Here is a 72,089-nt window from a genome sequence, read left to right as displayed (position 1 = left end):
AAAATATCCCTAGTGTGTGTGGGATAGTGTTAATGTGCTTGGATCGCTGGTGTGGACTCGGTGGGCCAAAGGGGCTGTTTCCACGCTGTAGCTCTAAATCTAAAGCAGCAAAATACGACAAACATTACTCTTGCCCATAGGCTTAACCAAAGAGGTAAATTTTAAAGCAAGAATTGCTGGGAGGTTGATGAGAGAATGTTCAAACTTGGAACTGAGACGGCTGAAGGTGCAGGTACTGTGAGTTAGGAAAGAGTTAAAGTTGGTGGAGTGTTGTGCATTTAAACAGCTTTGAGGACCAGAGCAGATTACCATGTGATGGAGGAGGAATGTTATGGGGGTATTTAAACATGTGGATGAAACTTTGAAAAGGGAGACATTGTGCTGAGAATCAATGAGTAATGGGATGATTTGATGGGATTTGGTGTGAATTGGATTGAATTGAATTGAATCCTTGACTGTCATAGTGACAAGTCATAGTGCCATTGTTTGCTTGTATACGCAAGGTATGCAAATAACCGCCACATAAATCTCCCACACAAGGTCCACCCGTGTTCTATCCCCCCCTCATGGCGGTACCCTCTTTACCCACCCACCCCCTCACAGATTATAGTTATAAAGATTTGTGTAATCCTTAATTTAATGGATGCTTGCCAGCAGAGCTGTGGAGTATTTACCTCAGGTTGAGGTTTTGCCATGAGTTAGGTTGTGTTGACGGAATGGAAGAATATTCTGAGTTTATTTGAATGAAAACCTTGCTCTGAGTTAAATAGCAAGTTAAAATTGCAAATATCATCAAAGAAAGATGAATGTAAGATGGAAGTGAATTTTGATTGTTTTTTCTGGAACACTGAAGAGTGAGGGGGTACTTGATAGAAGCATATAAAATTAGGAGAGGCATAGATATGGTAGACAGTCAGAATGTTGAACCAAGTTGAAAATGTCAAACAGTAGAGGGCTTAGCTTAAAACTTACCACAGAGTGAAGAAAAATATTTACGCTGTTACCATGGTGGTTTTAGTTCATATCAACAATGCAAGTTGGAAAAACTCCAAGCTGAACTATTTGAGTGGAGGCACATATTGATGTCATTCATGGAGAAATGCCTCATCTCCTATGACCCCACTGTTATTTTTATGGTAAATTCTGGGTTATTATTTCATCCAGCCCAGTAACCTGATCCACGTGGCTTGCCATTTCATACATAACCCAAAGTTTATTTCTGTTAAAAGTAAAATTGGATGTCCTGTAAAACTGGCAGCTAACTTGCTCACATTCGTTTTCATTTTTGATTTACTACCTGGAGGGTTTGATGAAAGTGATCTTACATTCAGTCTACAAACTCCATAACAAACATTATTGAAGAGTTAACATCAAAATTTATCTTAGTTAACTCAAGCGCTGTTAAGTAAAGATTTTGGAGTGTAATGAATTGGAGAACTTTGCAAAATTCTGTTCGGCTACACTTGGAGTATTGTATGTAGTTCTAATTGCCACACTAGAGGAAGAACGTGAAGGTGTCGCTGACGACACCACCGTTGTTGGCCGAATTACAGATGGCGATGAGTCAGAGTACAGAAGTGAGATCGATTGACTGACCAAATGGTGCCAGCACAACAACCTAGCTCTCAATGTCAGAAAGACCAAGGAACTGATTGTGGACTTAGGATGAGGAAGGATGATGACCCATGAACCTGTCTATATCGACGGTTAAAAACTTCAAATTCCTGGCTGAGCATCTTTCTGAAGATCTTTCCTGGACCCAGCACACTGGTGCAATTATAAAGAAAGCACATCAACACACTTCTTCCTGCGGAGATTCAGTATGTCAGAAAGGATTCTCTTGAACTTCTGCAGGTGTACAGTAGAGAGCATACTGACAGGTTGCATCACAGCCTGGTTCGACAACTTGAATGCCCAGGAGTGAAGAAGACTGCAAAAACGTGTGAACACTGCCCAGCTCATCACCGCTCTGACCTCCCCACCATCAAAAGGCAGCCAGCATCAGAGACCCACACCACCCTGACAACACGCTCATCTCACCACTGCCATTGGGAAGAAGATACAGGAGCCTGAGAACTGTAACGTCCAGGTTTAGGAACAGCTTCTTCCCTACAGCCATCAGACTATTAAACACTACAAACTCAAAAAAGCTCTGAACTACATAGTCTATTATTGATATAATTGCACTATTATTGTTTGTTTGTTTTTTATGTGTACATATTCGTGTGTGTGCGTGTGTGTATATATACACACCCATAACTTTTTTTTCTCGTTTATTATATTGTTTACAATGTACTATGTTTACATATTCTGTTGTGCTGCTGCAAGGAAGAATTTCATTTTGTATTTGGGACATATGACAATAAAATACTCTTGAATCTTGTGCTCGAGAGTGCATAAAGGAGATTCATGAGGATATTGCCTGGATTTGATGATTTTTAATTTAGGGGACAGATTAGATAGATTGTGCTTGCTTTTGCTAGAGTGATACTGTGGGGTGACTTCATAAAAGTAAATAAGATGATGAGAGAGGGAGAGCTGCGGCTGCAGACTGCTGGAGGCCTTTATCAAGACACCGCGACCTTGATCTCGATGCCACCCGGAAAGCCCCAAAGGCGCGGCAGACAGCCAAACCTACCCGGAGCTCATACGGCTCCATCGGAAGGCTGGACGGGAAAGAAGGAGACCGGATGCACATGGGATGCGGTGGAGCCACACGGCAGAGGCCTGCGTCAAACGGAGATCGTGGCCAGGACCTGGGACGACGGAGCCCACGGCCAGAGTCCGCATCAAACGGAACCGCGGGACGCACCGCCAGGAACAAAGGATGACCCGGCATGGGGGGACCGCAGTGAGTGGTGACGAAGAATAATGGAGTACCTGGCGTGCAATACTTTATAACTTTGTAAGTGCCCTTTACATGGTGAATATTTGCATACATTGAGTATGCCAGCAAATAATTTTACTGTGACTTGTCACATGTGACAGAGTATTCTATTCAATTCAATTCAACTTCTCTATAATGCTGATGGCTTTAATTATCAGGCTCAGTAGAGGAGGCTGAGTGGTGATCTTATGTCGGCGAATAAAATCATGAGGGATCTAGGCAGGGTGGATTCCTCCCACACTCCAAAGCCGTACAGGTTTATAGGCTAATAGGCTTGGTGTAAATGTAGCATTGTCCCTTGTGTGTGCAAGGTAGTGTTAATGTGCGGGGATCGCTGGCCGGTGCAGACTTGGTGGGCCGAAGGGCCTGTATCTCTAAACTAAACTAAACTAAACGATGAAGAGATCCCAGTTATTCACACATGACATTCAAGAAAGTCATAATGCATAGAACTTTATATTTAAGGGACATTTTATATTTAATTAGATTTAATGTTTATTTGTGTACTTCCAAAGAACATATTATGCCTGTGCTACATGTTTTAAATTAATATTCCATTTCAAATTAGGTAATTATCAACTACCTCCTTTATGAATTTCTATACTTTGCCAACTAACTAGTTGTTAATAATTCTTACGACTTCACCGAGTGGCGCCAACAATGGCTGCCTCGCCAACAGTCTGTCTGTCCTTTCCTTCTTTGTGTTATAATAGTATGTGTTAAATGTATGTTTTTAGTGTTCTTTAGCTTGTTTTATGTGGGGGGCGGGGTGGGGGTTGGGAAATCTGTTTCTAATCTCTTACCTCAACGGAGATGCGATTTTTTACCGCAGCGTATCTCTGTCCGCACTGTGGCCTAACATCGAGGAGTTGGCGGCCTTTGCTCGGGACCGATTTCGGGAGCTCCACCGCGGGTGCCTGTGGGTCTTTAATATCGCGGAGCCCATGATCCCTTTGCCAGGGGTCGACCTCGGAGCTCCAACCGTGAGTGCTTGCGGACTTAACATCACGGAGCCCGTGGTCTCTGGTCAAAGACCGACATCGGGAACTCCAAGCCGTGAGAATTTTGACTGTCCCGACACGGGAGTTTCGATCGCCCTGACGCGGGGGCTTCGATCGACGGCTGCGAGAACTTTGATCATCCTGAAGGATGGTTTGACTGCCTCGACTATGGGAGAAATAAAGAGGAAGAGGATAGGACTAGTTTGCCTTCCATCACAGTGAGGAACATGGGGAATCCACTGTGGTGGATGTTTATGTTAACTTTTATGTATTTATGTGTCTTGTTGCTTTTTTTTCATATGGCTGTATGATAATTCGCATATCACTGTACCTTAATTGGTACATGTGACAATAAAAGACCTTTGAAATCTTTGAAACCTTTGAATGTTATGCATGAATAACCAGCATCTCTTCACGTTAGCTTACTTTAGTTTAGTTTAGTTTAGTTTAGTAATACAGTGCGGAAACAGGTCCTTCGGCCTATCGAAGCCGCACTGACCAGCGATTTCTGCAAGTTAACACTATCCTACACACACTAGGGACAATTTTTACATTTACACCAAGCCAATTAACCTACATACCTGTACGTCTTTGGAGTGTGGGAGGAAATGGAAGATCTCAGAGAAAACCCACGCAGGTCACGGGGAGAATGTACAGACTCCATACAGACAGCACCCATAGTCAGGATCGAACACGGGTCTCTGGCGCTGTAAGACAGTAGCTCTACCGCTGTGCCACCATGCTGCTCTTTTAAGATACCAATGTTTTCCTTCAACGGTGTGAAATGCTCACAATATGATTCAAGGAAGTATTAAAACATCAATAAAATCATTAACATCCTTGCAAGCATAGTAATCTATGTGTTTTTCCAGTTTGCCTACAGATTCCAGTCAGTGTTTTCTGTAATTGTTTTCAAATAAAACAATAATATAACAATTTTCACAGTTTGTAATTTATTTTACCTCAGGCAATATTCGACAATGTAATTCTAATGTTTCAATAACAACATAGTCTTTAAGTATAAAGGTGCTCCCCTTTTCACAATCTCTGTACAAAAAGATATGGGTAAAACAACAGATTTGTAAGGCAGGATATTAAAGGGCTTTCAGATATAAAAACAACTCACTCCTGGGAAACCATCTGAGTTTGCTAACTAAACCTGCCTTGTGAACCTTTATTTGCTTTAGAAAGTTCAAGTGATTCAGTCAGAAGGAATCCCAGCGAAACATTATTATCAAGTATCCAGAGTGATGAATGAAACAATGGGGGTTGTAGATGAAGAGCATTTCCAATCCATTATGTACTGTAACAGTACTTGAAGACTGTGGCTATATTCAGATATTGACTTTTCTCAAGTAAAGATTTCACCCTTTCTACCACAGCATTGACTGAACATGAACGAAAGATTAGCTTTGACTGACATCCCCATTTCTAATTCTACCAGGCGCTTCAAACTGTATTATAATTAATGGTACTCTACTGATTTACATCTGGCTTGTAATTATATTGCCACTGTCTCACAAAATAGACATTTGCATGAGACACATTTTATTTAAGTCTTCAGTCAACAGCTTGTTTCATAAAGACTGTTTTTTCAGATGTTTGCCTTTTTGATGGTTTGTTTCATAAGATGAGCTGGCACTGGTTGCCTGACCCACAGCATCATTTGCAATGAACTGGCTACGTTTCTTAAACAAATTTGCGGCTACATTTCTGAAATCCAATGTGGCTGCTTGAAAGATAATTTTCAACTGGAACATTTGGGATGTTCTGGCTGCCAGATAAGTAAATATTCTTGTCAAACATTCATTGTGAGGAACTACAGTGCAGGGGAATTGGAATCCGTTTCCCATATTGACAAAACTGGGCTGATAGATCACCAGAAGAAACATTTCACACGCTGAAATAAAAGACTTTAGCACCTGACTTATTTTTGGCACTTTGCTTTTTCCCCGCTCTGGGTTTCCATTGCAATGCTCCAACCTTTGACTGTAATCAGTCTCTTGTGGACATGAGGGTGGACATGAGAGCGAAGGTTTGAGTTGAGTTTTGCTATTCAATGTGGCGATTAATGTTTTTTCAAAATATCTTCAATCCTGTTCAAAATCATTCAATAAGAAACAAAATCCAGTTGGAGATAGAAGTGCCTAAACTACGTGGGGAAGTAGTTTAGTTCAGTTTAGTTTAGAAATACAGCACGGAAACAGGCCCTTCGGCCCACCGGGTGTGTGCCGACCAGCGATCCCCGCACATTAACACCAACCAACACACACTAGGGACAATTTTTACATTTACCAAGCCAATTAACCTACAAACCTGTACGTCTTTTGAATGTGGGAGGAAACTGAAGATCTCGGAGAAAACCCACGCAGATCACAGGGAGAACGTACAGACTCCGTAGAAACAGCACAGATCGATCCCGGGTCTCCGACGCTGCTTTCGTTGTAAGGCAGCAACTCTACCGCTGCGCCACCGTGACTGCACGGTGAAGTAAGGCAGGCTAGATCTTGATTTCTTGGAGAGTAGAAGGCCGAGTGGTGATCTTACATGGGTGAATAAAATCATGAGGGGACTAGGTAGGGTGGATGCACAGAGTCTTCATCATAGGGTAGGGGAATGAAGGCACAGGAGTCAGGTTTGAGGTGAAACATTTAACAGGAACTTAAAGGTTTAATGGGTTTATAAAATGAGCTACTGGAGGAAATAGTTGAGGCAGATCCAATAGCAACATTTAAAAGATGCTTAGACAGATAAGTGGATAGAAAAGAATTAGAGGAATATGGGCCAAGTGTGGACAAATGGGACTAACTTAGAAGGGGTGTCTTTCTCACCATGTACTAGTTAGATGGAAGGGCCTGATTGTGTACTGTATGACTCCATAGTAATGTCATTTAGCTCAACCTGTCCCCAATGTGCCATATTGAAACGTAAACATAAAATGCCAGCACAAAATTTAAAAAAAATAAAGATCATACGATTAATTATCACACGGTTTGAGCCTTGTGGAGCCAAACTCGCAGTGACAAACTTACTGTATATACCAATGGAAGAATAACATTCCAAATGACTGCAGCACTCGAATATCATTCACTGCATGAACTTTGATAGTTAACAGAGTGCTTTCTCTTTCAATTTAACAGGATTAAACATAGCTATCAGGATCAGATCAACAGGCCAAGGGTTAAGTTCCAAACAGATGTCCCCTTGCTTCTGCAAAACTTGCAATAATGTCATTGGATTACATTAGAATCCTTTTCCCATATTGATGAAACTAGATTGAACGATAAGCAGAATTAAAAAAATTCACTTGCTGAAATAAAAGACTTTAGCACTCGACTTATTTTTTGGCATTTTCCTTTTTCCTGTTTCTGGGTTTCCATTGTCGTGGTCCAGTCCTTGACTGCGAAATCAGTCTCTAGTTTGATGTTGGACATGAGAACGAAGATTTGATCCCGTGTTCAAAATGTTTCACGAGAAACAAAATCTAGTTGGGGATAGAAGTGTCTGAGATAAATGGGGATGTTATGCAGGATAGAACTTGATCAAATTCTCTCGCATGTTCAATACCCTAAAAATATCGGCTTTTCAATTGCTCTGCATTTAAAAAAAAACATTTTTGCTTCTACTTATTGAGGCATGAAACTTGACATTTAAATGAAAGACAGATTAAATTCTGGCCTGAGTAAACATGCGCTGACAAAGACTGATTTAAAACCTTTTATGTAAACAGATTTCAGATTGTTACAATAAACTGAAAGAGTTTAGTGGTTAACTCACAGATAGAATTATGACCACAATTTAGGCAACCTTAATGACATGTAACCTTCTTAACAAAACAATTCACAAGCTCAGAGAGCCATTGAAATTGTCTACTTTGAAATCAGAATATCACATGTTGCAGAGAAAGTCATGTTTATTTTTTTTAATCAACTTTGAGATACATTGGTTCCATTTTTTAAATATCATTGCGTGATGATTTCCTGTGGATTCTGTTCATGAAAAATGATTATAATCTTAGATTATGATGAGGGTGCAAGAACACAGTATTTGTAAATGGCAAACACTTCCATATGTGGAGAGAAGCACCAGTCATAATTGTAGAGTGTATGTTGTTAATGTTTATTTACCTTGATAAATTTCATTGCTAAGTTCGGGCGACCCCTGCTTTACAGAGGGATCATATTTCTAACACTGAACATCGTGTAGGAAGGAACTGCAGATGCTGGCTTACACCGAAGATAGACACAATATGCTGGAGTAACTTAACAGGTCAGGCAGCAACTCCGGAGAGAAGGAATGGGTGACGTTTTGGGTCGAGACCCTTCTTCAGACTGAAGTAGGGTCTCGACCTGAAACATCAGCCATTCCTTCTTTCCAGAGATGCTGCCTGTCCCGCTGAGTTACTGCAGCATTTTGTGTCTATCTTCAGTGTAAAGCAGCATCTGCAGGCCCTTCCAAGACAAGTGTTTGCTCGGTTTTATTTACTGATTTTCTGCACATTTTGTTTGGAAGAATCTTACACTGGGCACAGAGGAAGGCGGTAATGTTGCTCTTCTACACAAGGTGATTCCATTTGTTTTGCACATTAGTAGTAAATGAGCGACAAATTCAATCAGGTCGCACGTGTGCTCTGTGATTGATTCAAAGTACAAATTCAATCCTGAAGCACGGTCAGTATTTCCGTGTGGTGGTGGAGCCCAGTGGTTGGATTCCATGTGTGCACCTTTACATGGAATCAGGAGCGCTGGCATTTGCTATCATCGTAGCAATCGACTCACTGAAACCTTACGTGTCTCAAGCACGTGCAGTTCTTTATTTGAGGATGAAGGTTGCTTCTAAAGGCTCTAATCTCATCTTCGGGTTCAATGGTTCATTTCACTGTATTGTCACATGGAGAGCGGTACAGTGAAATGTATAGCAGTAGTACACTGAGACAGTGTACAGAGTCACCAGTTTGGGGCCATTTTCATGTCCCAGTTGTTGTAAGTGCAGGGATCTAGATCTGCCCGTGAAGGCCGTTCTCCTGGCGATGTTGCAGGGCTGGCCTGGCCAAGCGTAGCCTTGGTGTCCTCCACTCTTGCTCCACCGCTGTAGGTCACGTGCGGTCCACATGCTCAGCCTCCTGGAGCTGCGCCCGGTCCAGCCAAGCCCCAGGCTGCTGGGTCGGTTTTCGGTCCACAATGTGGGTCCTAGTTCAGTGGCAGGTGAGCTCGGCCTTCCTGTGCATCCATAACAAGGGTGGTTGGATTTTTCATTCTTGTTTTCTTCTGAAGTGTCTGATTATTACAGTTGTCTAATTTAACCAACTGATTTGAGAGAAATTATCAAACCAACCATGTCTGAAGAAGGGTCTCGATCTGAAACGTCATCCATTCCTTTTCTCTAATGATGCTGCTAATCCTGTTGAGTTACTCTAGAATGTTGTGTCTATCTTGAGTGTTAACTAGCATCTGCAGCTCCTTCCTACACTTTTGTCTGTTCCAGATGAAGGATCTCAACCCAAAATGTCACCCATTCCTTGTCTCCAGAGATGCTGCCTGACCTACAGAGTTACTCCAGCATTTTGTGTCTATCTTCGGTGTAAACCAGCATCTGAGGTTCCTTCCTAAAGGGCCTGTCCCACTGCGGGGACCTAACTTGCGAGTTTAGAAGAGTTTGCCATATAACCATATAACCATATAACAATTACAGCATGGAAACAGGCCATCTCGACCCTTCTAGTCCGTGCCGAACACATAATCTCCCCTAGTCCCATATACCTGCGCTCAGACCATAACCCTCCATTCCTTTCCCATCCATATAACTATCCAATTTATTTTTAAATGATAAAAACGAACCTGCCTCCACCACCTTCACTGGAAGCTCATTCCACACAGCTACCACTCTCTGAGTAAAGAAGTTCCCCCTCATGTTACCCCTAAACTTCAGTCCCTTAATTCTCAAGTCATGTCCCCTTGTTTGAATCTTCCCTACTCTCAGTGGGAAAAGCTTTTCCACGTCAACTCTGTCTATCCCTCTCATCATTTAAAAAACCTCTATCAAGTCCCCCCTTAACCTTCTGCGCTCCAAAGAATAAAGCCCTAACTTGTTCAACCTTTCTCTGTAACTTAGTTGCTGAAACCCAGGCAACATTCTAGTAAATCTCCTCTGTACTCTCTCTATTTTGTTGACATCCTTCCTATAATTAGGCGACCAAAATTGTACACCATACTCCAGAATTGGCCTCACCAATGCCTTGTACAATTTTAACATTACATCCCAACTTCTATACTCAATGCTCTGATTTATAAAGGCCAGCACACCAAAAACTTTCTTTACCACCCTATCTACATGAGATTCCACTTTCAGGGAACTGTGCACAGTTATTCCCAGATCCCTCTGTTCACCTACATTCTTCAATTCCCTACCAATTACCATGTACGTCCTATTTTGATTTGTCCTGCCAAGATGTAGCACCTCACACTTATCAGCATTAAACTCCATCTGCCATCTTTCAGCCCACTCTTCCAACTGGCATAAATCTCTCTGTAGACTTTGAAACTCTACTTCATTACCCGCAACCCCACCTATCTTAGTATCATCTGCATACTTACTAATCCAATTTACCACACCATCATCCAGATCATTGATGTACATGACAAACAACAGTGGACCCAACACAGATCCCTGTGGCACCCCACTCGTCACTGGCCTCCAACCTGACACCAAACAACCATCCACCATTACTCTCTGGCATCTCCCATTCAGCCACTGTTGAATCCATCTTGCTACTCCACCATTAATACCCAACCATTGAACCTTCTTAACCAACCTTCCATGAGGAACCTTGTCAAAGGCCTTACTGAAGTCCATATACACAACATCCACTGCTTTACCCTCATCAATTTCCCGAGTAACATCTTCAAAAAATTCAAGAAGATTAGTTAAACATGACCTTCCAGGCACAAATCCATGTTGACTGTTCCTAATCAGACCCTGTTTATCCAGATGCTTATATATATTATCTCTAAGTATTCTTTCCATTAATTTGCCCACCACTGACGTCAAACTAACAGGTCTATAATTGCTAGGTTTACTCTTAGACCCCTTTTTAAACAATGGAACAACATGCGCAGTACGCCAATCCTCCGGCACTATTCCCGTTTCTACTCGCAGCATGGTCGACACGTGGTCCTAGGAGGTCTTCGTAACTCTCCTTCATGCTCGAGACTGTTCCCCGCGTACTCGAGGCCTCAGCTAGGTCATGGCATTTTTTTCAACATGTTAAAAAATGCCCGCAAGTAAAAAAAGATCGCCATGGAAAAAATCGATACTTTTTTCACTCGTAGGTTTAGTTGTAGTAAGTCGTAGTAGGTCGTAGTAGGTCGCCATGTTAGTCATAGGTAATCGATGGTAGTTGAAGGTAGTCAAAGGTAGTCGTAGATAGTCTTCATCATAGTCGAAGGGAGGTTGAAGGGAGGCCGAAGGAGATCGAAGGAGGTCGTCTTCACTCTCCACTATTCGATGTCCAATTGTCCCGAAGCTAGTCATAGCTAGTCGTAGCTAGTCGAAGCTGGTCTTCAACATAGTCGAAGGAGATCGAAGGAGATCTTCTACATAGTCGAAGGAAGTCTTCAACATGTCATTTTTTCAAACTCTTCTAAACTCGCCAATTAGGTCGCCCAAGTGGGACAGTCCCTTTAACATGATCTGTCTTCACTCCACAAATTGTTTTACTTAATGTTATCTCCCAACATTGCCACATTGTTAACGCAGCCTTTTGAAGCTGTTGAATGTTGCAGAATATTTTATTCATATTCTATTTTGAAGTTCCATTTGTCTCCTTAGCCAGTAGTAAAGTCCGTTGTAAAATAGAAATGTTGGTATTTGCATTGAAGTTACAGCAAATATTTAAAAACAGATTGTCATCAAGATTCAGTGACCCCTGCATCAAGTTTCAAAGGGGTCGCGCAGTAGTTTGCTGGGAAGGTAATAGTATAATTAGCCCTCTTTATCCAGGAAATTCACGTTAGCCAAACATGTGGCCACTTTTTTGGATGTTATATCAACAATATTTGGAAATTCTTCTGAAAAGCAAAGAAATACAGAAAGCTTGGAGTAAAATAACTAAATAATTCAATTTCAAGCTAACAACAACATTTAAGATTAATTGATAAAATAAAAAATGTGCCATGATTTTTGTGCAGAACGTTGGCACAGTGGTAGAGTTGCTGTCTTCCAGCACTTGCAGCTCCAGAGACCCAGGTTCAATCTCGACTACGGGTGCTGTCTGTACGGAGTTTGTACGTAATCCCCGTGACAGCGTGGGTTTTCTTCGAGATCTTCGGTTTCCCCCCCACACTCCAAAGACTTGCAGGTTTGTAGGTTAATTGGCTTCGTATAAGTGTAAATTGTCCCTGGTATGTGTAGGATAGTGTTAATGTGCGGGGATCGCTGATCGGCACAGACTTGGTGGGCCGAAGGGCCTGTTTTTGCGCTGTATCTCGAAACGAAACAAAATTTTGGATATCACACATTTTTGGAGAACTGCACAAACTCGCAAAGACTCTTTCAGCAGCACCTGAAAAATCAATGACTTAACGATTAGTAAGACCAGGGCAGCGACAGTGTGGTAACATCATCAAGTTACCCTCTAAACCACACCCTGTCCTGATTTTGAAGTGTATTGCCATTCCTTCACCATGGCTGGGTCAAAGACCTGCAATGCCCTCCCCAGCTGTGTTGTGGAAATACCATCTCTCAAGAAACACAATAATTCTTCTTCCCAGCTATTATCAGACAACTGAATCATCTACCACAACCAGAGAGCAGTCCTGAACTACCATCTATCTCTTTGATGACCCTTGGACTAACCTTGATCGGACTTTGCTGGCTTTACCTTGCACTAAACATTATTCCCTTAACATGTATCTACATACTGTAAATGGATCGATTGTCATCATGTATTGCCTTTCTGCTGACTGGATAGCACGCAACAAATGATTTTCACTGTACCTCGGTACACGTGACAATAAACGAAACAATAAACTTCAAAAAGGCATTTCACTACCACCTTCTTAAGACCCATGAAGACCAAATCCTTTATGTGAAGAAACTGTGAAATTGGGACATCCTTACTTTAATTGTCACCTATTCCTTCGTTTCATAGATGCTGCCTCACCCGCTGAGTTTCTCCAGCATTTTTGTCCACCTCCTTACTTTAAAAAGTCATTTTCATTCTTTGTTTTTCACCAGAGGGTTCATAGAAACATAGACATAGAAACATAGAAATTAGGTGCAGGAGTAGGCCATTCGGCCCTTCGAGCCTGCACCGCCATTCAATATGATCATGGCTGATCATCCAACTCAGTATCCTGTACCTGCCTTCTCTCCATACCCCCTGATCCCTTTAGCCACAAGGGCCACATCTAACCGCCTCTTAAATATAGCCAATGAACTGGCCTCAACTACCTTCTGTGGCAGAGAATTCCAGAGATTCACCACTCTCTGTGTGAAAAATGTTTTTCTCATCTCGGCCCTAAAAGATTTCCCCCTTATCCTTAAACTGTGACCCTTTGTTCTGGACTTCCCCAACATCGGGAACAATCTTCCTGCATCTAGCCTGTCCAGCCCTTTAAGAATTTTGTAAGTTTCTATAAGATCCCCCCTCAATCTTCAAAACCCACCGTGCGTCATTCCATGTGTAGGAAGGAACTGCAAATGCTGATTTGAAGATAAGGTCTGAAGAAAGATCTGGACCTGAAACGTCACCCATTCCATCTCTCCAGAGATGTGTGATTACATATTGTATCTGCTGCTCAAGCTCCCAGCTGGGGGAGGAGAACAGCAGGAGGACAAAAGAACCTTGGGGGAAAATACAATCTTGGGAGAGGGTAGTTGAGGAGGGTAATAAACTGAAAGCATAAATTGTGGAAAGAATTGATGGCAAGCTGGGGACGGATCACGGAAGAGGGAAGAAATTGATGGGCCTCCTATCACCGTCAATTTTGGATCTAATTTGCTGAATCACTCCTTAATCCTTCTCAATCAATCTCTCAAGTGGGACCTTTTGTAAACATGACTGATGTATCTGCAGCTTCCCACCCCCACCACTACCCCTACTCCTGCATTGATATACTCGGCCCCCTCTCCAAAAAATTCTATCAAATTAGTTTAGTTTAGTTTAGTTCTGAGATGCAGCGTGGCAACAGGCCCTTCAGCCCACCGAGTCCGCACCGACCAGCAATCCCCGCACATTAACACCACCCTGCACACACTAGGGACAATTTACACTTATGCCAAGCCTATTAACCTACAAATCTGTCTGTCTTTGAAGTGTGGGAGGAAACCGAAGATCTCAGAGAAAACCCACGCAGGTCACGGAGAGAACGTACAAACTCCGTACAGACAAGCACCTGTAGTCGGGATTGAACCCGGGTCTCCAGTGCTGCAAGCGCTGTAACGCAACAACTCTACCGCTGCGCCACCGTGCCGGCCTGATTTGGACTGCGGCGCTTCATATTGTCACTTTCTTTTGCATTGTTGTATCCCCTGGTCGATGACGTTGCCACTATGGTTAAAATTTCACCCCCTTTATATAATTTTATACTTTTCATTAACTTTTACCCTGACAAAGTTTGTTTCATTACATATTTACAATTCTTGCCCTTTGAGTCAGGCACAGCATCTGGATAATTTTGCACTTGTTTGTTTACTTTGTTTCAAAATGGACATGCTTTATTTTCTTATTCTTTCTAAGGAATAAGGAATGTGTGTTCATTTCTTTTTTTAAATTCCAGACAGCTTGATATTGCATGCTCCATAGTTATGAGAAACCTCTCACATCAGCTGAAATAGCAGGAATTAGACAGAGACACATTAGCAGCATTGACACAGTCCCTGACCAATGTATTAGGAGTTAGAAAAATAAATGAACACCTTCTGCTTTGACGAGTGGTGAAACATATTTGGGTTGTAAATGATAATTTGTAAGATTAATTAGTTGGGATCTTGCAAAGCAATAGATTAACAAACATCATACTACCAAAGACAAATTGTTGTAATCTTCTGATTCCTTGAAAAGTCAGTTCACAAGCTCACAAGTTCACAAGTTATAGTAGAATTAGGCCATTCGGCCCATCTAGTCTACTCCACCATTCAGTCATGGCTGATCTCAGCCTCTTACTCTAATTTTCCTGCCTTCTCCGGATAACCCTTAACACCCGTTCTAATCAAGAATTTGTCTATCTCTACCTTAAAAAATATCCACTAACGTGGCCACCGCAGCCCTCCGTGGCAATGAGTTCCACAGATTAACTATCCTCTGACTAAAGAAGTTCCTCCTCACCTCCTTTCTGAAAGAGCGCCCTTTAGAATAGAATATAGAATAGAATAGTTTCTTTATTGTCATTGTAACATGAACCATGTACAACGAAATTGTAAAATGTCAGCCAGTCAGTGCACCATTCAAACATCTCTAAAAGCTAACGATACATACAAGGTAAAATATTTAAAAAGATAAACAACTAAAATAAATATCATAAAAATAGCACGCATAAACACCCAGCCCTACATCCTTCTGTCGATTTCACAGTCTCTTAGTATGTATCGCCCCTGCGTTCCTTGGCGGCTACATTTAGTGCCTTTATAGCAGTGGGGTAAAAACTGTTTTTAAGTCTGTTTGTCCTTGTCCTTGTAGATCTGTACCGTCTGCCTGACGGTAACAGTTCAAACAGGGAGTGTCCGGGGTGGGAAATGTCCTTTATAATACTCTGGGATTTTTTGATGCAGCGGGAACTGTGTAAGTCCTCCAAGGTAAGGAGAGGGCAGCCGACAATCCTCTGGGCGTTGTCAATGGCCCTCTGGAGCGCTTTCCTCTGAGCCGCTGTGCAGCTGGTGTACCATACGCATACACAGTATGTTAGGAGGCTCTCAATGGAGCACCGATAAAAGGACAGCAGCAGTCTCTGAGTGATGTTATTCTTCCTGAGCACCCTCAGGAAGTGCAGTCTCTGCTGGACCTTTTTCAGCAGCGCAGAGGTGTTCACGCTCCACGTCAGGTCCTCCTCAATATGGATTCCCAGGAAGCGGAAATCCGCCACCCTCTCCACACAGTCCCCTCTGATAATTAATGGTACCATGTCCGTTTTATTCTTCCTGAAGTCTATTATTATCTCCTTGGTCTTTAAGGTGTTGAGGAGCAGGTTATTTTCTCCACACCACACTGTCAGCTGCTCCACCTCATCCCGGTAGGCGTACTCGTCCCCCCCGGAGATGAGTCCCACCACCGTAGTGTCATCCGCAAATTTGACAATGGTGTTGCTGTGGTGGGCGGGGGTGCAGTCATGTGTGTAGATGGTGTAGAGCAGGGGGCTCAGCACGCAGCCCTGTGGAGAGCCGGTACTGAGGCTGAGGGCCGTGGATGTGTGATGGCCCACTCTGACTCTCTGGCTGCGACCCGACAGGAAGCTATTTATCCACATGCAGGTGGAGTGTGCTATGACCTCTGGTCCTAGACTCTCCCACCAGTGGAAACATCCTCTCCACATCCACTTCATCTACAGTACGCCTTTCATTATTCTGTAAGTTTCAATGAAGACCCCCCTCAATCCTCTAAACTCCCGTGAGTACAGGCCCAGTGCTGTCAAATGCTCATCATATGTTAACCCACTCATTCCTGGAATAATTCTTGTAAACCTCCACTGGACCCTCTCCAAAGCCAGCACATCCTTCCTCAGATATGGGGCCCAAATTTGCTCACAGTACTCCAAATGCTGCCTGACCAGCACCTTATAGAGCCTCAGCAATTGGAGTCCTTCCTTTGTTATTCTATATATAGAATTATACTTAGGTTAAATCTGGGACTGTACCACAGGGACAGTCACACACACTGTTTTTGAAACCTGACAAACCCACAAACCTCAGATAATATAATCTTCCTTTAGATGCAAAGAAGCTTGAAAAATCTCATGCTACAAGATTCAAAATGTTACCAATTATATGAATATTACAAACCAGGCATAGATTTTGTTGAAAAAAAAAGACATAAAGCGCTGGAGTTACTCAACATAGAAACATAGAAATTAGGTGCAGGAGTAGGCCATTCGACCCTTCGAGCCTGCACCGCCATTCAATATGATCATGGCTGATCATCCAACTCAGTATCCCGTTCCTGCCTTCTCTCCATACCATCTGATCCCTTCCTGACCTGCCTGACAGGTCAGGCAGCATCTCTGGAGAACATGGGTAGGTGACGTTTCGGATCGGGACCTTTCTTCATTCTGATTGTGGTGATGGTGACGGAGAAAGCTGGACGAGAAGTGGGGGCAGAACAAAGCCTGGCGAGCGATAGGTGGATACAGGCAAGTGGTCTTTTTGATAGGCAGATGATTGGAGAATGGCCAGGGATGAAAAGACAAAAGGGTGAGATAAGGATAGAAGGTGGGAATTGTCAAGTCAGAAGAAGGCATATAGGTGAGAGGGATGGAGTAGAGGATATCATTGGAGTTTGGGTGGGACACTGGGTTAAGTGAAGGAAGTAAGGATATAAAGGAATAATTTAATAAATAAAGAAGGCTATTGTGTAGGCTAGTTGTCTAAAATTGAAGAATTCAATGTTTATACCATTAGGTTGTAAGCCACCCAAGTGGAATACGAGGTGCTAGAAACATAGATACATAGAAAATAGGTGCAGGAGTAAGCCATTTGGCCCTTCGAGTCAACACAACCATTCAATATGACCATGGCTGATCATCCAAAATCAGCACCGCGTTCCTGCATTCTCCCCATATCCCTTGATACTGTTAGCCCAAAGAGCAATATCTAACTCCCTCTTGAAAACATCCAGTGATTTGGCCTCCACTGCCTTCTGTGTAGGAATTTTATATGTTTCAATACTAACCCATCTCATCCTTCGAAATTTCAGTGAATATAAGCCCAGTCAATCCATTCTTTCAATGTATCTCAGTCCCGCCATCCCGGGAATTAACCTGGTAAACCTACGCGGCACTCAATCAATAGCATGAATGTCCTACCTCAAATTAGGCAACCAAAACTGCACACAATACTCCATGTGCGGTCTCACTAGGCCCCTATACAAGTGCAGTAGGATCTCCTACTGGGGGCGCCGTCCTGTATGGTAGGAGATCCTACTGCAGCTGTCCGTTTTTTCATCTCTTTTTTTTATTTTTAGTTAGTTAAAGTGTTTTTGTTCTGGAGTTCTAGACTTTTTTATGTGGGGGGGGGGGGGGGGGGGGGGGGGGGGGGAGGGGGAAACTATCTATCAGGGTCCATACCTGGTCGGAGAGACTGCTTTTCTCCGGGCTGCACCGTCGACCCGTCCTCGCGGCCTACCAACGAGCCTGGAGCGGCGTTTCCTGAGGGGACCGCCCAGAACCTCGGCTTCGGCAGCGGCACAGGACTGGAGCGCTATCGCGGAGCAGAGCGGGCGATGCCTTGCCCGGGTCGCCGCGCTGGTGCTCCGGTGAGCTGAAGATCGTCGATGAAACGTTGCGGAGCTGCGGGTCTGTGGAGCGGCCAGCTGCGGGCGTCGGCGCTGAACTTTAACATCGGGAGCCTGGGATCTCTTGCCGAGATCGCCAGTAGTGGAGCTCCATCTGGCTTGGCCTTGTTGGCTTTGGAAGCCACGGTCTCGAGTAAGGAGGTGGCTGTTCCAGGTGTCCCATGCCGCTGAGAAGGTTCTCCCGACGCTGGAGCACCATCACCCGGCGAGAATGGGCTGGAACATCGGGCCTCCATAGCGGCGACTGCGGAGGCCTCAATAGACCCGACTATAGGTGGACATGGGGATGGGACTGGACTTAGTGCCTTCCATCATAATGGAAACCATTGTGGGGGGATGTTTTTTATGTTAAAGTTCTTTATTATTGTCATGTTTGTATTCTTTTTTTTAATGTGCTGCATTGGCAACAAGCATTTCACTACACCTAGGTGTATGTGACTAATAAAGAAACCTTTGAACCTGTCAACCTTTGAACCTTTGAATTTGTTCCTGTACTAAAATCCTCTTGCTACGAAGGCCAACATGCCATTTGCCTTATTCACTCCAATGCTGTTCCTACAGTTTGCGTGTGGCAGAACAGAAAGGTCAATATGGAAATGTGACGGGGAGTTAAAATGGTTCCTCACTTTGTGTGAAAATGTCATCCCCTCAGATTCCAATTAAATATTTTCCCTTTCACCTTTAACTTGGCCTCTGTGTTTGATAAAGTGGCCAATAACTCAGCCAATGCAGAGAGACCAAATTGAATGACAAGTTGGTTGCCATCCACATGGTTGCTCTCCAGGATTGCATGGCCTTAGATTTTATCCTGGTGGAGAAAGGAGGGACTTCAGCCTTGATTGGGGCGGAGTAGCACAGAACGCCACAGGAGATCCTTCTTCCCTGAGGCTATCAAACTATACAACTCCCCCTTCAGTTTGACTTTTCTGACTATTCCATCTTTGCACAACCCCAAGCCTTTCCACTCGTCACTTTAATCTCATGTTTTATGTATCTTGTGTTTTATGATGACTTGGCAGATCAATTTCCCTCCTGGGATAAATAAAGTTCTATCGTATCGAATGTCGCATTTACATTACGGATAATTCCGAAGAAATTTCCAGTCTGAATGACCACATCAGCAAGGAAGTAGAGAAGCTCAAGCCATTTTCTGCGTTCCCTTGTGGAGTTGGGCCACGGATGACTGGGCTCTTTGGGAACCTTATTAGTTCGAGGTTTGGTCTATTATTATTATTATTATTATTATTATTATTATTATTATTATTATTATTATTATTATTATTATTATTATTATTATTATTATTATTATTATTATTATTATTATTTATCATCATATTTACTTTATCTTTAATGCCTATTAAGAGCTTGAGCAAGCAAATGGCAGAATCCCTTGCTAAGATTATATCTCTTTGAGGCTCTAGTCACCCCTTCTTGCACCACAAAAACGCTTCATATATCTAGAGAAAATCTACATTTGTCAGGCTTACCCAACATAGGTATTGAAGATTGTCTCTAATATATTTTGACTACGAAAGATATCCAATGATGTGTGTAGGAAGGAACTGCAGATGCTGGTTTACACCAAAGAGACACAAAATGCTGGAGTAACTCAGTGGGACAGGCAGCATCTCTGGAGAGAAGGAATGGGAGATATTTCAGACCCTTCTTCAGACTGACGTCATCCATTTTTTCTTTCCAATGATGTGTGCTTGGGTCACTTGAGGTTAGAGAAATCAATATTCACACCGCTGGGTTGTAAGCTGCCCAAGGTAATGAAGTAATGCTTACCGGCCCGCTGGGATCAGGACCAATAAGGAAGGGACCTGACCTGGGTGATTGTGTTTAAACCAGTGAGAAGCAGGGAAAAGATAAATAATTAAATAATTTGTCAAGATAAAGTAAGCTTGCACAGCAATGATTTATTTTTATTTTTGCTTTCTCTTGATGGATTCATCTCCTCTTGTCTGAAGATGTAACCACTGTGAGCTATGAATAAAGTAGCCTTGAAACCTACCGCCAGACTCTGAATATCCTTGAAAATATACTTTGAAAAAAAGGAAACATAGGAAAGCTTAGGGAGGAACCACCGATGCTGGTTTACACAAAATGGCTGTCGGAAGATTCAACTTCGGAAGATTCTTAAGATTCATAAGTGATAGGAGCAGAATTAGGCCATTCAGCCCATCAAGTCTACTCTGCCTTTCAATCATAGCTGATTTTTCTTTCCCTCCTAACCCCAATCTCCTGCTTTCTCTCCATAACCTCTGACAGCCTATAATCTATCTCTCTGCCTTAAAAATATCCATTGACTTGGCATCCTCAGCCTTCTGTGGCAATAAATTCCACAGATTCACCAACTTCTGACTGAAGAAAGTCGTTCTCATCTTCCTAAAGGAACGTCCTTTAATTCAGAGACTATGACCTGGTCCTAAACTCACCCACTAGTGGAAACATCCTCTCCATATCCACTCTATCCTTTCACTATTCAATGTTTCAATGAGGTCCCCCCTCATCAACTACAGTATCTCCCAGTAATTCCTTCACCAGTCTGTGGCGGTGGAAGGAGATAAAACACAACATTTTTAAGAGATCTTTATGCAGGCACACAATCAAATAGGGAATAGAGGAACATAGAACTTGTACAGGCAGATGGAATTAATTAGATTGTCATTCTGGTGAAAGCAGACATGGTGGGCTGAAGGAGCTGTTCCAGTGACGTTTTTTTTATATGTTCTATGCTTATCACCTCAGTCAGCACTACTTTTGTATCCTTGCTTGCTCTCCAATTAACTGTAAAGGAAAATACATTGTTCATGGTCTTATTCGTTAATGGGCTATGCTAAACAAAATTGTAAATTGACCCGATTAGTTTAGTTTACTATTAAGAGAGAGTTAGATAGAGCTCTAGGGGCTAGTGGAATCAAGGGATATGGGGAGAAGGCAGGCACGGGTTATTGATTGGGGACGATCAGCCATGATCACAATGAATGGCGGTGCTGGCTCGAAGGGCCGAATGGCCTCCTCCTGCACCTATTTTCTATGTTTCTATGTTTCTATCTAAAGTAATCAAGAATAACTAGCAACAAAATTGCTCCAAGAACTAGTTTACATGGTGCAATTCTCTGAATAAAATACTTTCTACTTTGAAAAATAATTCTAACTTCTTGGGCAAAGAACAAAATGATTAATACACATTTTATACATCCAATTACTAAGTATAAAGTGCCAAAATAAATGCAATGAAACAATAAATAATTTAGAGAGCATAATTAGATATTTTATTAAGAAATACAAGGCTGTAAACTATTTTACTAAATGTAGATCTTCAAATAACTTCAATAAGTAATTTACACATTCTATTGCTGCCATGAAGGACATATCAAAGACTCTGAAGCCGTAGTGAGATCAGGACTGCAATAATTAACAAAAGATAAATAACAACTTTCGTTTCATTCATTTTATATGATTAATTAATGTTTAATCTGGGTATTAAAACTCTATCAATTTCATTACTCAAATCATTATGTGCCGCTTCTAATATGCTTAAACAGACAAAAAGACTATTGCCTTGTAATTATCGCAAAGGAATCAAAGACATTTCAAAGAATTAGCATGATTATATTAATAATAGGGCTGTCATATATTGTCTAGTGACCTCGAGGGTTACGAATGAATAAAAAAAAGAAATATATTTCAGTCAATTCTATTAGGTTTGGACAGGTGGGCCAGCTAAACAACATTGCCATTTCTATTTGACCGTGTGTGGATAAAACATGATTATATTAACCATATGGGAGCTGCAGTCTTCAGACTATACCTGGTAATTTTCTCATTGCCACTGATTGCAGCAATTCTGCGAGGATCAGAATGAAAAAAAAAACATTTTGACAGAACAATAATGATCAGTCGTTGTTGAGAGTGCTCAGCACACAACAGAAAATAGATGCTGATGTTTATTTTGTGCAAAGATAGACACCTCAGTGGAACAGGCAGCATCTCTGGAGAGAAGGAATGGGTGAAGTTTCGGGTCGAGACCCTTCTTCAGACTGATATGGGCTAACAGAAACGAGAGATAAAGACGATGATGTAGAGAGATAAAGAACAACAAATGAAAGAAATGCAAAAAAGTAACAATGATAAAGGAAACTGTAAGCTGTTTGTTAGGTGAGAACGAGAAGCTGGTACGACTTTGGTGGAGGAGAGATGGAGAGCGAGAGAATGCCGGGGTTACTTGAAGTTAGAGAAATCAAAATTCATAACACTGGGATGCAAGCTGTCCAAACAAAATATGAGGCGGTTCCTCCAATGGGAGGAATTGGAGTTTAGTTTGTGCGCTCAGCCATTCCTTCCATTTTACTTTACTTCAACCTTTGATTAAAAGCTAAAGAAATTCCCTTGCTGAGTTTGAAAGTACACAATTCTATAACAAAAGCCAATTATCAACATTCCACTCAATGGGGTAAGATACGATTGAACAGGTATATGCCCTGTTGTTTACAGAGAAACGTGAGGTGTTGTATTTTCGGAGGTCTAACATGGGCAGGACAGTGAATGATAGGGCTCGGGGGTGTTTTGTGGAGCAGAGGGATCTAGGAGAGCAGGTACATCTTTCCGTGAAGGTGGCGTCGCAGGTAGATAGGATGGTCAAAAAGGCACATAGGCCTTCATCAGTCAGAATATTGAGTGTAGGAGTTGGGAGGTCGTGTTGCACTTGTATAAGCATTGGTGAGGCCACATTTAGAATATGTTTTCAGTTCTGGGCACCATGTTATAGGAAAGATGTTGTCAAGCTGGAAAGGGCACAGAGAAAGGGCACAGAGAAGATTTACGAGGATGTTATCAGGGCTAGCGGGTCTGAGCTATAGGGAGAATAGGCTGGGACTCTATTCCTTGGAGCACAGGAGGACGAGGGTTGAACATACAGAGGTGTATAAAATCATGAGAGGAATAGATCGGGTAGATGCACAGATTCTTTTGCCCAAAGTAGGTTAATCGAGGACCAGAGAACATAGTTTCAAGGTGAAGGGGAAAAGATTTAATAGGAATCTGAGGGGGTAATTTTTTCACACAAAGTATGGTGGGTGTATAGAACAAGCTGCCAGAGGAGGTAGTTGAGGCTGGGACTATCCCAACATTGAAGAAAAAGTTAGACAGGTACATGGATAGGACAGGTTGAGAGATATGGACCAAACGCGGGCAGGTTGGACTAGTGTAGCTGGGACATGTTGGCCGATGTGGGCAGCTTGGGCCAAAGGGCCTGTTTCCACGCTTTATAATAATAATAATAATAATAATATATTTTTTATTGTCATTGCACGTCAGTGCAACGAGATTTAGTGTGCAGCTCCACTGATGTACAAGAAAGGTAAATAAATACAATACATAAATAAGCAAGCTGAATTGATTGACATGACCATCTGAGGGAGACTGTCCAAAGGGAGTGGGTGGGGGGGCACTCATTAGGGCCGGTTCAGAGCCGCTATAGCTCTTGGGATAAAACTGTTCCTGAGTCTAGAGGTTCGGGCGTAGAAGGCCTTGTAACGTCTGCTGGAGGGAAGTAGTTGAAACAGACCGTGGCAGGGGTGTGATGAGTCCTTATGGATGCTGAGGGCCTTCCTGAGGCACCGCGTGTGGTAGATGCCCACCAAGGCTGGTAGCTCTGTCCCGATGATCCGCTGCGCTCTGTTGACGACGCGCTGTTATCACTCTATGACTATTACTCTATGTGATAATTTTCATTCTTTTCACCAAAAAACTAGCAGGGATAGTGTAGTGTGATGTGGAAGAATTTAAGAATATAGTAATTGGTTTAGAATAGCAATATTATATGCATTTAAGCTGTACGAATATACAATAATAGTATTCCAAAATCTTTTTTTTATATTGTTAAATGAAAGTAGTGGTGTGATAATGGTTAATGTATTAAATGGCTTCAATAAAACTATTTACTAGAGTCATTTGTCATGTGACAGAAAGGACTTGTGGAGGTACTGCACGGAAACAGGCCCTTTGGCCCACTGAGTCCGCACCGACCAGCGATCCCCACACATTAACACTGTCTTACACACACTAGGGACAATTTACACTTATATCAAGCCAATTAACCTACAAACCTGTACGTCTTTGGAGTGTGGGAGGAAACAGAAGATCTTGGAGAAAACGCACACAGGTCACGGGGAGAACGTACAAACTCTGTACCAATGGGACCTGTAGTCAGGATCGAACCCAGGTCCCTGGCACTGTAAGGCAGCAACTCTACTGCTGCGCCACTGTGCCACCCACATCTATTTAGATGGACAAGGGCAGATTAGGGACAGTCAGCATGGTATTGTATGTGGGAGATCGTGTCTCATGAATCTGATTGAGTTTTTTCATGGTGTGATCAAAAAGGTTGATGAGGGCAGAGCTGTAGATGTTGTATATATGGATTTCAGCAAGGCATTCAACAAGGTTCCGCATGGTAGGTTGCTCTGGAGGGTTAGATCCCATGAGAGCCAAGGAGAGATAGAAAAATGGATAGAAAATTGGCTTGATGGAAGAAGCAGAGGGTGATGGTGGAAGGTTGCTATTCGGATTGGAGGCCTGTGACTAGTGATGTGCATCAGAGTTTGGTGCTGGGCCCATTGCTGTTTGTCATCTATGACAATGATTTGAATGAGAACATACATGGCATGATGAGCAAACTTTCAGAAGACACAAAATAGGGAATAGACCCACCCAGGTCATGGGGAGAATGTACAAACTCCGTAAAGACAGCACCCATAGTCAGGATCAAACCCGGGTCTGCAAGCGCTGAAAGGCAGCAACTCTACCGCTGCGCCACCGTACAGCACATTTGTGACACAAAGATGTTTGATCATGTGCACAAAGGAAGGAAACTACAACACTGCTAGTGAGAACTTTACCTTTGAACCCGGTGTGAGTAGTGGCAAGGGTCAGAAACTCAAAAGGTGTCAGGTGTTGAGACACCAAAATGAACGAGGCGCATTACTTTTCTTGAGTGCTGTTTGTTTCCTGGATCAGCTGAGTGGATTTCCTTTCTGCATCATGGTCATGAGTGGTATCAAGGACTATTGATGACTTATACATTTGCAATCACTGGGGTCGTCCATTACAGTTGAAATTTCAGAGTCGTATTCACTTTCAAAGAGCAAACTGTGTTCTCTGCGTTACTAATTGCTTAATAAAACAAAACAATCTTGTTCTCGGCTTCCTCCATTGTCAGAGTGACGCCAAACGCAAATTGGAGGAACAGCATCTCATATTTTGCTTGGGGAGCTGACAACCCAATGGTATGAATGCTGATTTCTCTAACTTCAAGTAACCCCTGCATGCCCCCTCTCACTCCTTCCCTCCCCCATCCAAATTGTACCAGCTTCAAAGTCGTCTTGTTGAGTCTCATTGTCTGTAACTCGTTTTCACCTGGGCCACAGCTAATGGCCCTTTTCCATTATCAAAGTTACTTTTTTGCACATCTTTCATTCTTTTGTTCTATATTTCTCTACATCACCGTCTATATCTCTTGTTTCCTTTTCCCCTGACTCTCAGTCTGAAGAAGGGTCTCAACCCGAAACGTCACCTATTTCTTTTCTCCAGGGATGCTGTCTGACCCGCTGAGTTACTCCAGTTTTTTTGCCAACCTTTTCAAACATTTTCATTGGCTTTTAATAGTAGTGAAATAAACCAGTGTTTTGCAACAAATGAAAAATTCAGATACTCCTAAGCCAGTTGAGTATCAGATCTGTATGCCAATAATATGCATGATAAATTCTGACAAAGGATTTTGGACCGGAAATGATAACTCTGTTTCTGTTTTCACAAATGCTATTTTACCCACCTAGTGTCTCCAGCAACTTTTGTTTTTTTTCAAATACCTGGACCCCTATCTACTGTTGCTAAGTTTTGTTTGATGTCAGACTTTCGCCTCCATGGCGGGAGTTTCCACGGTCTAATTAATACAGCCCTAACATATGTGCATTTTGGCTAATCCATAAGAAAATGTCTGTGGTCATGTTACCACTACTTTTTCTTAATATTCAACAGTCGGGTAGATGCAATGAGTGTCTTGCCTAGAGTAGGCAAAGGGGAAAAGATTTAATAGGAATCTGAGGGGTAACTTTTTCACACAAAGGGTGGTGGGGGTATGGAACAAGCTGCCAGAGGAGATAGTTGAGGCAGGGACTTTCCCAACATTTAAGAAACAGTTAGGCAAGTAAATGGATATGACAGGTTTGGTGGTTTGTGGGTCAAACGCAGGCAGGTGGGACTAGTGCAGCTGGGACATGTTGGCTGGTATGGACAAGTTGGGCCGATGGGCCTGTTTTCCGCGCTGTATCACTCTTTGACTCTATGACTCTAGAACAGGTAACTTGAGAAACGAAAGTGCATGATGTTGGTAGACTGGGCTCTGTTCAGGAGTCGACAATGAACTTGAATGACAATGCCACCGTTGTCATCGACTTCATAAGGAAATGGGTGGAGGGGTGCATTCCCACAAAGTTTATCCAGGTGTTCCTAAACCAGAAGCCTTGAATGAACAATGATGTCTGCAATCTACTGAGAAACAGATCTTGGGCATTCAAGTCTGGCAAAACAGGGTCAAATAGGAAGTCCAGGTACAAACTAGATAAGGCCAAAGAGAAAGTGAAGAGATACTTTTGGTCTAATCTGGAGGAACAGCAGATGCCCGGCAACTATGGCAGCGCTTACACATGATTACTTACTAGAAGGTACATCCCCCACCTAGTAGTTCCAGTGATAGCGATACATTACTCTCGGACTAAACTCAATCAAAGTACTTTTTCAGGTCCCATGGACCCCAACAACAGTCTTAGTCAGCAAGGCTGATATCAAAAGATCCTTCAAGAACCCTCGGAAAGGTCCAGCCATGATGGTGCAGCTGGCCACATTCTTAAAACATTGCCAAACCAACTGGCAGGAGTTTTAGCAAACATGTTCAACCTCTCACTATGAAGGTGAAGTGACCCCACATGCTTTAAAAGGGCACCCACAATATCAGTGCCCAAGAAGAGCAAGGTAATATGCTTCAATGACCACTGGCCAGTGGCACTGGCATATGTGATTTAATGCTCTGAGAGGTTGGATATGATATATATATATTAACTGCTGCCTCAGTAAGGACCTGGACCCAGTATGAATTGCATTCTGCCTCTACAAAATGACAGTGGAGATGATCTTGGTGGCTCTCCAATCTGCACTGGACCACTTGGACAATCAGGGCACGTATATCAATAAGGGTGGTGAGTCTGTGGAGGCAAAGTCAGTGATCAGACTGTTATTTATCAACGAAGATAGTCTCAAAAATCTGGAGTAACTCAATGGGTCAGGCAGCATCTCTCAAGAAAAGGAATAGGCGACATTTTGGGTCGAGACCCTTCTTCAGCCTGTGAGTCAGGAGAAAGGGAAATGAGAGATACTGTTTAGACAGTGACATAGAGAGATATGCTACGGTTACTTGAATTTGGAGGTCAATGTTCATACCTTGAATGAATATTGTATTCAATTCAAGGGTTTTAGCTGGGTTGTAAGCTGCCCAAGCAAAATATGAGGTGCAGTTCCTCCAATTTTCATTTGGCCTCACTCTGACAGTGGAGGAGGCCCAGGATAGAAAGGTCACTGTGGGAATGGGAGGGGGAGTTAAAGTGTCTGGCAACGGGGATATCAGGTAGGTCCAAGCAGACTGAGCGAAGGTGTTCAAAAAAACGATGGCCGTGTCTACGTTTGGTCTGGGCCTGAAGCAGTTAATGCTACTTTTCCCAAAAATGCTACCTGACATAATGAAAACATATCTCCAGCACGCATGCAATCAAAACACATGGCTTAAAAATAAAGAAGCATATTTCATGAGGCAAAAAGCAAAAATACATGTTGAAATTGTGACAGAGAGCTTTAAAAATAGAATTCTGCAGTTAAAGCTTTGGGACATAGTCATATCAACATAAACCATTTTTCTTTTACCTTCAGCTTGATTTATCTTTTGCTGGAATTAATCCTTGGGGAATCTGGGATTATGTATTACATATGGTGAGATTTATTACTTCACCATATTTTACAAGTAAATATAAGGTTTTCTTTTGCGTAGGAAGGGACTGCAAATACTGGTTTAAACCGAAGACAGACGCAAAAAGCTAGCATAACTCAGCGGGTCAGACAGCATCTCTGGAGAAAAGGAACAGGTGACGTTTCAGGTCGAGACCCTTCTTCAGACTGAGTGCCAGGGGAAAGGGAAATTAGAGATGTAGACGCTGATGTGGAGAGCTATAGAACAAATGAACAAAAGATATAAAAAACATAGAAACATAGAAAATAGGTGCAGGAGTAGGCCATTCGGCCCTTTGAGCCAGCACCACCATTCAATATGATCATGGCTGATCATGCAAAATCTGTACCCGGTTCCTGCTTTTTCCCCATATCCCTTGATTCCGTTAGCCCTCGGAGCTAAATCTAACTATTTCTTGAAAACATCCAGTGAATTGGCCTCCACCACCTTCTCTGGCAGAGAATTCCACTGATTCACAATTCTCTGGGTGAAAAAGTTTTTCCTCATCTCAGTCCTAAATGGCCTACCCCTTATTCTTAAACAATGACCCCTGGTTCTGGACTCCCCCAACATCGGGAACATATTTTATATTAAGATTATCTTATGTTTTCCCTGTCTATTCATATGTATCATACTGCATGATTACATAGAAACATAGAAAACATAGAAAGTAGGTGCAGGAGTAGGCCATTCGGCCCTTCGAGCTAGCATCGCTAATCAATATGATCATGGCTGATCATCCAAAATCAGAACCCAGTTCCAGCTTTTTCCCCATATCCCTTGATTCCCTTAGCCCTAAGAGCTAAATCTAACTCTCTCTTGAAAATATCAAGTGAATTGGTCTCGACTGCCTTCTGTGTCAGGGAATTCCACAGATCACAACTCTCTGGGTGAAAAGGTTTTTCCTCATCTCAGTCCTAAATGGCCTATCCCTTATTCTTAAACTGTGGCCCCTGGTTCTGGACTCCCCCAACATGGGGAACATGTTTCCTGCATCTAGCATGTCCAATCCCTTAATAATTTTATATGTTTCTATAAGATAGCCTCTCATCCTTCTAAATTCCAGCAAATACAAGCCCAGTCAACCCATTCTTTCATCAGATGTCAGTCCCACCATCCCTGGAATTAACCTGCAAGAACCTACGCTGCACTCCCTCAATAGCAATAATGTCCTTCCTCAAATTAGACCAAAATTGCCCCAAATACTCCTGGTGCGGTCTCACCAGGGCCCTGTACAACTGCAGTAGTACCTCCTTGCTCCTAAACTCAAATCCTCTCGCAATGAAGGCCATTAGCTTTCTTCACTGCCTGCTGTACATGCATGCTTTCTTTCGGTGACTGATGTACAACCAGGTGATGCACACCCAGGTCTCATTGTACCTCCCCTTCTCCTAATCTGACACCATTCAGATAATGCCTTCCTGTTCTTGCCACCAAAGTGGACGACCTCACATTTATCCACATTATACTGCATCTGCCATGCTTCTGCCCACTCACCTAAACCATCCAAGTCACCCTGCATCGTCATAGCATCCTCCTCACAGCTCACACTGCCACCCAGCTTTGTATCATCTGCAAACTTGGAGATGTTACATTTTCACCTTTCTATTCACCTTCTCTTCCTCCAACTCAATCATGAACTAACCTCGCCAAGTGTTTGAATGCTCCTAGACTTCACTGATGTTTGAATAGGCCTTCATGCTTCAGGGATATAATGCAGACTGAAAGCATTTTTAAACATTCTTCAAAAAATGGAAGCAAAGTGCACATTAGAAATTTTTGACTGACGACTTTAACTGCATTTTGAATGGAAATATATTCAAAGCTAATGGAGGATAAAATAATATCAGTGGGGAAGATGGCCAGTCAAGGATGGGACCAAATTGAGGCAATATCTAAATGATTGGTGTAACAGGGCCAAGTGTATATTGCAGAATAATCCTTCATAAAAGTGACGGGCCATATTGATGGATGAGATGGATGGTTGTATATACAGGGCATCGATCTTAACCATTAAAGTGGAATCAGAACCATTATTGTCTCTGTGCCTCTGATATCCTCTGTGATGAGGAACAAAGAGGGGTTACTCAAAGTCAGGCCAGTGATTTTATAGTTCAGAAGATGGAGAATATGTGAATATTTATTTTGAACACAGAAAGACAGAACACCTTCACTCTGTCCATCTGGACCTATTTGTTCTCCCAGTTGCCAAACACTTGAATACTCCTTCCCATTCCCACACTGACCTTTCTGTCCTAGGCCTCCTCCATTATCAGAGTGAGGCTAAACGCAAATTGGAGGAACAGCATCTCATATTTATGCTTGGGCAGCTTACACCCCAGTGGTATGAATATTGATTTATCTAACTTCAAGTAACCCCTGCATTCCCTCTCCATCCATCCCTCCCCCATCCATGTCACACCAGCTTCTCGTTCTCACCTAGCAAACAGCTAACAACTGCCTGGTTCCTCTATTATCGTTACTTTTTTGCACATCTTTCATTGATGTGTTCTATATCTCTCTACATCCCCGTCTATATCTCACTTTTCCCTTTCCCCTGACTCTAGTCTGAAGAAGGATCTCGACCCAAATTGTTACCCATTCCTTCTCTCCAGACGTGCCCACTGCAGCAAAGTTACTGACCAGAGTTACATCCTAAAGGGAAAGAAAATGTGGGATTTATGTATAGTAATGTTTCTGCGTGTTTCTCCAAGTCTATGTGCCTTTGATGCTGCTGCAAGCAATATTTTCATTGTGCCTGAACCTCGCCGTACGTGTGCACATGGTAAAACTCTCAACTTGACTTGAAAAATGACTGCAGATGCGGAAAATCTGAGGCCAAACTGAAAATGGTGGAAACATTCAACAGGTCAGGCAGCATCTCTGTAGAGAGAATCAGATGAATGACCTTTCACTTGGTCATTGAGGATGCTCTGGTCTTTCTTGCTTTCTCTTCACCTGAGCACATCAAATATCCCCCCACCTCCCGCTCATCTGTATCAACCTGCCACTTGCCAGGCTTTATCTGTCCCCTACCTCACTTTTCCAGCTTTCACCTCTTTACTCCATTAGTCTGAAGAAGGGATCCAACAGGAAACATTGTCTGCCCATTCCGTCCATACTTGTACTAATTAATAATAATAATAATAATATTAAATACTTTATTGATCCCCTCAGGGAAATTCAGATGTCCAGAAGCTCCCAATCAACAAACCCACAGATTCAAAACGAACGCAGACAGAAAATACATAAAATACAATGTGGACACTACCTGAGAGCAATAAATACTTAAAAAGACCAATAATTAACAGTTAAAAATTAATAATTGCAAAATGCATCCCCCTACAGCCTAGCGGTCCGAATTATAAAATCTAATGGCTGCATGGTGAAGGATCTCCTGAACCACTCCGTTCTACAGGGCAGGGAGAGGAGCCGGTTGTTGTTCCGAGTGCTCTTTTGACTCTCCAGAATTAAATGGAGAGGATGCCCGGGGTTTTTCAGGATGACCTGCACCTTGTGCCTCATACGCCTCTCAAGCACCTCCATCCCAGAGTCTACTCTCCCCTCCAGCACTGAGCTAGCTCGATTAACCAGTTTGACCAGCTTCCTATTGTTTTTTGCACTAATGCTGTTGCCCCAGCAGACAACAGCGTAGAAAATAACGCTAGCAACCACTGTGTTGTAAAACATGTGCAGCATATCCTTACACACATTGAAGGATTTGAGCCTTCTGAGGAAAAATCTATAACACTGTGACACTATGTTTTGCACTCTGGCATTTTTTCTCTTTGCACTACCTGTTGTATTTGTGTCTGAAGAAGGTCCTGATCCAAAACCCCCCTCTGTCCATTCGCTCCACAGATGCTGCCTGACCCGCTGAGTTCCTCCAGCATTTTGTGATTTTTTTCCAGATTCCAGCACCTGCAGATCCTTGTGCCTCCATCAAACATTGCACTCGGTTTGAACGTGCCTGCGTTCAGAGACTGTTCCCAACGTCTGCTGTTTAGGCTGACGAAGGACAATGATATGTTGCCAGGAGCCTGGTACCCATGCACCCTGCAATCAACCCGTGCAATCACGATATGTGCAAAGAGGATCGTCCTTCCCTTTTCTCCAGGGTGGCTGCTGGGGCCGTTTGTCAAACACACAGCAGAAGTTAAAACAAAGGCTGAGGCATTAATGTGGAACTTCCAGTGAACTCCTAATACCCCTACAGTTCACAATGATACTGGAGTGGAGGGGAGATTCTGAAGCTTTTAAATCTGTGAAGGCAGAACCTTTCGGGGGGTGGGGGGGGGGGGAGGGGGGGGGGGGGGACAAACGTGGGGAGGTGGGGTGCAAAGGAACAACTGAAAAAGGGTCCCGGTCCGAAACATCACCTTTGCCTTTTCACAGAGATGTTGCCTGAATCGCTGAGTTACACTCGCATTTTGTATCTATCTTCGGTGTAAACCAGCATCTGCCGTTCCTTCAGACACATAACTGGAAAGATGCCATTCCACTGGAAAGAGTGCAAAGAAAATGTATGTTGCCAAAACCCAAAGGTCTAAACTATAGGGAGAGGTTGGGCAGGCATGGATGTTATTCCTCAGAGCGCAGGAGGCTGAGCGGTGAACTTATAGACAATAGACAATAGGTGCAGGAGGAGGCCATTCGGCCCTTCGAGCCAGCACCATCATTCAATGTGATCATGGCTGATCATCCCCAATCAGTACCCCATTCCTGCCTTCTCCCCATATCCCCTGACTTCACTATTTTTAAGAGCCCTATCTAGCTCTCTCTTGAAAGCATCAAGAGAACCTGCCTCCACCGCCCTCTGAGGCAGAGAATTCCACAGACTCACTACTCTCTGTGAGAAAAAGTGTTTCCTCATCTCCGTTCTAAATGGCTTACTACTTATTCTTAAACTGTGGCACCTGGTTCTGGACTCCCCCAACATCGGGGACACGTTTCCTGCCTCTAGCGTGTCCAAACCCTTAATAATCGTATATGTTTCAATGAGATATCCTCTCATCCTCTAAACTCCTGAGTGTACAAGCCCAGCTGCTCCATTCTCTCAGCATATGACAGTCCCGCCATCCCGGGATTTAACCTTGTAAACCTACGCTTCACTCCCTCAATAGCAAGAATGTCCTTCCTCAAATTAGGGGACCAAAACTGCACACAATACTCCAGGTGTGGTCTCACTAGGGCTCTGTACAACTGCAGAAGGACCTATTTGCTCCTATATTTGATTCCTCTTGTTTTAAAGGCCAACATGCCATTCGCTTTCTTCACTGCCTGCTGTACCTGCATGCTTGCATAGACTGATGTACAAGGACCCCCAGATCCCGTTGTACTTCCCCTTTACCCAACTTGACGCTATTTAGATAGTAATATAGAGATGGAAAGAAATATACTGAGGTTGGATAAAAATGGCTAAAGAAATCAAATCTTGATCAGTACCATCTCCCGTCTCTCATCCTGTAATCTCCATTAACCAGTGCCCTACACTAACCCCATCCACCTATTCCATGCTCACAAGTGCACCCACACTAATTCCATTCTTGGTTTCTAAAATAAAATGTTGCTGATGTTAACTGATGCGAATGTTGCTAAACCCTTCATTCACACAGCAGGGGGCAGGAGCGAGCTGTGAAACAGCCCCACACTTACCCTGCACTGACCAAACATTGCATCTGTAGGATCATCTACGCAACATCCCATCATACCCTATGTGATGGCAATTGGAAGATAGATTGTTGGTGAGGTTAAGGGGATAATGGGAACACTAACTTTTTTCTCACTGAGAAAATTTTAAATTCATTGCTTAAGATAATTTAGTTGCAACTTATTCAGTGCAGCCCCCCCCCTCCCCCCACTCATCCCCCACCCTCATCTCCCACCCCCCACTCATCCCTCACCCTCATCCTCATCCATTCCCCACCCTTATCTCCTACCCACCCCCACTCATTCCACACCCTCATCTCTGGATGCTTTCAAGAGAGAGCTAGATAGGGCTCTTAAAAATTGCAGAGTCAGGGGATATGGGGAGAAGGCAGGAACGGAGTACTGATTGGGGATGATCAGCCATGATCACATTAAATGGCTCGAAGGGCTAAATGGCCTACTCCTGCACCTATTGTCTGTCGTCTATTGTCTATTATCTCCCACCCTCAATTCATTCTCTACCCTTATCTCCCACTCCCATTCACCCCCCACCCTCAACTCCCACCCTCAGTCATTCCGTACCCTCAATTCCCACCTCGATTCATCTCCCTCCCCTCATCCCCCACCCCCTGAGACGGTTCTCCTCCTCCTCAGTTGGGATTCTGCCCGACACACTCCGCCAGGCAAGGCTAAAAAAATGGTGTAGTGGGCGGGGGGCAGATGGAACCAGGTGGGTGAGGAGAGGGTGAAGTAGGGCATAGCTGGAGGGTGATTTAGAGGCACAAAGACGACATCTGCTGAAATATGATATGTATTAAAGGTGATAATGGGGATTATTGAGGGAGAAACGTGCGGCAGAGGAACCACATGGGGAGGGGAGTTGGTATATGGTGTGTGTAGGAAGCAGATGAATAAAATTAGAAGTGATAGAGTGGCATAAAATGGAAGCACTGGCCCTGGATTAGGAGAGAGAAGAGGGAACACTGGAGGGAAGGGTTACCTGAAGTTACAAAAAAAAGTCAATGTGCATCTCATTGGGTGGTAGACAACCCGGACAAGAATATGAAGTGATGTTGCTCTACTTTGCATTAGGCAACACCCTGGCAGCAGGGGAGATGAAATGGTGCATCTGGAAGCTCGGAATGCCCACTATAGTTGTCTAGCCTGCTCTTGGTCTCGCCAGATAGAGAAGGCCACATCGGTAGCATGCTTGCATCCCCTCTCTCACCATCCCTCCCCCACCCAAGTCGTACCACCTTCAAAGTCTTGTTGAGTCTCACCTAGGAAACAGTTAACAAAGGCCTGTTTCTTTTATCGTCATTATTTTTTTCAATATCTCTCATTCATTTGTCCTATTTCTCCCTCTATCACTGTCTATGTCTCTCATTTCCCTTTCCCTTGACTATCAGTCTGAAGAAGGTTCTCGACACGAAACATCACCTATTCCTTTTCTTCAGAGATGCTATCTGACCCGCTGAGTTGCTACAGCTTTTTGTGTCTATCTTTGGTAGCACTAAATACAGTAGATGAGGTTTCAGGAGGTATATGGAAATCTTTGTCTACCCTGGACTGGTTGATTAGGTCCCTGAATAGTGGTGAGGGAGAGGGGATAGAAAATGTGCTGCACCTCTTAGGCTTACTGAGAAAAGTGCCAGGAATCATTGTGAGGTGCGTAGGGAGTGATGAGCTGACCAAGGAGTCTGCTCTTCACTTAAATCATTTTACAAAATCATGAGAGGAATAGATCGGGTAGATGCAGAGAGTATTTAACCCAGAGTATGGGAATCGCAGACCAGAGGACATAGGTTCAAGGTGAAGGGGAAAAGATTTAACAGGAATCCGAGGGGTTACTTTTTCACACAGGTGCATGGAACAAGCTGCCAGAGGTGGTAGTTGAGGCTGGGACTATCCCATCATTTAAGAAACAGTTGGACAGGTACATGGATAGGACAGGTTTGGAGGGATATGGACCAAGCGCAGCAAGTGGGACAAGGGTAGTTGGAACATTGTGGCTGGTGTGGGCAAGTTGGGCCGAAAGGCCTGTTTCCACACTGTAGGTTACTGTGACTCTATGAATCTATGAGTCATTGGAAGAGTGGTCCTTGCAAACGGTTCAAAGGGGGAGAGGGAGATGTGGCTGATAGTAGGATGTGTTGAAGCCGGCAGGAATGACGAAGGATGATGTCCCATCTGCAAAGGCTAGTGAGTGGATGGTGAGGACTGGGGGTGCATTATCTCTATGGAGAGGGGAGGGGGTGGGGGGTGAGAGCAGGCCTAAGAAATAGAGGAAAGGTGAAAAAGAACTCCATCATGACAATAGAAGGGAAGACATGTTTCCTGAAAAAGTAGGACATTTCAGATGTCATAGAGTTGTGGAGTTATTGAGTCATACAACAAGGAAACAGCCCTTCAGCCCAACTCGTCCATGCCGACCATGATGTCCCATCTCAGCTAATCCCATTTGCCTGTGATTGTCTTCCCATTCCTATCCGTGTACCTGTCCAAGTTTGTTTTATATTCAAGATTCAAGATTCAAGAGAGTTTATTGTCATGTGTCCCTGATAGGACAATGAAATTCTTGCTTTGCTTGAGCACAACAGAACATAGTAGGCATGACTACAGAACAGATCAGTGTGTCCATATACCATTATATAAATATATACACACATGAATAAATAAACTGATAAAGTGCAAATAACAGATAATGGGCTATTAATGTTCAGAGTTTTGTCCGAGCCAAGTTTAATAACCTGATGGCTGTGGGGAAGTAGCTATTCCTGAACCTGGTCGCTGCAGTCTTCAGGCTCCTGTACCTTCTACCTGAAGGTAGCGGGGAGATGAGTGTGTGGCTAGGATGGTGTGGCTCCTTGATGGTGCTGCCAGCCTTTTTGAGGCAGAGACTGCGATAAATTATATGCTGTTATAGGACCTTCTTCGGTATCCTTCTATGCCTTGTCTTCACAGGTGTCTATCTAAATACGATTAGAGTACCTTCCTCAACTACATCCTCTGACAATTTGTTGCCTATACCCACTGCCTTCATAGTGACAAAGTTGCCTCTCAGGAGTCTAATACATCTTGCCACTCTCAACTTAAATCTATGTCCTCTGGTTCTTGATTCCCCTACCCTGAGTAAAAGACTCTGCATTCACACATGATGTTATACACTCTATCACCCCTCAGCCTCCTGCACTCCACGGAGTAAAGTCCTAGCCTGCCCTCTATTCCTCAGGCCCTCATGTTTCCTGGCAACGTCCTCGTAAATCTTCTCTGCCCTCTTTCCAGTTTACTGACATTGTTCCAACAACAGGGTGACCAATACTAAACACAGATGTCCGACATCATTTCTTGCAGCAAGTTCTGTAACATCCATTCTCGCTACACCCCCTCTTTGATTACCACCTAACCCACAGCCAACAATGGACAATTGTGGGCTCCACCTTTCCTTGATCATCATTACTTTTTGCATTCATTTGATCTACAGTTTATCTCTCTACAGTTTCCCTTATCTCTACAATCACAGTTTCCCTTATCATTGACACTCAGTCTGAAGAGCCGAAACATCACCTATTCCTTTCCTCCAGAGATGCTGTATGACCCGCTGAGTTACTCTAGGTTTTTGTGTCTATCTTCAGTCCAAATGATGTACTGAAATGGAATGCCTCATCTTGAAAGCCAATGCGGCATAGATGGAGAAATTGGTGAGAAAGGGATGAAATCCTTATGAGACCAGATGGGATAAAGTGTAGACCTGATAACTATTCAGCATCCTCTCCAACATACTGAAAATCCCATTAGAGCCAGACTCAAAACTGATAATATCAGAGGTATGTACTAAATTGACTGTTTTTCAGCAACGCTTTGTCGCCTATGGACTAATATCAGCAAAAAAACATACTTAAATTCTGGAAAAATGCTGAAGTTCCTCCAGTGAAGATGTGGATAACAGAAATGATGGACACATTACCTTTAGAGAGAATTAGGTTTATCTTGAATGATAAACTGAAGCAATATTTTAAAAATGTGGTCACCTTTTATTGATTTTCTCAAACAACACAATATTTGAACACAAATTCAAAATTACTCATAGGGCTGGGTGAGCGGGTGTTTGGGTGGGTTGACGGGTATATCTCCCCTCTTTTGTTTCTCTCTTCTCCTTCTTTCCCTCTCTTTTTAATTTAATGTCCCTTTTGGAAAGTGTTAAAATTGAAGCTGTTCACAAAGCTGTAAAATGTAGTTTTTTGTACAAATGCTTCCAATAAAAACATTGAAACCAGATAACTATTGGAATTGCTTTGTAACTAACATTTAATCACATTTCAGTAGATGTTGTGAAAAACTACTGATTGTTTACAAAAAAGGAGATTACCTTCAACCATGCAGCATTCAATTCCTTTAGGCACCAGTTTGCATATAAAGATTGAAAATGGTATCAAAGATGTGTTTGCACAATTAGGCAATAGACTTGCACAGCACAGGTATGTGTCCTACAGTAAACCCCTACAAATGTTGACTGTTTGGTCTACATTCAGATCTGTATCGTTCTATACCTTGTCTTTCCAGGTGTCTATCTAAATGTCTCTTAAACATAGATAGACACAAAAAGCTGGAGTACATCATCGGGACAGGAAGCATCTCTGGAGAAAGTCCACTGGCTCTCCCTTGTCCATTTTACATGTTACATCCTCAAAAAATTCCAGAAGATTTGTCAAGCATGATTTCCCTTTGTAAATCCGTACTGACTTGGACCGATCCTGTTACTGCTATCCAAATGCGCCATTATTACATCTTTTATAATTGACTCCAGCATCTTCCCCACCACCGATGTCAGGCAAACTGGTCTATAATTCCCTGCTTTTTCTCTCCCTCCTTTCTTGAATTGTGGGATAACATTAGATGCCCTCCAATCCACAGGAACTGATCCAGAATTTATGGAACATTGGAAAATGATCATCCACGATTTCCAGAGCCACCTCCTTGAGTACCCTGGGATGCAGACCATCTGGTCCTGATGATTTATCAGCCTTCAGTTCTATCAGTCTACCCAACTGCATTTCCTGAATAATGTGAATTTCCTTCAGTTCCGCCATCACCTTAGGTCCTCTGTCCCCTAGTATTCTGACACAGTAACGCTGCACCACCAGATCTCCTGTTAAACTCTCCCTTCTCATCTTAATCTCATGCCTTCATGTTTGTGGCACTTCTACGTCTCGACCCGAAATGTCCCCTATTCTTTTGCTCCATAGATGCTGCCTCTGCTGAGTTTCTCCAGCATTTTTGTCTATCTACCCTAACCTATGCCTGTTACAATTTAATGCATTGCAATTAAGTTAGCCCCTCAACCTCCTTTATTCCAGGGAAAATAACCACAGCCTACCCAATTTCTCTTTACAAGTAAAGTTCTCCAATCCAGGCAAAATCCTGGCATAAAAAAATCTTCTTGCGGAATTCCCGAAGTCAGACAGCATTTGTGAAAACCAAAGGATAATTGATGTTGTGAGTCTGCATCACAATATCCTGGTGAATTTCTTCTGCACCCTCTCCAGCTCAACCATATTCTTTCTCTAGTAAAGGAAACAAAACTGTACTCAATAGTCCAAGTGCTACCTCACCACTGTGTTGTGAAGTTGTAACATAGCGGTTCTTATACATTATGGCCAAACATATGAAGGCAAGCAAGCCTTCTTCATTTGCCGATCAAACTTAAAGGGAACCATGGACTTAAACCACAATATCTCTATATTTGTTAACATTCCTGAGAATCTTTCCATTTACTGCACATGTCCTACCTTATAGGACTCTCTAAAATACATCATGTCACACTTGTCAGTGTGACACTGACTTCCCAGCCCTTGAATTAATCTATTGGAGGTGCTATCTTAAGAAGGCATCCAATATCATCAATGACCCACACCACCCTGTGCACTCTCATTTCTCCCTACCATCAGGAATAAGATACAGTAGCCTGAAAGCCTTAACCACACATTCAAGAATAAGTCTCTCCAAGCAAAAATCAGGTATCTGAATACTGCACAACACTAATGACAGTAACAACTATGATCTTCAATGGACTGCGTCTCTGATTGCACGATAGACATGTTTTGCACTATTGTGTTTATCTAGTATTGCTGTTATTCATTTATTGTATTATTGATTATTATATATTCATCTGTATATTATTGCATTATCAGGCCTGCTAATCTACATATGCAGAATTTAATAATTCTGTTGCAAGTGCATAAAACATACTAAATTAAAAATGTATACACAATTTAACACTCTTGACTTGACTCTTGTGACCCTCGACATACTTTTGTTAATGAGTTAAATTTGCGATACACTCTACACCCTCTGAGGAAGGGTCTCGACTTGAATAGTCACTCATTCTTTCTCTCCAGAGATACTGCCTGTTCCACTGTGTTACTCCGGCATTTTGTGTCTGTAAATGAGTGATCAAACACACTTGTACTTTACACTAGTCTTTAATGAGAACACAGGGTTAAACACACATCAGCAGTCACAGTCTCCAGTCTGCTACTGTACTGCGCAGAAGGAGAAGAAGGCATTATTATAATTGGTAACTAAGGCGTGGTTAGTGGTATTGACGTAGCTATAATATTGGTTGCATGCATAAACCATCTACATCCTTCCCCTTAGAAAACCAAGCATGACACGGAACCATGGCAACAGAGTTAAACAAAATTAAACAAAATCACCGTAACGAACAGGCGGCTTAACAACCCGACCCGAGCGCGTACGGACCATGCCTTCCCCCCTTCACCGGAAAGAACAGAAAAATCAGCGGGAGCTGGAGACGGCGAGGCCGCAGGGGAGACCGAGAACGGTAGGGGGGACCGACATGCAGGAGGGGTTGAAATGCGGTCGGCACAGGGCGACCCACGCGGAGGAGATCGCAGCACGCGAGGGGTCTGGGGCATGCAGGGGTCAGCAACCGGGACGGTTGTCGGTGGCTGGAACAGCAGCGGCGGAGCGTATGGACCCTCGGGCGGCGGTCTCGGCTCGTTCACGGCAAGCAGATGCTGACGGCTCCTGCGATAAACAGTTCCTTCAAAGTCAACCAGGTAGGAGCGGGGAGACTCGGCCACGCCAACCACTGTTGCGAGATGGGAATAGGCGCTGGCAGTCTGCAGCCGAACGACCTGTCCTGGCAGCAAAGGCTTAAGAGGTTTGCACGACCTGTCGTGGGATCGCCGTTGGATGTCATGTCTTTCCTGTATGCGCCTCTGGACGGAGGCAGGCTCCAACACTTGAGGCAGCAGCTTGTGTTGAGCAATCGGGATCGGTGGCCTGGTTGTCCTGGACATCAGGCGCTGGGCAGGTGAACCCATGGTCGGGTCTCTGGAGATATTTCTGAGGTTCAGGAGGTCTAGGTAAAAATCGGAGTTTGTCAGGCGCGATTGCTCCATTAAAAGTTTTGCACTTCGGACCGCCCGCTCCGCAAGACCGTTGCTCTGTGGGTACTCCGGGCTACTGGTGAAATGGTGGAAGTTCCATTTGTTGGCGAATGCCTTGAACTCGTTGCTTGTGAACTGCCTGCCGTTGTCGGTCTGCAAACGGACCGTGGAGCCGAAAGTGGAGAAATGTCTCCGCAGCTTGCGGATAACCATCTCGGACATGAGGGAAGTAAGAAGGTCCACCTCGAACCAGTTCAAGTATGAGTCGGCCAGGACGAGATAATGCTTGCCACGCCATTCGAAGATGTCAGCAGCCAGCGAAGTCCAGGCCATGGCAGGCGCCGGTTTCTGTAAAAGTGGCTGACGTTGCTGGTGGGGCGCAAGGTTGTTGCAGGTAGAGCAGGACGAGATGCGGTCTCGGATGTACTTGGCCATGCCAGGCCAGTAGAATTGGCACTGAGCGTGGGCAATCATCGCATCTGCTCCAGGGTGCCCACTGTGGGCCACGTTGAAGTACTGGTCGTGTAGGGAGGAAGGGACCACGACCTTGTGGCCCTTAACTATGATGCCGTCCTGGATCACAGCTCGTCGCGGACCAGGAAGAACGGTTGAGCCTCAGCCGGTGCACTGGCGCGCTTGCTTGGCCAGCCACGTTTGATCACGGAAGAAAGTCGCTGCAGAGCAGGATCCGTAGCGGTGTGCTCGGCCAGGCACTGGAGCTGCTTAGTGGGGACAAAGTTAACGCCGAGCACAAGTAGATCCTCTTGTTCGTAGGGGTGGCGGTCGCAGGAAGCCCGTGGGGCGCGAGAGAGAGTGTTGGCAAAGTGCATCTCCGTGCCCTTCTGTAGACCAGTTTAAAGTCAAAGCGCTGTAGCTGCAACATCATCCGCTGCAGCCTGGCAGGAGCAACATGGATCGGCTTGTGGTCAGTCTCGACCGTAAAACGGCTGCCAAAAAGGAAGTCCTTAAATTTGGAGCAGGCGAACACAACCGCGAGCAGCTCTTTCTTGATCTGAGCATACCGTTGTTCGGTGTCGGACATGGTGCGGGAGGCGTACGAGACAGGATACAGCAATCCATCATCAGAGGACTGTAGGCAGGCCGCACCGAACCCGAACCTGGAGGCGTCGCAGGTGACAGTGATCGGGCGCCGTAGGTCGAAAACCCTTAGTGTCGGGGTGCTGATCAACTTGGACTTCAGACAGTCGAACGCCTGTTGGTGTTGCGGGAACCAGGACCAAGCGGTGACCTTTCTGGTCAGTTGCCGCAGGGACGAGCTCAACTCGCTGAGATTGGGTATAAACTTCCCTAGGTAGTTCACCATACCCAGGAACCGTTGCAGACCGAGCACGTCGGTGGGGGCCGGCATCTCGGTGATTGCGGCAGCCTTCAATGGGTCGGGCTTTAGTCCTTCCGAAGTGAAGACATGCCCGACGTACGTGACTTCCGAGACCCGGAACCTGCACTTTTTAGAGTTCAGCTTCAGGTTGATTTGCCGAGCCCGATCCAGGACGCGGCGGAGGTTCATGTCGTGCTCAGCAACGTCCTTTCCATAAACCAGGATGTCATCCACGATGATGGCGCATGGCAGGCCGGAGAACAACTGTTCCATCGCCCTCTGGAACACCTCGCTCGCAGAATTGATGCCGAATGGCATCCACAGAAACTTAAATCTGCCAAACGGTGTCGAGAACGTCGTCAGGTCGGAGGAGCCCTTGTCCAGTGGTATTTGCCAAAAGGAACTCTTCGCGTCGAGGACTGAGAAGACAGTGGCCTGTCCGACTTGGGCTGCAACGTCCTCCACGGTCCTCATGGGGTAGTGGGGGTGCCTGATTGCAAGGTTTAAATCCTTCGGGTTGGTGCACACCCGTATTTCGTTTCTGTCCTTTTTCAGTGGCAACCATGGTGGAGACCACGGTGGGCTCGCTGACCACCTCCAGCACTCCCATGGCGACCATGTCGTTCAACATCGACTCAACTTTGTCTTTCATGGCGTGGGGCACTCTATGCGGTGCGCGGACCACGGCCGCCACTTTCGGGCCAATGGCAATTCTTTAGGTGATGGGCAGCTTGCCCAGCTCATCGCGTTAAACAGGTCAGGGTATTCCGATATCGGATCCAGCGAAATCAGCACTTTGTGGACCGTTCGGTCGAACGACACCAGTCCCAGGTCCTGGCATGCCTGGTTGCCCAACAGAGTCACACAGTCAGAGTTCAAGACATAAAACGTAAGGGCCCGCGATGTTTTCTTCAGCACGCAATTGAGGGTGGCCTTTCCCATCGGTCTCAGCACCTCACCCCCGTAAGCATGCAGAGTGGACCGGTCTGCAGTTAGGAGCTCATTGTTTCTAATCTTCTTGAACAGGCTTGTTGACATTACGTTGACCTTGGCACCCGTGTCGAGCTTAGCATGGAAACTGCAATTGTTGACCATAACCAGGACAGTCGGATCGGGTAGTCGGCCAGGTGCGTGGAGGAGTGAGAACACACTCGCCTCCCCTTGAGAATTAATTGGATCAGAATCGTGGGCCGTGTCTAGCGAGGACTGGGAACCATACTGGTTATCAATTTGCATCAGCATGTTTAAGTTAGGTCTAGAAGCCTGTGGAACTTTCCCACGGGAGCGGTAAGCTGCAGAGAAATGATTTAACTTCTTACAAAAGTTGCAGGATTTGCCGTAGGCTGGGCACGGCGACTGCTTTTGATGCATGTAGTTGCAATTGGGGCACTTACTGGGGGGCACCCCGCCGGGACTGTAGCTGGCCCGTGGCACAAATTTTGTGTTATCCATCCGAGGACGCGGTCTGTTAAACCCGGTCAGATTGATCGATTTCGTGTCCGACCCCCGCTGACCGACCTGCGGGTTAACGACCTCAGCCATTCTGCAGGCGTGCATGGCTTCGCTCCGTCAGATCTGGTTTCCTGAGGAGCTCCGATCTTAACCTCTGATCGAGCATCCCCGTAACTAAAATGTCCCTGGTAAGCTGGTCTGTCATTGCACCGAAACGGCACCTCTGGGCTAGGTATCGCAGGCCAGCAATGAAACATTCAACAGGTTCCTCCGGCAGCTGCTTTCTGGAGAAAAAACGCGCCCTCTCTAAAATACGGTTCGAGGGCAGGTTGCAAATCTCCCTGAACCTGCGCAGCAGGCATACCGGGTCATCAGCAGTCTCTAGAGGTATCCGTACCTGATCATCGGGACCCAAGACCGGCGGGTCGTAGGTGAAGGTTCTTGCTCTCCTCATGGCATCGGGGCCGGCAAGGTTGAGAAGTAGAGAGGCTTTGACCGCATCGGGCTCGTTCCGATGTGCGATGTTGATGTAGTGGCTGAAGTCCAACTCGAAGGTAGCCCAGCGCTCTGCGATGTCAGAATCGAAGATGAGGGGAGCGGGCTTTCGGCACGAGGATGCCATGGTCAGTGAAAGCAAACTCAGAGAAATAAATAAAACTCAGAAAAAGAAATAAAACCCGGGAAACAGGAGATGCGAGTCTTTTCCGACTGACACCATGTAAATGAGTGATCAAACACACTTGTACTTTACACTGGTACTAAAAATTGCTGGGGAAACTCAGCGGGTGCAGCAGCATCTATGGAGCGAAGGAAATAGGCGACGTTTCGGGCCGAAACCCTTCTTCACTACTTTACACTGGTCTTTAATGAGAACACAGGGTTAAACACACATCAGCAGTCACTGTCTCCAGTCTGCTACTGTATTGCGCAGAAGGAGAAGAAGGCGTTATTATAATTGGTAACTAAGGCGTGGTTAGTGGTATTGAGGTAGCTATATTATTGGTTGCATGCATAAACCATCTACAGTGTCTATCTACCCTCAAGAAAGCTAATGGCATGTTGGCCTTCATAATGAGAGGATTTGAGTATAGGAGCAAAGAGGTCCTTCTGCAGTTGTACAGGGCTCTGGTGAGACAACATCTGGAGTATTGTGTGCAGTTTTGGTCTCCTAATTTGAGGAATGACATCCTTGCTATTGAGGGAGTGCAGCGGAGGTTCACAAGGTTTATTCCCGGGATGGCATGACTGTCATATGAGGAAAGATTGGAAAGACTGGGCTTGTATTCACTGGAATTTAGAAGGATGAGAGGGTTTCTTATAGAAACGTACAAAATTATAAAAAAAGACTGAACAAGCTAGATGCAGGAAAAATATTCCGAATGTTGGGGGGTGGGGGTCCAGAACCAGGGGCCACAGTCTAAGAATAAAGGGAAGGCCATTTAAAACTGAGATGAGGAAAAACCTTTTCACCCGGAGAGTTGTGAATTTGTGGAATTCTCTGGCACAGTAGAGACCAATTCACTGGATGAATTTAAAAGAGAGTTAGATAGACCTCTGGGGGCTAGCGGAATCAAGGAATATGGAGAGAAGGCAGGCACGGGTTACTGATTGGGGACGAACAGCCATGATCACAATTAATGGCGGTGCTGGCTCAAAGGGCCAAATGGCCTCCTCCTGCACTTGTTTTCTATGTTTCTGACCTATTTCTACTGCACTACACTGAATGGGAAAGTAGGCATTTTGTTCATAAATGCACCATAAATGCACAAGGGAAAAAAATCTTGTCGCCAAGTTACATTTCATGGATAAAGCTAGAATTCATTACAAGAATCAACCTACCACAAACTGAGAGCAGTGCTGAACTACTATCTACCTTATTGGTTCCCCTCGGACTATCCTTTATCTCACGTTGCTGGCTTTACCTTGCACTAAACGTCATTCCCTTATGATGTATCTATACACAGTAAATGGATCGATTGTAATCATGTTTTGTTTTTCTGCTCCCACTATTCCTCGATCTCCCACGGTACGTTTCACATGATAATTTTGTTTTCTTGTCACCATGTTAAGTGAAATCTTCCAGAGGTGTTATTCACATTTCACGGATGGTTAAGCATAAAGATCATTGATCAAGTTTATAAGAATGGCCTTCCTTTGGTGTGGAAGAAATACACATCTCACTCAACAATGCATGATTCCATCAGCAAACGTTGTGAATGTATGGCTGAAACGGATCCGAATACTTCACTGAAAGAAAAGGTGATTTTATTCTTTTAGAATACAACTGAAATGCTCAATTGATCCAAATTCTCCTGGTGCTGGTCAGATAAAGTGCTCCTATGATATAGTCACACAGGATTGATCCTGAGAAATTCAATTGCATGCCATTGTTCTCTTTGTTGATTTACAATAGAAAGAATTCATATTTTTTTGCTGATTGAAACATGATTCATATATTCCCAGCACATAAAGCTTACTGCAGAAGTTTTACCAAGTGTTTTCAAGAGTGAGTTAACTCTCACAAGAGAGGTGGGGGGGGAACAAAGCCGAGGGAGCGATAGGTGGATACATGAAGGGAGTGATTGGCCGATGGATGGAGTAGGTTACAAAGGATGGTGGTGAAAGGACGTATTTTCCTGCGGTGTGACAATATAACAACAACATGGGCAATCACGGTGGTGCAGCGGTAGAGTTGCTACCTTACAGCTTACATGATGTATGTCTCAACTATTATGTTACATCCTTACAACAATGGTGAGACTGCACTTGGACTATTGTGAGCAGTTTTGTTTCCCTTATTAAAGGAAGAATGTGGTTGAGCTGGAGAGGGTGGAGAAGAGATTCACTTGGTGGGTCGAAGGGCCTGTTTCCGTGCTATTTCTCTGAACTAAATGAGATACAGACATTCTCTTGGACACCCTCTAAGTAGCATCTCTAAACCTAAAAGTACATCGATTTTGCATATGTTTTAAATACAAAGAGAACAATAAACGATAACTACAGTTTAATAGCTATAATTATCTACACTTTCTCAGTATAGTCAAGTAACTTTGCAGAATAAGGGGGTAATAGACATTGGACTTCTTCTTCTACTTCTTCTTTCATATGGCGTGCACAGCAGAAAGTTGTAGGTCAACTTGTACTATTTGATCTAATTGTTTGTGCACATCGGGTTGATTGCATTCGTCGAAACAGGGTGGACCACGTGAAGGTTGCAATCTCCCACCCCACATTTGGATTGGTACATTGATAGGAAACGTTTAGAGGCATATAAACCAAACACAGGCAGCTGGGACTAGCTGGGACTAGTGCAGCATGGGCAAGTTGGGCCGAAGAGCCTATTCCCATGCTGCATAACTTTATGACTCTAATTACATATTTACAATGAGTGCATATTGTAGCTGCCAAGACATCTCTGAATATTCAAATACCTTTGCTGAGACAAAGTCCTATATAGATCCATAGTCCATATAGATGGCTCAGAAACCTCTGAGGATAGAGAACCCAGACGTACAAAATATGTGTTCTTTGGGTTGATACTCTTGAGAACACAAAAAAAGATCCTTCGGCCCAGGTTGTAGATTAATTAGCCTCTGTAAATTGCCCTAAGTGTGCAGTGAATGGCTGCAAATATGTGATAGCATTGAATTTGTGTAAACGGGTGGTGTGTAGAAGGAAATGCAGATGTTGCTTTAAACCAAAGATAGACACAAATTGCTGGAGTAACTCAGCGGGACGGGCAGCATCTCTGGAGAGAATGAATGGGTGATGTTTCCGGTCGAGACCCTTCTTCAGACTGATGCCAGGGGAGAGGAAGATACAAAGATAAGGATGTGTAAGGTGTGAAAATAGGACAAAGGGAATGGAGATCAAGGGAAATGTAGAATAGATCATTGTTAGCTGGGAGAAGGTAATACCAAAGCACACAGAGATAAAATGGAGAAAGTAAGATTGTTTAGTTTAACTTAGTTTAGAGATACAGCGCGGAAACAGACCCTTTTGGCCCACCAAGTCGCGATCCCTGCACATTAACACTATCCTATATACCCTCTAGGGGAAATGTTTACATTTACCAAGCCAATTAACCTACATACCTGTACGTCTTTGGAGTGTGGCAGGTTTTCTGGTGGTCAGAGAACTGGGAAGGGGGAGCGTTGGAGAGAGAGGGAAAGCAAGGGTTACTTGAAGTTAGAGAAGTCAATGTTCATACATGTAAGCTGCCCAAGCGAAATATGAGGTGCTGTTCCTTCAATTTGCGCTGGGCCTCACTCTGACAATGGAGGAGGCCCAGGACAGAAAGGTCAGTGTGGGAATGGGAGGAAGAGTTAAAGTGTTTAGCAACCGGAAGATAAGGTAGGTTTAGGTGGACTGAATGGAGGTGTTCAGCAAAATGATCGCCGAGCTTGTGCTTGATCTTGCCGATATATAGGAGTCCACACCTGGAACAGCGGATACAGTAGATGAGGTTGGAGGAGGTGCAAGTGAACCTCTGCCTCACCTGAAAATACTGTTGGGGTCCTTGGACGGAATCAAGGGTGGAGGTATAGGGATAGGTGAGGGAGGGGGTGGCTTGGGTGGGAAGAGACGAGTTGACCAGGGGGTTGGACAGGGAACAGTCTTTGCGGAAAGCAGAAAGGGCGTGGAGATGGGAAGATGTGGCTAGTAGTGGGATCCCGTTGGAGGTGCCAAAAGTGTCCAAGGATTATGTGCCATATGCGACAGTTAATGGGGTTGAAGGTGAGGACTGGGATTGGGGGTAATATATTAGCATGGGTAGAGGATTGGCTAACAAATAGGAAGCAGAGAGTGGGGATAAATGGTTCATACTCGGGATGGCAACCGGTAACTAGCGGGGTTCCGCAAGGGTCGGTGCTGGGACCCCAGTTGTTCACAATTTATATAAATGATTTGGAGGAGGGAACCAAGTGTAATATATCAAAATTTGCGGACGATACGAAAATGGGAGGGAAACTAGGGGATGAGGAGGATAGGAAGAGTCTGCAAAAGGATATAGATAAGCTAGGTGAGTGGGCAACAACTTGGCAGATGAAATTTAATACTAATAAATGTGAAGTCATTCACTTTGGGGAAAAAAAAGATAGGGCAAGTTATTTTCTAAATGAGGAGGAGCTGCGTTGTAATGCAACGCAAAGGGATCTAGGGGTATTAGTACATGAATCACTAAAAGTCAGTATGCAGGTGCAGCAAGCAATCAGGAAGGCCAATGGAGTTTTGGCCTTTATTGCTAGGGGGATTGAGTATAAAAACACGGAGGTCTTGCTGCAGCTGTACACGGTATTAGTGAGACCACATTTGGAATACTGTGTACAGTTCTGGGGTCCATACTTAAGAAAGGATGTACTAGCCCTGGAGGCAGTGCAGCGAAGGTTTACAAGATTAATTCCTGCAATGAGGGGATTGACATATGAGGAAAGGTTAAGTAAGCTGGGACTCTACTCTCTGGAGTTTAGAAGAATGAGAGGCGATCTCATTGAAACGTATAAGATCGTGAGGGGCCTTGATCGGGTGGATGCACCGAGGATGTTCCCAATGATCGGGGGGGCTAGAACTAGGGGACATAGTTGCAGAGTGAGGGGGGGCTCTTTTAAAACTGAGATGAGGAAGAACTTCTTCACCCAGAGGGTGGTTAGTTTGTGGAATTCACTGCCCCAGGGAGCAGTGGAAGCAGAAACGTTAAATATATTTAAGTCAAAAATAGATGGTTTTTTAGCTGCCAAGGGGATAAGGGGCTACGGGGAGAGGGCAGGGATATGGACCTAGGTATGGTTAGTATAGTAAGACCTGAGTGATCTCCTGGACAAGTGTCGATCGCCTGGATTGGGGTCGGAGAGGAATTTCCCGGATTTTTTTCCCGAATTGGACCTGGGTTTTTATCCGTTTTTTTGCCTCCCCCAGGAGATCACGCGGTTCTTGGGGTGGAGAGGGGTGATAGCGGTATAAAGGGGAGGGTAGTGTCTTGTGTTCTGTGTCTTGTGTCTACTGTTTGTGGGTGAGTGTGTCTGTTTAGTGTTCAGCCATGAGTGAATGGCGGTGCGGGCTCGACGGACCTGGTGGTCTACTCTCGCACCTACTTTCTATGATTCTATGATTCTATGACTGGAGGGACTCTGTCCCTGTTACGACTGGGGAGAGGGGGAGGGGGAGCAAGAGTGAAACTGCGGGGTATCGAGGAGACTCTAGTGAGGGCCTCATTTATGATGGAAGAGGGGAACCACCGTTCCCTAAAGAATGAGGACATCTCGGAGATCCAGGTACGGAACACCTCATCTTGGGTGCAGATGCGGCGTAGATGGAGGAATTAGGAGTAGGGGATAGAGTCTTTACAGGAAGCAGGGTGAGAAGGTGTGGATAAAGATAGCATGACAGAACAGTAATCTTGGCCTCTATAGTCGAGATAGCTGTGAGAGTCGGTTGGTTTGTAATAGACGTCAGTCGATAATCTGTCTCCTGTGATGGAGTATGTGACATCAAGAAATGGAAGGGAGGTATCGGAAATGGTCCAAGTGAATTTGAGTGCAAGATGGAAGTTAGTGGTGAAGTTAATGAAGTCAGTGAGTACCGCATGGGTGCAGGAGGTAGCACCAATGCAGTCGTTAATGTGTCAGTGAGTTCTGCATGGGAAACGGGTAGTTGATGGCCAACGTGTGCTCGATGACCTGTTTCCATGCTGGGTCTTTTAATCGAATCAATTAATCTGTCTATTGATAGACAGGCCAATGATAATGTTTGATGAGCCTACTCCGAATGGCCTACTCCTGCACCTATTTTCTATGTATCTATGTATCTATGTAATGATAAATAAGACTGGTTCATAAGCTGATAAGTTCATAACAGCATGGTCTGGAAGGTTACTTCATCTCTATCACAATGTGAAATACTAATATTTCTGATTTGATGTAGGCCAATTAATATACCCCATTATCTTCCATTCGACTGATAATATGGGAACGAGTATGGTCATGTGAATAGACAGCCTGTCTCTTTACAAAGCTGTTCTTTTAATTTCAAACTGATTACAGCTTTCAATGTACATTAGGACAGATATTCTGAAGACTGGTTTTGAATCAATGGCTGTTACATCCACATAATTTTATAATCACTGAATGTCTTAGTATCCGTGCCACTCATCAAATAACTACTTACAAGAATCCCACCTGTTACAGTCGTCTCCCACTCTAGTTAGCATTGCTATTCCAAGTTAAAGTAGCTGGCAATATAAACTTTAACATTTCAATCGCTACAGTGCCCTCACCAAATGCGAATCTCGCTCTCTGATCAGAATACAGGTTCTGAAACAGCAGATAGACACAAAAAGCTGGAGTAACTCAGTGGGTCAGACAGCATCACCGGAGAGAAGGAATGGGTGACGTTTTGGGTCGAGACCCTTCTTCAGACTCAACAGATTCAGTGTCTGTGGAAGGGTCTTGACCCGAAACGTCACCCATTCCTTCTCTCCAGAGATGCTGCCTGCCCCGCTGAGTTACTCCAGCATTTTGTGTCCATCTGCAGCAGTTGATAGCCACTGTCACATCCTGATGATCTGCGACCTATCTTAATTTTAACTTCCTGTTTGTCCATTTTTGTTATATATCATTTAATATTATTCCTGACGTCATGTTATATATTGGAACAATGAAGGCTTATCAGAGTAAATCTCATTGAATTTATAGTGGCTCAAATCAAAGATGAACAAGGCCTCTATTAGTGTCAATTTGAATATCACTAAATTCTGTACTCTTTGGAGGCTCATTTACCTGATGTCACATCAATCCTGTTGCCATATGATATAGTTTATGAATGACATTCATTAAATTAGTGCTTCGTTGTTTCTGAATTAATGGCAACTTGTCAATATAATGGGCTTCATTTCCTGGCTTTAATGCATTCTGAAATCTTTTAATAAATGGAGGATCATTTACAAAGCAGGATAAACCCAATTGTGAATTACAGTGACTTATAGCAATCAATGTGTTATTATGCATTTGGAATAGAATGGAATAGGTCTTGAATACTTTGTCACATGGTAACAAGTCACAGTGACATTCTTTGCTTGCATGCCCAAGGTATGCAAATAGTCTCCACATAAACAGCACTGACAAAGTTACAAAGTACCCCCACCGGTTCCTCCTTTGTTCTCCCGCCCCCCCCCCACCCCTCATGGCGATCCTCCCCACTCTGGGTCTTCCATTGTTGTTTCCCCTTTCCCCCTCACGGCGGTTCCCCCGTCCCCTCATCGACTGCCGACCGTGGGTTGACCCAAGAGGCTCCACTGCTGCTGAGGCTCCACTGCCACTGCCACCGAGGCTCCACCATTGCTGAGGCTCCACCGACCCGCAAGGCTCCACCGACGCAAAGGCTCCACTGCCGCTGAGCGGTCTAATTCAGTATGCTCTAATATGCCTTGTTAAAAATTTACAAATAGTTATTTTTTTATAGCTTTGTATGATTGAATGAACATGCAATATTTTTAAAGTTATTAAGGGAATGTTGTACTCAATTACTGACAAACATCGGCAAATACAACAGACATAATGTTTCTTTGAAAATAATTTTTCTCTGACTGGCATCTGAAGATTCACTTGGCGTCTGGATATTTATTGTTGCAGAGAATGCTGCAGTAGCAACCAATTTGTGTGATTATGCCAGACACTTACAACTGAACACTCAGGATAACATCAATTCCTGTGAATCAAGGAAACGCTGATGGATATTCCTCAACGTTGAATGAAGCATCTTCTGATTAGTCTGTGCTCATGTGGTATTGCAATATAAACCAGAATTCATATGCAAAATACCTAGAAGTCAAAATTGCTATAAATAAACACAATGGCTGAAACCAGGATAGGAATGGTAACACCCTTGCCTAATATATTACAGTTTGAACTTTATCATGAAACATGCAAAGCCTCCATGGCAAGTTCCTAAGTGGCAAAGGTCCAATCAATGTATCATATGAAGGTTTTGGATGAAGACGCCCAATTCCTTTCACTCCTGTGAAACTGATGAGGAATTTGATGATGAAGAAGGGTCTCGACCCAAAACGTCACCTATTCCTTCAACGTCAGATACAATACAATACAATACAATACAATTCAATTTATTGTCATTTGGACCCCTTGAGGTCCAAACGAAATGCCGTTTCTGCAGCCATACATTGCAAACAAATAGACCCAAGACACAACATAATTTACATAAACATCCATCACATTGCTGTGATGGAAGGCCAAAAAAACTTCTCTCTCCACTGCACTCTCCCCCCCGATGTCAGAGTCAAAGTCAAAGTCAAAGCCCCCGGCGGGCGATGGCAATTGTCCCATGGCCATTAATGCCACGCCGGGTGATGCAAGGTTGCACACCGGGTCTTGGTGTTAGAGCCCCCGGCGCGCGCTCGCAGAGACCCGCCGCCATTCCAAGCCGCACGGGGCGATGGTGCAAGGCCCCGCTCCAGGAGCTCTTCAACCCCGCAACTCGGGCGGGAGAAGTCGCCGCTGCGGAAGCCCCGAAAAGCGGTCTCCCTCCAGGGACCCGCGGGCTCCCGGTGTTACCGTCCGCCAAACCCGCAGTTGCAGCCACCGAATCTCCGGGGGTCGGGTCGCAGCAGCGTCCACCACAGCTCCACCCGCTTTGGACTCGGCCAGCTCCGCGACGGTGAGGTGAGTAGTCGGCATCAGAGCCCCCGGTCTTCCTGTTGGAGGCCGCTCCTCGTTGCAGCCCCAACGACAACGGAGACCCGACAAAGAAAAGGTTGGGTCTCCCGTGCAGGGAGAGATTTAAAAGTTACCCCCAACCCCCCCACACCACCCCCACCCCCCCACACACATACCCCAACAAAAATAACAAAAACTACATAAAAACATAGACATAAAATAATAAAAACGCAGACGGACTGCAGAGGCCGCTGCAGACGAGAGTCGCGCCGCCTACCGGGCAACCAGAAAGATGCTGGTTTAAACCGAAGATAGACACAAAGTGCTAGAGTAACTCAGCGGGACAGGCAACATCTCTGGAGAGAAGGAATGGGTGACGTTTCGGGTCTTCAGAATAGGTCTGTCTACCTATTCCTTCTGTCCAGAGATGCTGCCTGTCCCGCTGAGTTACTCCAGCATTTGTGTCTATCTTCGAGGAAATTTGACATCCATATGTCAAACTATATAGTTTATTAAATCTGCTGTCAAAGCAATCAATGCTTATGAAGATTTCTAACCTAAGAACATTCAAAGATTAAAAAATTGCTACAATTAATTCAAATTATTGAAAAGTTTTTTAAAAAAGCTGAAAATCAGGACTAATAATAAAACGCCCCATTCCCAGGAACATGTAAGAACAACTTAAAATCTTAAGGGTCTCGACCCAAAACGTCACCCATTCCTTCTCTCCAGAGATGCTGCCTGTTCCGCTGAGTTACTCCAGCATTTAGTGTCAATCTCCGGTTTAAACCAGTATCTGCAGTTCCTTCCTGCACAATTTAAATATTCAATGAGCATCCAAGAACAAAGATGTGAAATTTTCAATATTTATCAATACATACACTTTCCATCATCATGTCTCCATTTAGATGCTGTTTATGCGTCGATCTAATCTCATACATAGAAACGTAGAAACATAGAAAATAGGTGCAGGAGGAGGCCATTCGGCCCTTCAAGCCAGCACCACCATTCATTGTGATCATGGCTGATCGTCCCCAATCAATAATCCGTGCCTGCCTTCTCCCCGTATCCTTTGATTCCACTAGCCCCTAGAGCTCTATCTAACTCTCTCTTAAATCCATCCAGTGATTTGGCCTCCACTGCCCTTTGTGGTAGGGAATTCCACAAATTCACAACTCTCTGGGTGAAATTTTTTTTTCTCACCTTAGTCTTAAATGGCCTTCCCTTTATTCTAAGACTGTGGCCCTTGGTTCCGGACTCCCCCAACATTGGGAAAAAAATTTCTGCATCTAGCTTGTCCAGTCCTTTTATAATTTAATATGTTTCTACAAGATACCCCCTCATCCTTCTAAACTCCAGTGAATACAAGCCTAGTCTTTTCAATCTTTCCTCATATGACAATCCCGCCATCCCAGGGATCAATCTCGTGAACCTACGCTGCACTGCCTCAATCACAAGGATGTCCTTTCGAATGTGGATTCCCAGTGTAGTAAAATGTCAAAGCACAGTTGGAAAAAGGCAGATGAAGAAAGGTCAAGAAATTCATAACCAGTGTGTTCCCACACACACTCAGGTGGAATCTTGAATGATGTGAAACCTATGTGAGGAAATGCCAGCAATTGCGTGCAAAGCTTGCATGATTTCCCTGCAATATCTAGGCCAAGAGTACTGTTCTGTCACTCTACCTTTAAATCCATATTATTATATATCTTGTTTCATGCTCGTTATTTTATTGATCGGTATCTTGCCACCTCAATTTCATTTAGAGATACATCGCGGAAACAGGCCCTTCGTACCACCGGGTCCACGCTGACCAGTGATCCCAGCACATTAACACCACCCTACACACACTATAGGGATCATTTACAATTTCACCGAAGTCAATTAACCTACAAACCTGTATGTCTTTCGAGTGCGGAAAGGGACCAGAGCACCCGGAGAGACCCACACAGGTCATGGGGAGAATGTACAAACTCCGTACGGACAGCACCCGTAGTCAGGATGGAACCTGGGTCTCGGTAAGGCAGCAACTCTACCGATGCGCCACCGTGCCTCCCCATTAAATTAATATATTTCATTTATTATTTATTACTTTGTTTATCTATAATATAATATAATCTATCTGGTGGATTATTCCTCTTTATGGTTTGATATTATTTATGCTATCAGGCACACTTGCTGTCAAACTCATCTTTTCCTTGGATATTTTTGGTCCAACCATAGCAAACTATCCTTTCTCATCCTTCTTACGTTGCCTACAGTTTTTGACAGGGTTCAGCACATCTTCATTTTTCCACATTAAGTTGATTGTCCTTCCACAGTGTCCTGTCCTGTCCTCCAGAGGAGTTTGTCAAGAATGATCCCAGGAACGAGTGGGTTAACCTATGGTGAACGTCTGGTTGGCACTGGGCCTGAACTCTGCTGTAGTTTAAAAGGATGAGGGGACCCCTCATTGAAACTTACTGAATAGTGAAAGGCTTGGATAGAGTGGATGTGGAGAGGATGTTTCCATTAGTGGACGAGTCTAGGCCTTTTAGGAAGGAGATAATGAGACATTTATTTAGTCAGAGGGTGGTGATCCTGTGGAATTCTTTGTGACAGAAGGCTGTGGAGGCCAAGTCAGTGGATATTTTTAAGGCAGAAATAGATAGATTCCTGATTAGTACAGGTGTCAGAGGTTATGGGGAGACGGCAGGAGTATGGGGTTAGGAGGGAGAGATAGACCAGCCATGATTAAATGGCTGAGTAGACATGATGGGCCAAATGGCCTAATTCTACCCCTATTCCTTATGACCTTATGACCCCTCCCCATGTGATTTGATTTCTATCTGTTCAGATTCAGATTAGTTTATTGTCATGAACGCCAGGCTGCAATGAAGTTCATGGAATCGGTAGGTCGGAGGACTCTAACTTCTACAGGTTCACACTAGAAAGCATGCTGACTGGTTGCATCGTGGCTTGGTTCGGCAACTTGAGCGCCCAGGAGCGGAAAAGACTACAAACAGTAGTAAACACTGCCCAGTCCATCAAGGGGATCTATCGCAGTCGCTGTCTCAAAATGGCTGGCAGCATCATCAGGGACTCACACCATCCTGGCCACACACTCATCTCCCCACTACCTTCAAGTAGAAGGTACAGGAGCCTGAAGAGTGCAATGTCCAGGTTCAGGAATAGCTACTTCCCCACAGCCAACAGTTTATTAAACTCAACTCAAACAAAACTCTGAACATTATTAGCCCATTATCTATTTATTTGCACTTTATCTGTTTTATTTGTCCATGTGTGTATATATTTATATAATGGCATATGGACACACTGATCTGTTCTGTATTATTTATGCCTGCAATATTCTGTTGTGCTGAAGCAAAGCAAGAATTTCATTGTCCTATCTGGGACAGATGACAATAAACTCTCTTGAATCTTGAATAAGCAGTATACATGGTAATACAATAATAAATACAATGGTATGTGCAAAATAGCAGAATAGTGCAAGATTGTATAGCAATCTGAAGTCGTGCAAAATAAAACAAAAGTACAATGACTGATAAATGAGACAGAGTTAAGAATAAGAGAAAGATGACATGGCAGCACCTCCGGGAAGTGGATTTAAAAGAAGTGATATATTCAATCTACTAAAAACAATGGGGATGAAGCTGTCCGAGACACTCTTCATAAGGCGCTCATAAGATTTTGGAAGCAATACTCTCCAAAGTGGATCCGATTTCATGGGGTTTGGGGAACACTGCTGTGAAAGAAGGAAAACTGGAACAGCAGAAGGCAAGGTGGAAAAAAATGAAAGCAAATTTGCTTGCAACTGTGTCTTATTTCTCGGTTGCCTCTTGGAAACAATTTAGTGAGTGCGTTTCTTATGTAAGACCCACATTGGAGGTTCAGAGAGGGGGAGAAATCCTGGGAGCTCTTGCTTCAGCTGATACGATGCGATAGGATCATTATTTATCCCAGGGGGATAAAACACAAAATACATGAAACTTAAGGTAAAAGGTTTCCTCCACCACAACATGATGCAATAAACTAATCAACTAACCAAAAAAAACCCAAAATAAAGAGGAATTAAATGAGTAAAAATAAAGAGGAATTAAATAAAAAATTTAAGATGATCAACTGTTGGCCGGCAGCCAAGTGCACAACGCAGGAACCAAAACCAGAAGTAAATGGTCATGATAATAGCAATCAGGACGGTAATCGAGTGCGTGCTTGAGAGGGAATAGCGGGCCACAGAGAGAGGCCAGTAACCAAGAGATCAGAGATGTGACTTTAACCTCCCCAATATTGACTGGGACTTACTCAGGTCAAGAGGATTAGATGAGGCAGAATTTGTTAGGTGCATCCATTGAGGTTTCCTTAAACAGTATGTAGATGGCCCAGTGTGTGAGAAAGAACTGCAGATGCTGGATAAAATCGAGGTAGACACAAAATGCTGAAGTAACTCAGCGGGTAAGGCAGCATCTATGGAGAGAAGGAATGGGTGATGTTTCGTGTCGAGACCCTTCTTCAGATTCTTCTTCAGTCTCAACCCGAAACGTCACACATTCCTTCTCCCCATAGATGTGGACTCACCCGCTGAGTTACTCCAGCATATTGTGTCTACCTTCGATTTTATCGTGTAGATGGTCCAGCTTGAGTTGGGACCACACTGGACCATGCATTGGGAAACTAGCCTAGCCAGGTGACTGGTGTTGCGATGGAAGACGAACTCAGGGATAGTGATCACAACTCCATAATTTTTAAGGTACACAAAAATGCTGGAGAAATTCAGCGGGTGCAGCAGCATCTATGGAGCGAAGGAAATGGGCAACGTTTCGGGCCGAAACCCTTCTTCAGACTGTTGGGGGGAACCAGCGGGAGACAGATCAGTTGCAGAAATGTGCAGAGAAATGGCAGATGGAATTCAACCCGAGGAAGTGCAAGGGGGTTGAATGTAAGGAGAGTATACAGTTATTGGCAAGACCCCTAACAGAATTTATGTGCAGAGGGATCTTGGATTTCAAGTACATGGCTCACAAAAAGTGGCAGTACGATTAAATAGGGTGGTAAAGATTGCATATGGTATGCTCGTCTTCATAGCAATGGGCATTGAATATATTAGTCAGGAAGTCATGATGCAGGTCTATAGGACTTTGGTTAGGCCGCATTTGGAATATTGCATGCAGTTCTGGGCGTCCCATTATAGGAAAGATGAGAACGCTTTGGAGAGGGTGTAGAATAGGTTTACTGCCTGTGTTCGAGTGATTCAGTTACGGGTGAGGTTGGATGGCCTTAGATTATATTCTCTGGAAGGTCAGAGGATGAGACGATAGAAATAGGTAAAATTATGAGAGGCATAGATAGAGGAGACAGTCTAAACGTTTTTTCCCAGGGTGGAAATGTCCACCAGTGGAGTGCATGAGAGGGTGAAAGTTTAATGGAGATATACGGGGAAAGTTTTTTACACAGAGGGCATTTAGAGCCTGGAATGCATTGCCAGGAGTGGTGGTGGAGGCAAATACCATTGTGGTGTTTAAGAGGCTTTTAGATAGGCACATGGAAGTGCAGGGAATAGAGGGATATGGATCATTTGAGAGGCAGATGAGATCATTTCAACTAACCATTCGGCTAACTCTCCCAGGATCCCTTGCAATGTAATCTTCTACAATGCAGAACCTAATCAAATGGCTTGCTGAAGTCCTTATAGACAATGTCCATGGCGTTTCCTTCATCAATCTTTTTAGGTACTTGTTTAGGTGTTTATTAGCATTTAACAAGATAATAGTTCCCTCTTGGATAATTGTGGAGTGCTGCATGGTGCTTAGCATAGGAACAGGATCACCTCATGTCTTCCACTGAGATTCACTGTTGCATAGAAAGATGGAGCTCCCAATGCTCGACTTGGCAACAACGTTGCCATTAGGGAGGCTAGGGATTCTTCACTGATTCAATTATTGTAGCTACTCACACTGAAACAAATGAACTAGCCTGCTCCTAGCCACTATAGTGTGCAGGCAGGGAGAGATAGATCAGCCATGATTAAATGGCATAATAGACTTGATGGGCCGAATAGCCTAATTCTGCTCCTATCACTGATCTTTTGAAGAAGGGTCTTGGCCTAAAATATCCCTTCTTTCTAGGGATGCTGTCTGACCCGCTGAGTTACTTCAGCATTTTGTGTCTATCTTCACTGATAACCAGCATCTGCTGTTCCTTCCTGCACTAAATATTTAAACAGTCCCATACAGAGCAGTTACACAACCGCACAAATCCAGCACAAGGTTTCAGATTTCCATCAGTTCAGTCAATAAAATTCAATGTTATTTTGGACATCTAAACCATCCCTCAATACTGTGGAGGCCATGAGGCAGCCATACTCTGTATCAAACCTAAAACTGGCTCAAGTTTCTTTATGCCTCATACAGTCATAAAGAACATAAACATGCCCTTCAGCACAACTCATCCATCAACCTAGTCCCATCTGCTTGTGCGTGGCCCATATCCCTTTGTTATCAATGTACCTGTTCAAATGGCTTTTAATTATTGTTAAGGGCCTGTCCCACTTGGGCGACCTAATCCACGAGTTTAGAAGATCCTAGACAAGTTGAAAAAAATGTCAAGGTCGTGTTGACGCGCCCAAGTAAAAGACCTCATACGGCCTCATACGACTATGTCTACCACCTCCTACGTCTATGCCTACGACCTCCTACGACTATGCCTACGACCTCTTATGACCTCCCTCGACCTCAGTCTTCCACACCTAAGACCAACTACGACTAGCTACGGGTGGGAAATGATCACATGATAAAATGATGTCATGTTTGCATTTTTTTTCTCGGGCCAGTTTCTGAGCTACGACTACCTACGACTATCTACGACTATCTACGACTACCATCACGACCTACTACGATCTACCTACAACCTACCTACGAGTGAAAAGTATCCATTTTTTCCATGCCGACCTTTTTTTTACTCGTGGACATTTTTTATCAGGCCGGAAAAAACGTTGCGACCTGCTTGAGGCCACAAGTACGCGGAGACCACTCACGAGCATGAGGAAGAGTTACGAAGACCTCCTATGACCTCCTACGACCTCGTGGTGACCATGCTGCGAGTATGAGTCAAGGGCAAACTCGGCAGAGGTCGCCAATTAGGTGGTGAAAGTGGGACAGGGGCTTTATTGTACCTGCCTCAACTGCATCACCTGGCTGCCCATGCCATACATCCACTATCCTCTGTGTGAAAAGGTTGCGCTTCAGTTTCCTTTACATCTCTCTCCTCTCATTATAAACCTGTCCCCTCTAGTTCTTGATACCCCTCCTCTGGAAAAATGTCTGAACAATCACCCTATTTGTTCCTTGTTACTGTAAATTATCAAGTACTCAATTATCACCTTCCAACTTCTAAACTTTTATCTCTCTTGTTAAACTGAATAAAAACATGTTTTTGAAATAAATCTGTTTTTAATAATATGCGGGCCTGATGAGAAGAGATGTCAGATTCTTTGTAGATGTTTGAGATTTACATCTCAAAACCTTAAATTGATTTTTAAATATTGATTTCTCTAACTTCAAGTAATCCTTGCTTTCTCTCCTTCCCTCCACCATCCTAGTCCTCCGACTAGTTTCACTGTCCTCCTGATTAATTTTACTGTTTGTATGCAGCGTTGTCACCTTCCCCTCAGCCAACAATGAACCATTCTACATTTCCTTATCATCATCTGCTTTCATCTGAATATAGACACAAAAAGCTGGAGTAACTCAGCGGGACAGGCAGCATCTCTGGAGAGAAGGAATGGGTGATGTTTCGGGTCGAGACCCTTCTTCAAACATTTCAACTTTTTTCATTTCATCTAATTTCTTCATGCCATCTGCTTTGATCTGTCGTTTTCACACCTTACCTATCCATATCTCTGTGTCTCCCTCTCCTCTGACTGTCTAAAGAAGGGCCCTGATCCGAAACATCACCCATTCCTTCTCTCCAGAGATGCTGCCAGTACCGTGGAGTTACTCCCGCGGTTTGTGTCCATCTTAAGTAATCACAGTCTCTGTTTGATTAACATTTTTATTTCTCTCGACTCACCAACAAGCCTTTGTGTTCTGATGTACGGTTGCTCAATGGCACTGAACAGCTCTCAAGCCTCCAGTACAATGATCTTCAAACTGTGTGATCAGTGAGAAAGTAATATAAGTGCAAATAGGGCTGAGACAATGGGGATTTCTCTGCCTGTTTGCAAGGGCTAGAGGCTCCCTGTGGCCCAAGAGAAATAACTTGGATTATCCCTCAAAGCAAGGTAGTCTGCGTGCAATCTGTGTTTTAATAAAAGATAAGCTAATTTCGGAACCGCACTTGGCAATGTGTTAACATATTCTGGCGAATTGAGCAGGGTGACAGGATGTTTTTTTAAATGCAGAGAATAAATTGTAAAGTGACAATAAGATTACATTCATGAATTTTGGACGGCACGGTGGCGCAGTGGTGGAGTTGCTACCTTACAGCGCTTACATCGCCAGAGACCCGGGTTCAACCCCGACTACGGGTGCTGTCTGTACGGAGTTTGTACGTTCACCCTGTGACCTGCGTGGGTTTACGCCGAGATCTTCGGTTTCCTCCCCCACTACAAAGACGTACAGGTTTGTACATTAATTGGCTCGTTATGAATGTAAAAATTGTCCCTAGTGTGTGTGGGATAGTGTTAATGTGCAGGGATCGATGTTCAGTGCGGACTCGATGGGCCGAAGGGCCTGTTTCCGCGCTGTATCTCCAAACTAAACTGAACTAAACTAAATTTTCTGAACATCACAGTACGAGCGATAATTAGCATTTGTTATATTTACAGACTGTTAGAATGAACAGATTCAAACTCATTATTCTGAATAAACTGTGATCAGATACACCTGAAAGTGATAAATCTGAAGGGGTAAAATAAATGAAAGACACAAAAACAAGCAGCATGGATCAGAATTTGTTCAGTCTTTGTGATCTTCTACCTTGCATTATTCAGTTTAGTTTAGTTTACTGTCACGTGTACCGAGGTACAGGGGAAAGCTTTTGTTACGTGCTATGCAATCAGCGGAAAGACATTACATGATTACAATCGAGCCATTTACAGTGTGTGGACACTTGATAAGAGAATAATGTTTAGTGCAAGATAAAGCTAGCAAACAAGGATATTCCGAGGTCACCAGAGAGGTAGATAGTAATTCAACTGCTCTCTGGTTGTGGTAGGATGATTCAGTTGCCTGAATTATAACATAATATTGAGGTGATTCGGTCCAAGCTGCCCCTCGGAGCAGTTCAATAAATCTATTCTCCTCCGTTTATTTCCCTAAAATCTAAACTCTCTATTATTTCCAACAACTCCACTCTGATTTTTCTGCTGCCCATCATCACGCAGAGATATTGGCAAAATCATTAAATGACCATTCAGCGTGTCTTTGGGATTTGGGAGTGAACCAGAGCACTCAGGGCAAGTCCCCAAGGTCACATGGAGATTGCACAATCTCTAGAAAGACAGCACGAGAGGTCACCATCAAACCTGGGTAACTGGTACTGTAAGCCAGCTGAACCATCTGCCATTGGGATACCCAACCACCTCCCATAAAATAACAAAACTCTGGTTAAATTGAGTAAATTTTCATAAATTTATGTTCATAAGTTCTAGGAGCAAAAAAAGGCCATTCGTCCCATCAAGTCCACTCCGCCATTCAATCATGGCTGGTCTATCTCTCCCTCTCAACCCCATTCTCCGGCCTTCACCCCATAACCCCTGACACCCGTACTAATCAATAATCTATCTATCTCTGCCTTAAAAATATCAATTGACGGTGTCCACAAGCGTCTGTGGCAATGAATTCCACAGATTCACCACCCTCTAACTAAAGAAACTCTTTCTCTTTATTGTTATCATTTTATAAGATCCCACATAGGAGATTAGTGGGCAAAATTAGGGCACATGGTATTGGGGGTAGAGTCCTGACATGGATAGAGAAGTGGTTGGCAGACAGGAAACAAAGAGTAGGGATTAACGGGTCCCTTTCAGAATGGCAGGCAGTGACTAGTGGGGTACCGCAAGGCTCAGTGCTGGGACCGCAGCTATTTACAATATACATCAATGATTTGGATGAAGGGATTCAAAGTAACATTAGCAAATTTGCAGATGACGCAACAGTGGTGACTTGGACAGGTTGGGGGAGTGGGCAGATGCATGGCAGATGAAGATTAATGTGAGGTTATCCACTTTGGTAGCAAAAACAGGAAGGCAGATTACTATCTAAATGGCGTCAAGTTGGGAAAAGGGGAAGTACAGCGGGATCTGGGGGTCCTTGTACATCAGTCTATGAAAGCAAGCATGCAGGTACAGCAGGCAGTGAAGAAAGTGAATGGCATGTTGGCCTTTATAACAAGAGGAATCGAATATAGGAGCAAAGAGGTCCTTCTGCAGATGTACAGAGCCCTAGTGAGACCACACCTGGAGTATTGTGTGCAGTTTTGGTCCCCTAATTTGAGGAAGGACATTATTGCTATTGAGGGAGTGCAGCGTAGGTTTTCAAGGTTAATTCCCAGGGTGGCGGGACTGTCATATGCTGAGAGAATGGAGCAGCTGGGCATGTACACTCTGGAGTTTAGAAGGATGAGAGGGTATCTCATTGAAACATATGATTGTTAAGGGTTTAGACACGCTAGAGGCAGGAAACATGTTCCCAATGTTGGGGGAGTCCAGAACCAGGGGTCACAGTTTTAGAATAAGGAGTATGCCATTTAGAACTGAGACGTGGAAACATTTTTTCTCACAGAGAGTGGTGAGTGTGGAATTTTCTGCCTCAGAGGGCAGTGGAGACAGGTTCTCTGGATGCTTTCAAGAGAAAGCTAGATTGTGCTCTTAAAAATAGCGGAGAGCGGAGTCAGGGGATATGGGGAGAAGGCAGGAACGGGGTACTGATTGGGGATGATCAGCCATGATCACATTGAATGGCGGTGCTGGCTCGAAGGGCCGAATGGCCTACTCCTGCACTTATTGTCTGTTGTCTATTGTCTATTGTCTATTGTTTTGTCAAACTTTAGAGTTTCTTTAGTCAGAGGTGGTGAATCTGTGGAATTCTTTGCCACAGACGGCTGTGTCATTCAAGTCAATGGATATTTTTTAGAATGCTGCCTGGATTAGAGGTTGTCAACTCTAGGGAGAGGAGGGGAAGACTTGGATTTTTTTTCTCTGCTGTGTCGGAGTTTGAGGGGAGAATTGGTAGGTATATAAAATTATGAGAGGCATAGCTAGTCAGAACACTTTTCCCAGGGTGGAAGTGTCCAAAAGTAGAGGGCATCGCTATAAGGTGAGAGGAGGATATTTTAATGGAGATTTGGGCAGGCTCTTTACACAGAGAGCGGTGGGGGCATGGAACACACTGCCAGGGGGTGATGTTGGTGGCAGATATGGTAGAGGTGTTTAAGAGGTTTTTAGATGGAAGTGCTGGGAAAAGAGGGTTATGGATCATGTGCAGGCAGGTGAGATCAGTTTAACTTGGCAGCATGTTCAGCACAGACATTGTGGGCAGAAGGGCCTGTTCCTGTGCTGTACTCTACTATTTTCTATGGTCAAATGCCAGCAGTGGTATCTTTTATGTTCCTGTTCATCACCCTTTTCCGTTGTAGTTTGGGTGGTGAAAATATCTACACCTTTCATGCAATTGCTGGCACATTTTAACAAATAGTAAATCACCTGATGAATACCTTGTGACATTTACTGGTCCTTAGATAACATGTTTATATGAAGTACTAGACCAAGTGCAGACCCGTTGGGTCTGTTCCCCCAATGTGCGGTTGTGGGGGGGGGGGGGGGGGGATGCGGCAGGCAATGTCACACACACTAACAACCCCCCCCCCCCCCACACACACGCTAATTACCCCCCTTGATATATTAATATTATAAATTTGCTCATTTTACCCCATAACCACCCTATCTACTGACGCATAGCCCCCAACTTGCAGTCACATCTAGAGAGGGGGGGGGGGAGGGGGTAGAGAGTGAGGGCAGAGAGAGAAGGGGCAGAGACAGAGAGAGGGGCGGAGACAGAGAGAGAGGCAGAGACAGAGAGAGATGGGCAAGAGGGAGAGGGGGGTGGATGGGAGGGGAAGAGGGAGGGTGGGTGAGGGGGAAAGGTGGGGGAGGGGGAGAGGGGAGAGAGGGAGGGGGGAGAGAGAGGAAAGGTGGGGGAGGGGGGAGGAGGGGAGAGAGGGAGGGGAGGAGAGAGAGAGGGGATGGGAGAGAGAGTGGGAGGGGGGGGGGGGGGAAGAGGGGGGAGAGAGGGGGGAGGGGGGAGGGAGGGAGAGGGGGAGGGAGAGAGAGGGGGGGAGAGGGGGGGAGAGAGAGGAGGGGAGAGAGAGTGAGTGCTTTTTTACTTCAACCCAAATCCCCCAAACAACCATTTGCAGGCAGTGCCTTTTTACTTCAAACCAACCATATTTTCATTTTCAAACCACATTAAGGGCACTCACAGTTGAGTAGACATGTGTTCAGTGTTATTCAGCTCAGAGAGACGTTTTTAAAACATTAATATGTCTCTGATTTTTCATCAATGGGAAAAATCATCTGGTCCAGGAAGGCAGACGTGGGCTCTGAGCGAGGTGGCCAAAAATGACAGTCGTAGGTGGCGGCTTCTCTCGGAAATGGCAGCACAGTGGGCCAAAAGCGGTCAAGATCAGACTTTTAGTAATATAGATTGTTGTGGTCAGTTGAATGAAAATTGCATTAATGTAAGAAGTTCATGTTATTCCAACACCACTCATCCGCTACAATGGTCTTACCTTAGATCACGTACACTGGGACAAAGTTGTTGCCCAGCGTTGTTCCAGTGTGGTCTTTGAGTGTGTAGGAAGGAACTGCAGATGCTGGTTCAAACTGAAGATAGACACAAACAGCTGGAGTAACTCAGCGAGTCAGGCAGCAACTCTGAAGAAAAGGGTCGAGACCCTTCTTCAGACTGAGAGTCAGGAGATAGAGAAACGAGAGATATAGACGGTGATGTAGAGAGATATAGAACAAATGAATGAAAGATATGCAAAGAAGTGATGATAATAAAGGAAACAGGCCATTGTTAGCTGTGGGCTAGATGAAAAGGAGTACAAACAATGAGACTCAACAAGACGACTTAGAACCAGGTGCGACGGGTGGGGGAGGGATGGAGAGATGGGGTACAAGGGTTACTTGAAGTTATAGAAATCAATATTCATACCACAGGGGTGTAAGCTGCCCAAGCAAATACTAAAATGCTGTTCCTCCAATTTGCGTTTGGCCTCACTCTGACAATGGAGGAGGCCTAGGACAGAAATGACATTGTGGGAATGGGAAGGGGAATTAAAGTGTTTGGCAACCGGGAGACCTGGTAGGTCCAAGTGTTCAGCGAAATGATCGCCCAGTCTTGAACCACGGATACAGTGGATATCATTTTGAAAGCACTGGGAGATCAGCTGCAAATACATGATGGTCCAGTGCAGCAGAGGGTTGTACCAGCAAAGTCAGCTGTTTGAATCACAGGATGACTTTGACAGCTGGGAGAGACATGCACACTCACATGCACACACACGTGACTGCACACGCACACACATGTAACCACACACATGCACTCATGTAACTGCTCACACACACATGTGACCTCACCCATGCACTCATGTGACCACACACACACACACATGCGACTGCATACACGCACATATGCGACTGCACACATACACACATGCGACCTTAGACACATGCTCATGCACACTCACGCACACACACAAGTGAGCACACACACACATGGTCGTGTACACACAGGCACTCATCAGATCAGGGGCTGCTGAGGCTGTGATTGTGGTCTTTGACATACACAAACATTAATTAACACATGACGTAAGAATGTAAGTATTTCTAAAAATTACATTTTAAAATGATCAAATATCAAATATGATATACTTGCTATACACAATCACTTTTTATGTGCTTGATAACACGTGTACAGCTTATTATTATATATGGAGTTAGTTATTGTCCTTAACATAAGTGTGTATAAGCAGTTTAGATACAATTTTGACTTTGGGCTTTGTTTTTCTTGCTTGAGCACTTATGATGGTGTTAATGTTTTAGAGATACAGCGCATAAAACAGGCCCCTTGGCCCACCGAGTCTGCACCGACGAGTGATCCCCACATATTAACACTATCCTACACACACGAGGGACAATTTACATTTATACAAAGCCAATTAACCTACAAACCTGTACTGTACGTCTTTGGAGTGTGGGAGAAAAACCAAAAATCTTGGAGAAAACCAATGTGGTCATGGAGAGAATGTACAAACTCCATACAGACAGCACCCGTACTCGGGATCGAACCCAGGTCTCCGGCGGTGCAAGCGCTGTAAGGCAGCAACTCTACCGCTGCGCCACTGTGCTGCCTCATGACGTTATAGCAAGTACTTTGTGTTTTAATATTAAACACAAACAAAACATTAATTAATATAATTGAAACTGATGTAAGTAAATAGTTAAATCATAATAAGTTGCTTTCTTCTGAGAGCTGATATTACTTATTCATTTCAATGGGGACTGCCATGCTTGTCTAATATAAGGTGGCATTATTTGCCTAAAAAAAGACATAGCGTTATACAAGATATCTATCCTGTGTCTGTCAAGCAATGAATCAAACGCAAATGAAATTTATAAACATAATTTCTTTCTAGCTCTGAAAAAAATAATCAGAAAATTATTCCATGTGGCTTCAGAGGTCAAGAGTTTCTCTGCTGCAATGATGCAGCTTGTTCTGCCAGCAAACCACCTTCGATTAGTTGGTAATGATATAATGAAAACAGCTATATATGGTTCTAATAAGTTATTGATGGAATATAACTGGAACAGACCAAGGGCATCTGGCAAAAATTGCCAGGTCACAAGAGATTTGCTGATCTCATCTTTAATCAATAAAATTTGTGTACCTCTCATCAAACCAGACAATATAATCAGTTATAAACTGATAGAATAATTGCCCTGTTGAGATGTCTTTCCAGTGGAATTTATCAGAAGAAGCTCCAGCTAATAAGTTTGTTAATGATACTACAATCTTAGATGAGCTCATAAATATATCATATCTGCTTGTCGAATATAATTATCAACACAATGCTTTATTTTCTCACATTAGGCACCAATATTTCATTACACATTACCTCCTGACATGAATAATTCTCTCTGTGCAATAAAATAACTAGCTTGGAAATATACACTGCGCACAGCACAAAAAGCTGGAGTAACGCAGCGGGACAGGCAGCATCTCTGGAGAGAAGGAATGTGTGATGTTTCGGGTCAAGACTGAACAGTCTGAAGAAGGGTCTCGACCTGCAACGTCACCCATTCCTTCTCTCCAGAGATGCTGCCTGTCCCGCTGAGTTACTCCAGTATTTTGTGTCTACCTATTGTGTAAACAACCTTCTGCAATTCCTTTCTACACAAGTATCTGGGCAGCAGCTTACTTCTGAGTCACTATTGTTTGCATACGCATCGGATAAAGTAATGACAATTTAAAATAGACACACTGTTTTATTTGAAAATGGAGACAATAAAACATTTAGCAAATTAAATGAAATTACAGTGTGGAATATCTTTGCTAATATTTCTTGAGCAACCACAACTGTCCTTTTACAGAGTCCTAGCAAATCTAGAAACACCAATTCAGATGGATGGGGGTCTTATTGGTTTACTTGTACCTCCGAATTGCAGTTGATAGCCCATGTACATTGTGGAAACTGTCCGAAAGAATGCAAGTAACCATCTGCTTGAAACAGCTGGATGCGCTGACCATCCATCAAGTTAGCAGAGTGAAAAGTGACCCAATGCTGATTTCAGACAATCCAAGCATTTTTGTATTTTTGAAAATGGAATCTGAACCAGCCATGCCTCTGAGGAAGATAGACAAACTATCTTGAATTCCCCTTCCCATTCCCACACTGACCTTTCTATTCTAGGCCTCCTCTAATGTCAGAGTGAGGCTAAACACAAATTGGAGGAACAGCATCTCATATTTCACTTGGGCAGCTTACACCCAGTGGTATGAATCGTGATTTCTCTAACTTCAAGTAACCCTTGCATTCCCTCTCTCTCCATCCCTCCCGAACCCAAGTCACACCAGCTTCTCCTTCTCACCTGGCAAACAGCTAACAATGGCCTGTTTCCTTTATCATCGGTAATATTTTGCATATCTTTCATGCATTTGTTCTATATCACTCTACACCACCATCTATATCATTCGTTTCCCTTTCCCCTGACTCTCAGTCTGAAGAAGGGTCACGACCCGAAACATCACCGATTCCTTCTCTCCAGAGATCCTGCCTGTCCCACTGAGTTACTCCAGCATTTTGTGTCTACCTTCGGTTTAAAACAGCATCTGCAGTTCCTTCCTACACAGGACTATAAGGAATAGCGACCGGCATGTGTCTTTCGCTTCGAAACCGTGGTCTTTATTCTGCAATCTGCACAAAGATTCACGCAATGTGTTTGTTGATAAGTGCAGCAATGGTCCAATCAATTTACAATTTTCGGCCTGGCCTCAGGGATTTCTTTTGTTACTGACCCTGCTTTTACCCTGAATCTGAATATGTGACACTTTATAAATTACTTATGGGTTGTTCTTCTGAACAATACTTGGTCCTTCTATTTCCCCTGGTCATGCGTTTCCATATTTTGATTTCTTTTTAAAATCTCTTGTAAATAAAGACGAGGTCAAGTGTGGGTGAAGGCAACTTGTTTGGGATTCATTATATTCAGCATACACAGCCGACGGATTTGGATTTTGCAGCCATCATCTATTAGATCACTGTTCAGATTAACAGCTTAAATAATCAGTTTTGAATCCAATGTAATAGTAAAAGGCATTAAGTGCTATCTCAGCGCTCTATTGCTTGAGTAAATCTGACAGTTCGGGGAAAAAAACGGGGTGACCACAGGCCAAGTCACAGTGGCTTGCCATAGGAGCTAATACTCATGCATCGCTGGTTGGTGCTAAGCCGTCATGAGATGCTTGCAAATGGCTGTGTGACAGCTTTAGTTCAGAAGGGCAAGGCACACAGAGTGCAGATTCGTACTGGATAAAAGTGACTTATCATTGACGTCCCACAAGTTCATCACCAGAAAGCAAAATAAAAAATTAATCGGATATACTGCAATGTTAGGGCACTGACTCATCCTGCAGGTTTAGGAAAATAATTTCATCCTTTTTTAAAACAAATCTTACGGGAGGGTTTTGTTTGGGATTACTCAGAATCTGATGGGTGCCACGACGTAAAAGAGAAAAAAAATGTTTAACATTTGCTCAAAGCGGTAAATTTTTCATATGATTGAACTAAAATTAGAAGGGAGACTTGGCAGCAATTTTCCCTCCGGCTTATGTGCTTCAGAGAGGGTAAGACCATAATCTGAGATATTGAGATAAAGAGAAATGTCAATGCTAGATAAACATCGGTGAACTCTTGAAGTGGTCAAAAGTGAATTAAAGCCGAGGCGTTTTATAAAAACAATCCATCACACGAAAGAAAATATATTGCTCTAGTGTTGGTTTTAATCATTTTATTGATTCCAACAAACTGCAACAATTCTGCTCCTTCTGGGCACTTCCTCAAGTTTACACTACACTGTACCTGACTAACCAGTTATCTCAGAGGCTGATTGGGGTGATGGAGTGTGGGAGAGAGTGGGAAGATCTGTAAAAGGATCAGTGATATTCTTAATTTTGTTTAAGAAGGAACTACAGATGCTGGAAAATCGAATGTAGACAAAAATGCTGGAGAAACTCAGCGGGTGAGGCAGCATCTATGGAACAAAGGAAATGGACAATGTTTCGGGCCGAAACCCTTCTTCAGACTGATGTGAGGGTGTGCGTGTGTGTGTGGGGAGGGGGGGGGGAGGCGTTGGGGGGGTGGTGGGGGGGAGGGGGGGAGGAAGAAGAAAGGAAGAGGAGGAGCCAGTGGGCTGAGGGTGAGCTGAGAAGGGGAGGAGAAAGTAAGGATTACCTGAAATTAGAGAAGTCAATGTTCATATACAATTTATATATACAATTGAAGGTAGACATAAAATGCTGGAGTAACTCAGCGGGTGAGGCAGCATCTCTGGAGAAGA

General features: G+C 44.0%; 1 long non-coding RNA gene across 1 annotated transcript; it reads left to right on the top strand.

Annotated features, from left to right (window-relative positions):
- The first annotated feature begins 23,878 nt into the window (after positions 1-23,878).
- On the top strand, positions 23,879-41,023 carry LOC116974079. The gene is made up of 3 exons (XR_004412276.1): positions 23,879-23,889; positions 35,624-35,628; positions 40,989-41,023. It is a non-coding gene; the product is annotated as an uncharacterized LOC116974079 (long non-coding RNA).
- The last annotated feature ends 31,066 nt before the right edge of the window (positions 41,024-72,089 follow it).

The sequence above is a fragment of the Amblyraja radiata genome, chromosome 6 (assembly GCF_010909765.2).
Source record: "Amblyraja radiata isolate CabotCenter1 chromosome 6, sAmbRad1.1.pri, whole genome shotgun sequence".
NCBI classification, from domain to species: Eukaryota; Metazoa; Chordata; class Chondrichthyes; order Rajiformes; family Rajidae; genus Amblyraja; species Amblyraja radiata.
Note: the sequence above shows the minus strand (reverse complement) of the source record. Positions and strands in the feature narration are given on the sequence as shown.